General features: G+C 41.5%; 5 protein-coding genes across 9 annotated transcripts; 2 read left to right on the top strand and 3 right to left on the bottom strand.

The window, feature by feature from the left end:
* Positions 1 to 19,508: 19,508 nt before the first annotated feature.
* On the bottom strand, positions 19,509 to 21,664 carry LOC105027616 (ADP-ribosylation factor-like protein 4D). Its single transcript, XM_010899780.4, has 2 exons — positions 21,488 to 21,664; positions 19,509 to 20,838 (listed from the first exon to the last, which is right to left on the bottom strand). The coding sequence occupies exon 2, from the start codon at positions 20,688 to 20,690 to the stop codon at positions 20,085 to 20,087; it is 606 nt and encodes a 201-aa protein (XP_010898082.1). The 5' UTR covers positions 20,691 to 20,838; positions 21,488 to 21,664; the 3' UTR covers positions 19,509 to 20,084.
* A 10,552-nt stretch (positions 21,665 to 32,216) lies between these two features.
* Positions 32,217 to 39,332, bottom strand: LOC105027617 (transmembrane protein 106B). 2 transcript variants are annotated; one of them, XM_020050845.2, is made up of 7 exons: positions 39,129 to 39,332; positions 36,057 to 36,267; positions 35,491 to 35,644; positions 35,227 to 35,367; positions 35,087 to 35,130; positions 34,589 to 34,642; positions 32,217 to 33,672 (listed from the first exon to the last, which is right to left on the bottom strand). In XM_020050845.2, the coding sequence occupies exons 2-7, from the start codon at positions 36,263 to 36,265 to the stop codon at positions 33,555 to 33,557; spliced, it is 720 nt and encodes a 239-aa protein (XP_019906404.1). In that variant the 5' UTR covers positions 36,266 to 36,267; positions 39,129 to 39,332; the 3' UTR covers positions 32,217 to 33,554. The 2 variants fall into 2 exon arrangements, with proteins under 2 accessions (XP_019906404.1, XP_010898083.1); XM_010899781.5 differs by having other exon boundaries at positions 36,057 to 36,270; positions 39,129 to 39,331.
* A 1,313-nt stretch (positions 39,333 to 40,645) lies between these two features.
* Positions 40,646 to 53,482, bottom strand: nbr1b (NBR1 autophagy cargo receptor b). 4 transcript variants are annotated; one of them, XM_010899783.3, is made up of 19 exons: positions 53,248 to 53,482; positions 50,586 to 50,648; positions 50,469 to 50,487; positions 50,345 to 50,367; positions 49,986 to 50,171; positions 49,112 to 49,189; positions 48,827 to 49,023; positions 48,402 to 48,527; positions 47,767 to 47,967; positions 47,383 to 47,542; positions 46,997 to 47,266; positions 46,685 to 46,892; positions 46,281 to 46,568; positions 45,864 to 46,031; positions 45,318 to 45,747; positions 45,134 to 45,216; positions 44,651 to 44,726; positions 44,399 to 44,495; positions 40,646 to 44,203 (listed from the first exon to the last, which is right to left on the bottom strand). In XM_010899783.3, exons 1-19 carry the CDS (start codon positions 53,347 to 53,349, stop codon positions 44,030 to 44,032), a joined length of 2,949 nt encoding a protein of 982 aa, XP_010898085.2. In that variant the 5' UTR covers positions 53,350 to 53,482; the 3' UTR covers positions 40,646 to 44,029. The 4 variants fall into 4 exon arrangements, with proteins under 4 accessions (XP_010898085.2, XP_010898086.2, XP_010898087.2 ...); XM_010899784.3 differs by having other exon boundaries at positions 45,864 to 46,028; XM_010899785.3 differs by having other exon boundaries at positions 46,290 to 46,568.
* A 191-nt stretch (positions 53,483 to 53,673) lies between these two features.
* Positions 53,674 to 61,337, top strand: LOC105027620 (proteasome activator complex subunit 3-like). Its single transcript, XM_010899788.4, has 11 exons — positions 53,674 to 53,833; positions 57,774 to 57,806; positions 58,608 to 58,670; positions 58,800 to 58,904; positions 59,305 to 59,359; positions 59,610 to 59,725; positions 59,846 to 59,914; positions 60,067 to 60,134; positions 60,286 to 60,340; positions 60,423 to 60,509; positions 60,626 to 61,337. Exons 1-11 carry the CDS (start codon positions 53,795 to 53,797, stop codon positions 60,704 to 60,706), a joined length of 771 nt encoding a protein of 256 aa, XP_010898090.1. The 5' UTR covers positions 53,674 to 53,794; the 3' UTR covers positions 60,707 to 61,337.
* A 3,460-nt stretch (positions 61,338 to 64,797) lies between these two features.
* On the top strand, positions 64,798 to 70,681 carry aoc2 (amine oxidase copper containing 2). Its single transcript, XM_010899789.4, has 4 exons — positions 64,798 to 66,418; positions 67,706 to 67,991; positions 68,853 to 68,985; positions 69,974 to 70,681. The coding sequence occupies exons 1-4, from the start codon at positions 64,861 to 64,863 to the stop codon at positions 70,256 to 70,258; spliced, it is 2,262 nt and encodes a 753-aa protein (XP_010898091.1). The 5' UTR covers positions 64,798 to 64,860; the 3' UTR covers positions 70,259 to 70,681.
* Positions 70,682 to 71,173: the final 492 nt, after the last annotated feature.

Genomic DNA, 71,173 nt, shown 5'->3' with positions numbered 1-71,173 from the left:
AATTGCATATACTGCCACCTACTGTTCTGGAGTGTGATGTCAATCATGACATCCCACACTCATATCTCCGGCTTAATCCAGTCTCCCTAATAAGATATAATAGCTCCCGACAAACCTGACTGGTTCCATCTCCTCCCAGAATACCATCCATACTCTGTCTCTGTCCCTCCCTCCTTAGACACTCGAACAATCTCTCTCCACATTATACAACTCACAACACAACAATATGCGCTCCACTGTCTCCTAAACCAAAACTCATCCAGAAGTGGACTGGTCAGCCCTCTGAGCCTGGTTCTAGGTTTCTTCCTTTTTCGTCCCCTCTCAGGGAGTTTTTCCTAGCCACTGTGCTTCAACACTGATGTTGCTTGCCCCTTGGGGTTTCAGGCTGGGTGTTTTGTAAAAGCACTTTGTGACAACGGTTGATGCAAAAAGGGCTTTATAAATACATTTGATTGACTGAATTAAGTCCTGTATGACCAAATCTCAATCTCCCCAGTACTACTTCCTCTCTTCTACTCCCAGCGCAGCTGTAAAGCACCACCTCTGCAAAATTCTTCCTAGTACTATGCTTCCCACTTCCTTTGTCATACATCTAAACCCTTTTTCTGAATCTGGCCAAGCTTCTCCAAAAACTCTAATATAATAAAAGTGACCTCCCCCTTTCTGAAACATAACCGCCAATCTCAAACCCATGAAAACGAGGTTCAGGTGTGCAGCAGAATGATTGGGGGAAGGGATGAAATGCTCTCTCTTCAAAGGCAAGAATCGGGTGTAACCCTTATTTTACCTTGGAAAGCAATTACTGGTTTGCAAGGTGGAACTTCACAGCTAGAAAAAGATTTCGAAAAGGTTAATCATGTGCCCAGAGTACACCTTTAAAGCTGTCCGATGTCTGCAGCACCAACCCGCTTAAAGCTTCTAATGGTGAAATACTGGATGTACGATTAATGTCTCCATAGTTTATCACATAAAAAATGTAAGCTATTCAGTTAACAGTCTGGGGTTTTTAAGTGGGCTACATATTGTTATTAATCTCTGTGCCACAGCACAGGGAAAACAAGAAAACAGGCAAGCCTAGTTCTGCCAGCCAGCGATTAGAAGGAATTAATGTTGTTGCCCTGGCTAAATTCGATACAAATACTACACTATTTAAACAGCGAGTGTTGTTGCACATTATACACGTGTGTAGAGATATGGTGTCTGTCTACTTCCTGCATTGTCAAACCAATTAGTTGAAACTCCACAGTTCTCGAAACCATCCAAGCCAACAACAGGTATAATAGGATTGCAACATAATTACTTCGAAATGGTCCTTGTCGGTGCAGTTCGTCCATAGCAATATAACCGTGAACAGTTATACTTTTGGCTTACTATAATGTAGCCACTGAAGCAAAGTTTTAGCCTATCCTGAACAAATCCTAATGCCTACTTTGGTCCTGGGGAGGCTCAAACCTCGGTCAACTGCGTGGCAGCCCACGTATCTAACCACTCCGCAAGCTGGTAGCCAGAACGGTTCTCGAAACCAGTTCCCTACATTATCTATTAACATCCAAATCAACAATAGCAACACTACATTCAACTCGTTACATTAGAGATTACTGTAGATGGCTAGCTAATAGCTATACAGTGACTATAATGAAAAACAATGACTCCAACCACTCCATGGCTGGTTCGTTTCTTTAGAAAACAGTTGAATAGCCAACCACTATGCTATGTGAACTACACTGTAAATCGAAACGGTCCTTGTGGGCGCAGTTCGTCCATCTCAATACAACCGTAAACAGTTTTACTTTAGGCTAACTTTAACGCAACTACTGAAGCTTGTAGCCAGTGTAGGTTTAGCCTATCCTGAACAAATCTTAATGCCTACTTTGTTTGGTCCGTGGTGAGCATCAATTCCCAGTTGTGTGCATGGCAGTTCCCATCTCTGACCACTACGCTATTTATCAACGGGTAGTCAGCCACTCACTCAGTAAGAGAAATTTGTTCTTTTTGGCTCTTCAGGGGATAATGTTCCGGACTGTGTGTATTCCATATTTTTGGTATATATAGCATGGTAAACCTATTTAGTTAATTAAGCCTTAAGGCATTTTGCCTATGTATTTGTTTTTCAAGGATGAGTAGGAAAACATGGAACTTAACCATGTTTAATCTTACGTGTAGCACACCATAATCTACAGGAAGTCACATCATCAACATACAATTATGTTGGTTGGGTGTTCAGGCAGACAAAGGACTGTGGTTTGTGGTGGTAACAAGGAAGAACACAATTTATGACCGAGACAGAGATGCTGGAAACATGTAAATCAGATTCAAACAGACCATTACGTGCATGTTTTCCTCTCCACTTTGAAATTTCCAACAAATAAGCCTTGGTTGTTGATGTAATTTTAGAAAAATCCTCCTTAGTCACTTCCTAATGTCAACTTTTCAGTTTAGTTGTTCTTAAAATCTAAATACGAAAACTAGCTTTCAGTTATTGTTACAGCAAACTGAAAGTCAACCACTGGCATGTATACATTTTGTAAAAATAAAGTTATATCCAAGTTGTGCCTTTAGTCGGACCGTCTGCACATGCAGCCATCACAATCAAGCCTTATTATGGGTTTCTGTGCTCGATGATGTTGCCATGACATCTACAAATGGGATCTGGGATATAAAGTATATTAGAGAAGCAGTATCTTCATACTAAACAACCTTGGTTCAACTCTCCCAGGCACTTTACACCAACTTACATAAAGATATTCATTTCCACCTCATCCTCCCACAGTATTTCATTCTGTTGGTGGTTGCTCCCTAATTGCAGTATAAGCTATCCCCCAAGTAATTAATCATGTCTCCCTCCCGCTCTCTCTGTCTGTCTCTAACACTTTATCTTTTCATTGGCTAATTAAAGAGTTGGGATCTGCATATGTGGCTTGATTGTGAAGGGATCTTTGGAGCTGTGTCATGGCTGAGACAGAAATCAAAACCTTTATGACAGAAGCTTGGGACCAGACTGAACAGTGAAGGAGGTGAAGATCTGTTGATGGAATGTAACCATTTAACCATGGATTAAAGAATGGGAGTGATTACTACAACTACCAACTAATATTAACATTACTAGAATTACTACAACTACTACTGTTACAACCAGTAATATTACTACTACTACTACTTCTGTTACTACTACTCATATCACTACAACTACTACTACCCCTAAGACTACTATTACTAATTAAAATGTATTTTTTTTTGGTGGGGGGGGGGGGGGGGCATGAAGTGCTGGAATTGCCCAATTCTTTAAATATAAAAATATTCATTACGCATTATTGTGGCAGGAAGCCTAGTAATTAGAGGTAGACCTAAATACTTCCCGGATTGGAAAGTGTTGTTAGTAAACATACCTAGTAAAATAAAGGTGAAGGTGTTTGATATAAAGTATATAAGCTCTTAATGGACTACTACAATGTCCCTGGGAAATGTATTCCCTAAAGGTTCATTTATACTTCGACTTGAAAGTGGGTGCATTTTCGTCATTGCTTCATGGATTGCATAAATCTGGTTTGTTTTGGGGAGTTTGTGCTTTGACAGCGGGGATTTCTGCAGTTAGCGCAAATAATGTATTTTCTAGCTTTCTTTTCATTTTGCTTATATTTTCATACAGTTTCATGCCATTTGCATACCGTGATTGGTTTGAAGTTTGCGCCTCTCCTCTGTCCCCCTCTTTTCTTCTGAAGTGAAAGATTTGAAAAACCGAAGGACACAACATTCAAGAAATCGCATGTTGCACAAGAGAAATTGTTCAATGTACATCCTGGCCTTAAGCCCTTCCAGTACTTGGTCCTTCAGGCTCTGTCCTGTGCTCCCATCAGGTGCCAGGCTTAAGGTGGTCACCTAAGTAACCTGTGGAATGTGCTGGGTTTAGACCTGTGACGTAAGTAATGAAGGCCAAGTGGAACGCCAAAAAAAACTGCTCTAAATAAAGGTCAGGTCATTCTGCCAACACGTAGCTTTGGTGCTCAAAATGTGTCTTTAAAGGACTCTTGCTGTTTAACCAAAACATTTTGTAGTGTGAGAGTCAGCATAGGATTAAGCAAACCCTCATCATAGAATAACATGCTAGCATGAGCACAATAATATTCTATTTGTGGGAGAATATACAGCTCCAGAAAAAATGAAGAGACCACTGCACTACCTTTTTATTTCCTGTCAGTTATTGCCATTGTTCTGGCTCTCCTTAAACACATGCGCTCACACACACACCTACACGAGTGTCTGTCCATACACATCCGTGCGCTCACACACACACCTACACGAGTGTCTGTCCATACGCATCCGTGCGCTCACACACACACCTACACGAGTGTCTGTCCATATGCATCCATGCGCTCACACACAAATCAGAAGAACTGCATTTTACCTGGCCCCCTTCCAAAGCACTGTTTCAAACCACCAAACACAAAGGACGCAGGACCGAGCACAATACACTAACAACGTAATTACAGGGACTTTAATTTGGGTCGCTCCGGTGCCTGTTGAAAAGTGTTGATGATTGGGTCTCACTACAGCTCAGGACGCAGCAGTGGAAGAGGCAGAGACAATGGGGCCAGTGTGTGTGGGCAAGGCTGGATGGAGAGGAGGAGACAGACAGGCAACGGGATGACAGACCTCTAGATTCCCTCCCATACATGTCCCTCTCTTTCTGCTCAGCTCCAGGTGTGACACACAAAGAGGCTGTTGTGGAGGAGGACGAGTACACAAGCTCTGCAGTGGACTGAAATGACCTGGACTATGGGGAGGTAGAGAGAGGGAGAGACAGAAAGGAGTAAGAGGAGGTTATTTTATCTTGCTTTATTGTCCACTTGCTTTGGCAATATAAACAAATGTTTCCCATGCCAATAAAGCATTTAAAGTGAAATTGAATTAAAGGGGGGTAGAAACAAGAAAGAGATTGGGGTAGAAAATAAGAGGGATAAGGAAGTAGAAGCATTCATCAGTTATTAGGAGAAATGGAAAGAGAGACAGAGGAAAAGAGAAGAAGGTGAGAGGTGAAAGTAAGCATCCATGGCAGCAGGGTAACAGATATCAGCAAAACACACTGGACCAGGCAAACACAATGATGCATGTAACACGTCTTCACTGTTAATATCCTACAGTTCCTACAATAAATGATACAATAACAATTCCTGGTACCAGAACATACACTTCCGTGTTTTATTTTCTGTTTATTTTTTGACAAAGCACGTCCCAGTTTGACTTATGGGGAGGGAGAACGATAGGAAGAGACAGAAAGAACAGTGCAAAACAAAATAAGTAACGGAGAGAAAAACGTTTGTTGACTCAGCCTGTGGTTGAGTTTCCACGCAGTACATGAACAAGTCTGCACTAGTACGAACACTGAAACACAAAAACATCAGCTGTTTCTGGGTATAGGCAAGTCTATTCTTTCATAATTTTCCTTCTCAGATGAGTCAATCTTATCGTAGAATACCGTGTTAACTCGCAGCAGATATTTGTCTGGGATGTGTGTTTAAAACTACAGGGTAATTACTACTTAGCTATCTTATTCACCATGGTTTGCTGACAAATGAAGTGCTACTGAATGCATCACCCATACTCATGTATTGTGTGTATATATATATATATATATATATATATATATATATATATATATATATATATGTGTGTGTATATATATATATATATATATATGTATAAGAGAGACATACAGATATACAGTATATGTGATTAACATTTTTCTTCTCCATATAGTATATACAAATGCAGAGTACTGTATTCACCATAGAAGAGGTTTGAACAATTTTGTGCAAAAGTGTCAATGTTTTAGGATCTCTACAACACTGCGGAGCAGTTTTACTCCTGAATGGAAACCGTTTAACCTCTTCCTACACCCTGTACAGATGGGATGTCACCCGCCAGGTCCAAATGAAATCATGCAAGAAGAGTTGAGACGGTGTTGAATTATGAGGACAGCAGGTCTGAAGTGGATCACCCATTAATAGTTAACACATGCACCGCGACGCGCGTTCCCTCCCCACCCACAACCACCCACAACCACACATGAACCCACATTGCACAGAGCCACAAAATGTGTACGCACGTGCACACACAAACTGCGTGTCCCCTCCATAAATGGGTTCTGAGGGGGCAGCACGTGGGAGGTCAGCCACCAGTACTTTAAGGGAGCTCCTCCACCTCCTCCACCCCTCCTCCACCCCTCCTCCCCCTCCTCCACCCCTCCTCCACCTCCTCCACCCCTCCTCCACCCCTCCTCCCCCTCCTCCACCCCTCCTCCCCCTCCTCCACCCCTCCTCCACCCCTCCTCCACCCCTCCTCCACCTCCTCCACCCCTCCTCCACCTCCTCCACCTCCTCCACCCCTCCTCCACCTCCTCCACCCCTCCTCCACCCCTCCTCCACCTCCTCCACCCCTCCTCCACCCCTCCTCCCCCTCCTCCACCCCTCCTCCACCCCTCCTCCCCCTCCTCCACCCCTCCTCCACCCCTCCTCCACCCCAGACTCAAAGAAACCTTGAAATGCCCACAACACACTGTCACAACACATTTCTTTTAGTTACTTGTCCTGTCAGCAACTAAATACTCCTACTCTTGTCAATGTTACACCAACGTAAACGGTACAATTAGCATTGTGTTTCAAACATACTCCAAGTGACACCCTTTGAAATACAATTATGTGAACGTTTCTTTTAATGCAGAAATAATATTTCAACAGGACCTCACATGGGACTTGATTGGAGGAGATTTGAATTAACTTGTATTCATACACTTTACACTTAAAAATTGTTCCAAGGAAAACTATTAGATTCATCATAGTGATTCAGAAGTAAAGAAGCCCCAATCATGAAATACATAAACTCTGTTGCGTGCCATTCATACAAAATAACCTGAAGCACTTTTTGGATGCGTCTGAGGTTTGTTTTGGTTTTGTTTCACACTATGGTAAAATATGCCTTGTTTGCACATTTAGCAGATTATCATATAGCAGGGGAGGGCAATATTTTTCACTGGGGGGGCCACACTGAAAATGCCAGAGAGCATCGTGGGCCAGATAACTGTTATCATGGCAGGCAAAGGCCTATAGGAGGCAAATACAATCTATAATTGATGTGGAAAGGGTTAACATCAGTGGATGTTGTCAGGACATACTGCTGGCTTTAGACTGGAGAGCAGGAGAAATAGAGTATGGAAAGTTATGGAAATAAATGTTTGAATGAAATGTGTGGAATTCTTATTTCATTATTCTATCTACTTTTGCCTGTCTGAGTGGAAAAGCGTCTGGATGATCCATTAAATGGGAAAAACAGATCCACACTTGATAGCTTTGGAAAGGAAAGGAACCAGACATTCGACAGAATTTGTCTGTGCGGGACAAAATGCTATTTGCAGATTGTATAAAGAAGAGTAGGGAAAGTACTTTAACATAAAAACCTAGGCAACCTATGAGATCTCTGATTTGAGCTGTTTTCCACTGAAATCTGATGTGTGCATCTCGCCATTTCTCTGACGAGGGCCAGATGGAGTATTGGGTAATCTTAGGCCAGAGATAACAAATCTCTCTTGGGGGGAACTAATTATATTAATTAATCTTATCTACTTTACAGTATATCAGTAGCAGCACAATCCCCCTTAAATAAGATAATGAGAGAATGTCTCTGCTGTTTGCTAAGAAATAGACAGGTCTGTCACCTGTATTATAAACGGTGGTAGCAGTGGGATGTTGTGGTGTGAGTGCCTTGTGTGTTTTGAAACTGAATCCACAACTTCCTGAGGTTATACTTAAGTGTAGTTCTATTTTTGTCCCATATTTAAAGTTGACCTATTCTAGCAAAACTGTATCACTCGTGGTACAGTCGTTTTGACTTTCTCCTGTGTTTCTCCTGGTTTAAATTGATTTGACTAATGTTACAAAAATCTCCATTATTTACAATAAGACAGACGTGCAGTGGAAATGTGTGAAGTGTTATTCTGTGACTATTCAACTCTTTGCCTTAATCTCCTCTGTTCTCCCATGTTGTGTTACATTGTCAAGGCCATGTCTGGTATTAAGCCTGGTTTCCCAAGGAGGGGTGAGCTCTGTCGATTGCAAATAAGAGAAGCAAACAGCAGCCCAAGCACTCATTGAATGGTAACCAAAGTAACACAAATATCCGTTTCTTTTTGCAAGGTAAGCAGATCTGAGGGTAGCCTTCCTCTCTGCAGGAGGCAAGCTGATCCATCTACACCTCCTGTCGTCCCGCACATAGTTCTGTCTCTCCTGCTGGAACGGGAGTTCATAGCTGTGGCCATTGTCAGGAAAGACATGCCTGTATGCTGACTGTGGTGTGGAATTAACATAAAAAAATTGGGTACTGTATTTAAAAAAATAAAATAAAAAAAGAGCCGTAAAGCTGTAAAGAAATAAATTTTGTGTCTGAAAAATGTCCCTTTGTGCAAACACCCTTGATACTTAGAGGACCCAGGGCTACCTCCATTTGATACCCACTTCAGTGTCCTCAGCCGGTTCAGAGAGAGAGCCCAGGGGAAGCATTTGTCACCAAAACCCATGAAAGTCTTTGAAAGGTTTTACATGCGACCGGGACAAAGGCAGGACATAAAATGGAGAATAGGGGGTTACCGCCGCTTGATTGGCCGTAAAACTCTGTGACCTCCCTGTGCAGCGGGGACCCTCACTTTACGACATGGATAGAGGAGCTCGGTGGCAGGCTGACTGACAATGAAGAGAAGGTTGAGCTGCGGGTGTTGGGGGTGTCACCCAATGTCTCTTTTGCGGGGGGGGGGGGTCAATGAACTCATTTTCCGTACATGAAAACACACCAACACATCTGTGGATTTGTAGCCTGCATCACCATTCTCTAATGCGTCCACTTCCAACAGATTGATTTAAAGCATAGGTTTGCCACTGTAATTTGAAGGCAGCCCACAGCAACATATCTTCAAACAGTTCTGTTTATATAATCTTCCGACCAAGCGCTTCCAGACACAAACAAACGGACAGTGAAAACGTCCAGACTCCCAGACATCACAACTACGGCAGACATATCTTACACAATCTCCAGAAGATTCCTGCATCAACCCTAACACGGTCCCTGTCTTTACACACACGCTATGAAACCAATGAATTGTGTGCAGTTTAAAAGCACGGTAGACAGAACCTCCTGTGAATCAATGTGATAAAATATTCATCATTGTGGTTCTTCGATCTGAGTTACATTACATCTGAAAAATTTGTCATTTTATATTGAGCATGCTTCAGAGTAAGAGTGAAACATCCACCTTTTGGAATTAATACATTTACTGAAGAGCAAAGTGCAGATATAGCATAGTTCCCTGAGATCTCCATAAAACCAATCATTCTGAATTTAACAGAAGAGCAACAAATCAAATAAGACTGTCATCCAAAAGAAGACAGACATTATAAGTAGCTAATCACCAAAGTCCAAGCATAGAAATGAATCCTATTTCTCTGATCCTAATCTTATATAGCAGTATAATTGCGTGAACCAAAAGTGGAAGAAGGTTTGTATTATGTAAAAAAGAAAAAAAAACTACCAAGCTACTGAGCACACAGGTCTGTAGACTTTGTATCCACTGTGCAGTCATATTGGTTGGTCAAACAGTGCACAGCGTGAGTACAATGCTGAACATGTCAAAACCCTGCCAATGAATCCAGTCCCCACACTAAAGGTTATTGGCACCTTGCTGATATGTAGCCCTTCCCCACAAAAGCAGTAAATATCTGATGCTTCCAGAGGGTCAATCTCAGTAACTAGCCAGTGGTTTCCGTGGCTACCGAAATGGTGGTGGTCAGCATTTGGACGTGAAGAGAGAAACTCCAATGTGTGCATCTTCTCTTACTGCATCTGCCTTTGTCAGCTCAGTGTGTGAGCTATCTTTGTCCATCACATTTACCCATAGCACCGCAACGCGCCCTTGAAGAGCAGTTGAGGCGTGTTGCTGGAATTTATTTTAATGTTCACTTACATTTCACGTTCCTAAAAAGGTCCTAATGATTAAATACCAAAACGAGAGAGAGCAGCAGAGTGCAGCTGCAGTTACTCACGGTGCTAATTTAACAACCGTGCTGAACAACAGCCATCAGTGTCAGTCACTCCGCCATTAGCCGTCCAGGGGAACGCTTCCTTTGAAATCAATGAAAGCTGCTGCACTGCTCATCTTAAGCCTCCAAAGAATCAACGAGGTCTGATACTCGATGGCTGACGGGTATGTGTATTCTGTGAATGTAACATGTGAGGAAACTGGATTTTGGTTGGTTTCTGGAGTGGCAGGTAGAACGCAACATTGACACCATGCCAATGGCAGGCCAAAAATGATGCAAGCAGTGGAGCTGAAGTGTAAGAAGCTTATTGGCTTCAAAACTGAAAAGTACTGAAGACAATTTGATGTAGGATTAGGACAGATACATTGCCAATAGCACAGTTTTGAATGTCTTCTTATTGTAGAACAGTGTTCAACAATATCCTCTTATAAATCAGTGTTTTTAGAGGTCAATAAAAACATTGTTTTTTATAAAATATTACAAAACCAAACACTTTGAAGGAACTGTTAAAGGGACATTTTATTTAGGCTTTATGAATTCATATGTAGATAGAAAATAATGGTTTACTAGATGGCTGAATGCTAAAATCCCAAGTGGGGCATATTGCTGTAGTGCCATTGAACAGGGCACTTAACTTTTATTGCTTCAATGTGTGCACAGTGCCTTTAAATGTAAAAATGCATCTTCATATGAGTTCATCCAAAGCAGAATACAAATGAGTTAGAATGGAAAGAGAAGAGCATTTTTGAGATTTAGGGAATGGGAGAATAGTTTTTTTTACACTTCCTCATATACTATAAACCAGCATTATTTTCTCCCATGTTCGATTGATTTAAATGCTCGTTCAATGACTAGCCTGCAGATGCACAATCCAGGTCATTATAAACCCATTTTAGTTATTGCTTCTTTAGATTTCTCTTCTTCCAACACATTAAAATCTCTTTCAACTGAAAATGTATGCAGGTGCAGGGCTTATAATGTAAACAAATATGGTAAATATGTTAATATTGAAAGAGAAAAATGGGAAAAAGGTAGAAAACCCTCTCCTAAATGTATTTCACGAAGCAGTTTTTAGATCAGTCTTTAAATCAGTACAAATAATAATATAGATACCCTTCCTCAAACTCCATGAGCCAGCAATAACAAGGGACAGCTCAGAGTTGTCTGGGCTGGTGTTTCTGCATGTTTCTAGTGCTCAGGTTCTCCTAAGAGCCAACAGGACACCAGAGAAATTAGAGTGAATACCCCAACAACTGGATACATTACCTCAGACACGACCAAATGTCCATAGCTCGCAGCACATAGATTATTGCTGCATTGATACTGGGGAGATGGAAGGGTGAGATGGAGGGGTCAGGAGACACTCTGGCCCCGTCAGAAAATACCCAGCACCAACCAGGCAGGAAAATCCCCACCCACTTTGTCAACTATAGCCCCAGACAACCAAAGGGATCCCGGGGAGACTACCAACCACCCTGAGACAAGGCAGTGTATGGCAGCGTATTGCCCACAGATTTCTCCATCATTTTTTGTTTTGGCAGTGAGGATACATCAACTGCAGTCAAATGTTTTGTAACTTATCCACATATTTGTTGTTTTGAACAAGATAATTATGGACATCAGAGAGCCAAATGAACATATCTCAGCACTTATCGATATTTTCCTTTTGAAGCCTGACTGACATTCATAATTTTATTACAGAGGAACGTGTTAGCACGAATGATTGTCTTTAACAGTAGTGTAGTGGTGAAACAAGGCACACCTCATGCATTTTCCCACATAAACAATGTCTACTGTACCACATCGCTAGTCATAAAGTACCGATGGTCAGTGGCAGCACAGAGTACACACACATCATGGATCAGATACGTGCTTACCATGGGGTATGGAAACATAATACCAATATTACCGTGATTCCACACGGTCAACCTCCACCCTGTGAGGTCACGCAGGGACAGAGCAGGGACAGTGGGGGGAGGGCGTGATGATGCATTGCTGATACATTCTTTGAATGCCTGGCATAGTCCTGGAGTGGTGGAGGGGCACCTTTCTGAAGCCTGAAGTGAAACACACTAAAGCCAAATACTGACAGAATTTGGGATTACTTTAACATGACAGTCGTGTCAGCCGGATGACGTGTGTTTATATCGGCTCAAATCAAGAGATAGAGCATCGTGTGGTAAATCCTACATCTACACCAAACTAGCAGACCTATTTACAACGCGGTTGTTTCCCGATTGAAGTCATCAACGGGACTGTTTAACAGCTGCTGTGGCCCGGCTGAGATCCAGACATGAACTGTTTGCCCTGCAGTGCTGATTCCCTGTGTGGTGACTTTTTCCAGAATGCAGCAAAGCCAAAAGCCAAGGAGAGCCACGCAGCTCCAATTAAGGCGTTGCAGGACTGCTCAGGCAGACGTCCAAGCCCCAGAGGAGCGTAACACAACCAGTTTTTTGCCCTCACTCACCCCTATCCCGGCACCCATCTCGGCTGTTAGATAACCCTGACTCCTCTGGGGCAGTACTTTACAGCGACAACAAGCTGTGAGCTGCTGACTGCCTGGGCTGTGAAGAACAAAGGAGAGAAGAGTGGAGACGCTGCGACCAATGACTGTAAACAAGTACAATCACAGTAACAGTGTGTTCTCTGTTTACTCACGTAGCCAATTGTCTGTCACAAGGTACATGCTGCTTTTTCTGTCATTTCAAACTGGCATAGTTTACAACATAACCATGCTAGACGTGACGTAACACTTTGCATTTTTCTGAGGACATTTCACAAAAATCATTACCCTACCCGGTTAAATCTCCCCAAATAGCCACAAAAAAAGTACTTCTTGTCTGTGTAGCACCACCACTAAAAGCCCAAATGACAGCAATTAATTCAATTAGCCACTACTGTGGCAACCTTCCAGAATGGTCTGGACAGGTTTCCCAAAGTGTTTAATGGGAACATTCCTGAGTGTAATAATGGATTAAGTATCCTGGGATCTCACAGCTTGGGCTTAAGCTAGAGAGACATTTCATAGCCAAAGAGAGGACAGTGAGGGTGAAGATGAAAATTAGAGGAACACAGCTAAAATGAATACTATTTCAAAATATTAATTCTTATCTCAAGGTCTTTGTGGTAAACATCAAGGTAGTCTCTTACTGTTCTCCACACACATAACCACCACCCACTTCTCCTCCACTGATTTCCAGGAAGTGAATAAAAAGCATTTTGCGCAATGGCTGATAAGAATACAGCGACATTTCCCTGGAACTGGCACCATGGAGTGTATTCATATTGACAGAAAAACGATGAATCACACAACATCACTGAGAAAGAGACACACTGGAAAATGTATTTCATATAACCTCTGTGGTTTTCTTGCAACAGACAAATATAATATGCACCTGAGAAGTTTACTACCCAAGCCATTTCAATTAACCCTAGGTTTGTGGTATAAAACAAGACTCATAATTATTCACAGTAAGCCCTGAGGCCAGGCACTAAAGGACTTCACGTGTAGCAGGCAACACACAAAGACGTGGATCTAGATCAGTCTCCACGCGTCCTCACTAATGCCTAAAACCAGGTTTAAAGGTCCCAGATAAGTGTCTACTGTAAAACCACTGGCAAATGTATTTGAAAGACGACTTTTCAACCAAAAATAAATGTTCATGTCCTTTCAAAGTCTTATGCCCAGGGGGAAAGCTGCCTTCAGGAGACTGCAGTGCAGTGCCAAATAAACAGCATCTGAGTGAGCACTGTGTGAAGTAGAGAGCCTTCTGTCTAACTGCCTCCTTAACGCCTGAGAGAGCCATGTCTCACACACCACTGTTCTTGTTTCCAGGGTGACCAGGTCTGTTGACTAGTCCTGGTTGGGTTTGTTGAGTTCACATTTAATCTAGAGTGACTGGTCACACATGTAGAGGTGCAATAAACGCTGATACTCCCCCCCCCCGTCATTCTCCGTAATCTAGCCAGTTAAACAATTCCTTCTAATGATAATACAATGTTGGCATCTTATTGTATCAACTGCTCTTTCCAGACAGACCAATGTGACCAAGGCCAAACCATGTATGAATATCCCTGCTCACCGTTCACATTCGTGGGAGGCTCATCTCCTCCAGGAGCTGATAGCACAGTACCCTATTTCAGGTCACATCGTTATAGTCATTTATTGGCATCAGCAACACATCTGGTGGTGATGGTGGTGATGGTGGTGGTGGTGGTGGTGGGGGGGCTATTGAAAGTATTATCTGAGTTCTGCCCAGCCAGGTTGGGGTCGAAGATAGTAATGAAGCCGTGTTGACTTCTGTGGATGTCCCTGAACAGAAGACGTTATTTACAGTATAGTCAAATACATTATTACGATGTCCAATGCATGCAGACCCCTGGATCATTAACCCCAATAACCCACTGAGGTTGAAGGAAGATACGGTTTAACTGTATGTTTGCAGAGAGATGTTGGGTTCAGTTTCATTCACTTATAAATGTACGATTTTTGGTGTCAACACAGGGAGAAAAGAGAATTTCCAACATGAAACAGATTGTTTAAGATTACATGTAAAACTGAGCAGTACCATGGCTGTTTTAGCTAACGTCCCCTATTATCGTCCGTTTCTAGCGGTTGGAGAACTAAATCCTCTCAAGTTCAACATTTTAATGCACTGGAAAACAAAGGTACATCTTGCTTTTAAATATACCCATTCAGCTAGCATAGTCTTTCTATGTCTTTCTATGGAGATGTAAGGAGAATATAAAGTTTTTTTAAATTTAAAAAATCTAATGTCATCCTGTAATTCAGTGCTGTTCATACTGTTTATATACTGTATTTATCATATCCACCTACCTCATGTACATTACACCTGCACAAAAATTAAATATATATTCATTCCAGCATCGTTTGCACTCTGCTCCATTACACTAGTTATACACTGAACAAAATTATAAACGCAACACTTTTGTTTTTGCCCCCATTTATCATGAGCAGAACTCAAAGATCTAAGACTTTATGTACACAAAAGGCCTATTTCTCTCAAATCTTGTTCACAAATCTGTCTAAATCTGTGTTAGTGAGCACTTCTCCTTTGCCGAGATAATCCATCCACCTCACAGGTGTGGCATATCAAGATGCTGATTAGACACCATGATTATTGCACAGGTGTGCCTTAGGCTGGCCACAATAAAAGGCCACTCTAAAATGTGCAGTTTCACTGTATTGGGGTGGTCCGGGGGGGTCCGAAAACCAGTCAGTATCTGGTGTGACCACCATTTGCCTCACACTGTGCAACACATCTCCTTCGCATAGAGTTGATTAGGTTGTTGTATGTGGCTTATGGAATGTTGGTCCACTCCTCTTCAATGGCTGTGCAAAGTTGCTGGATATTGGCAGGACCTGGAACACGCTGTCATATACGCCGATCCAGAGCATCCCAAACATGCTCAATGGGTGACATGTCTAGTGAGTATGCTGGCCATGCAAGAACTGGGATGTTTTCAGCTTCCAGGAATTGTGTACAGATCCTTGCAACATGGGGTTGTGCATTATCATGCTGCAACTTGAGTTTATGGTCGTGGATGAATGGCACAATAATGGGCCTCAGGATCTCGTCACAATATCTCTGTGCATTCAAAATGCCATCAATAAAATGCACCTGTGTTCATTGTCCATAAAACACACCTGCCCATACCATAACCCCACCGCCACCATGGGCCACTTGATCCACAACATTGACATCAGCAAACTGCTCCCCCACACGACGCCATACACGCTGTCTGCCATCTGCCCTGAACAGTGAAAACCGGGATTCATCCGTGAAGAACACCTCTCCAAAGTGCCAGACGCCATAAAATGTGAGCATTTGCCCACTCAAGTCGGTTACTATGACAAACTGCAGTCATGTTGAGACCACGATGAGGATGACGAGCATGCAGATGACCTTCCCTGAGACGGTTTCTGACAGTTTGTGCAGAAATTCTTTGGTTATGCAAACCGATTGTTGCAGCAGCTGTCCGGGTGGCTGGTCTCAGACGATCTTGGAGGTGAAGATGCTGGATGTGGAGGTCCTGGGCTGGTGTGGTTACACGTGGTCTGTGGTTGTAAGGCCAGTTGGATGTACTGCCAAATTCTCTGAAACGCCTTTGGAGATGGTAGAGAAATTAACATTCAATACACGGGCAACAGCTCTGGTGGACATTCCTGCAGTCAGCATGCCAATTGCACGCTCCCTCAAAACTTGTGACATCTGTGGCATTGTGCTGTGAGATGGAACTGCACATTTTAGAGTGGCCTTTTATTGTGGCCAGCCTAAGGCACACCTGTGCAATAATCATGCTGTCTAATCAGCATCTTGATTTGCCACACCTGTGAGGTGGATGGATTATCTCAGCAAAGGAGAAGTGCTCACTAACGCAGATTTAGACAGACTTGTGAGCAATATTTTAGAGAAATAGGCCTTTTGTGTACATAGAGAAAGTCTTAGATATTTGAGTTCAGCTCATGCTAAAAGGGGGCAAAAACAAAAGTGTTGCGTTTACAATTTTGTTCAGTGTATATAGATTACATCCACCGTCATTATGTAAATAATAATGCATGTACAAAAATATGTATTTCCAGCAGCCATTATACCCTGCTCATTGCACTAATCAGTCTTACTATGTTACTGTTTTTGTTTATTATGTATTAAAGTTTTTTGTATGTGTAAGCACATCATGAGCCTGTATAATCCATAGTCAAATTCCTTGTGTGTTCACATACCTGGCGAATAAAGCCGATTCTGATTCTGATCCACATCCTTGCAGACTAGACATCATGTCATATCAAAATGATCAGATGTAAGGATTATTTTTTACACCAGAAGGCATGAAAGTTAGTTAAAACGGTCTAATAAACACTTGAGTGAAGACTGATCAGTCATTTGTAACACAAATGAAAAGGAATTAAAATGTTGTCATTATGTAACTATTTCAGTTTTTTCAAATTTTTACGGAAAATGCCACGACCAACATTATTCACACCCCTTGAAATTGTTACAATTTAGAAAATGCAAGTTTCTATACCATTTAAAATGGTCTAGTAATTCCCACCATGAGAGAGCATTCTAATCACCTATAAATTGAGAACAGCTGAACAGCAGTCAAGTCATGGCTAAAAACAAAAATAGTTACGTTACTCACTTGTGTCTCCAGCACAATGTCTTACCATGTTTTGTCACTTGTTTATGTCATTTTCAGCCTTAAGAAACCTATTGGTCAAATAAAAATGAATACCTTTGGGCTTAACTGTATATTCACGCAAAAGCAAGCACTGTTGACATAAACAAGCTGTAACGGTTGGATTTAAATATCGACCATAAGTTAGATAAGTTGTTTATCTTCTATTTGACAGAGGTCCATCAACAAAATACCTGTTTATTGGATTGCCTGATCTTGGTTGCACACGTCCATGGATGGCATGCTGGTTATCTTCTGTAGTGCCTGGGGCCCAGTACAGTGCCAGGCCTGCCTCACAGGGCTGGTTTGACATAAAAGAGCTTTACGTACGCTCAATCACCACACCTTCAGCTCTGACGCAATAGCTGCAAGCAATACTATGGAAGCAAACACGCCAAGAGAACCTGGCAAAAGCTTCCACTAAGCAAGAAGTGTACCTACGCATATGAAGCATGCTCTGTGAAGTAATCACAAGCTACTTGAACAACAATTAAATGCCTCAAGCACATAGCTAAGTTTAATTGCATTTTCCCAAGGGTAAAAAAGATTTGCTGAGCCCATAGACTAATGTCTTGGCCTTATTATCTGGTCATTGGTCACAACTGCTTGGGGAGTGACAGGGAAAGGTTATGTTCCATTCTTTAAGCACTATCGGTAAGTTAGCAGAAATTATCCGTAAAGCAGGAGCCTCCCATAGACTGTGGAGATACACATCAGAAACACCCTAAATTGCAGCACTGGCCAGGGGGTGAAATGTTCCATGCAGGGAAACGAGAAGCCAATCTGGATGACAGTTACTGCCAAAGCCTAATGGCATGGTTAAAGATTTTGATGGCCTGATTTAGCTAAATATTTATTTAGCCTCAGTTAATGTAGAGCCTTTAAATGATTTAGGCATTGTGCCTGGGGTGAAAAGAGCACTTTGACGAAGAAATAGCAAAAACGTGCTAATCTTATACAACATATGAAATAAATGAAGATTTTCTGCTGTGCTTTCTGTGCCGGCTTGAGGAAATACTGCTGACTGATCCAGCTGCAGCTCAGGCCACCAAGACCCACTGGGAGTTTCTAATCAAGATAATTGGATTTGGTATCAGTAGAAGTGGATGGTTGGTGGTGACTGTGGCGGAGGATGGGTGGGTATTGGTGGGTCCTTCCTGAATGACTTGCCTGCCCAGATCAGCCTGTGAAACTACCTTCAAAATAGCGATGCTATTGAAAAGCAGCAATAAGGACACTAAACCTAAACTGTTTTAACAACACATACCCCAAAGTTGTGAGGTGGGGGGACAGTATTGCAACAAATGAAAGACTGACAGTGGCATTACATTTACCTGGTTATGGCTCCATCACCTGATAAATATAGTGCCCTGTTATTGATTAGACACAATGTTTTAGTGTGCTGGTACAGTCTTCTAGCCTTAAGTTCCACAGAACCTTTGAAGTCAGACCTGGCAACAATTTTCTTTCATATGGCTTTCAAATATTCATACAGGCCCAACTCTGTAGCTCTAGGACCAGTTTCTTAGTATTCTGTGCACAAGAAATGAAATCCAAAAACATCTACTCAATCCAGTTTCTCTATAGAAGTAGTTTTAGTCACAAATAGGTGGGGATATTTAGCAGTGCTGATTTTCGCTGATAAAATAAAACATCTGCAAAACAGTGAATGTGTTTGCCCCTGGCAAGGACTAAGTTATTTTCAGTATGATGTTCCGACATGTGTCCCAATTTCCAAGCGGTGCACTGTCTGAAGGAGTACATGTAACTTATATAACAGTCAGATTCACTAACTGCCTCTGGTTCTTGACCTAGTGTTTGAAACAATACCCTTTGTCACATTAAAAGATGAGATATACTTCAGGAAAGCTAATTATACTGGTACAGAAAGTTACTATATCATCAAAATGACTGTGTGACATACAGATAATTATTAACCTGTAAAAGACCCTGAAGTATGTGATCAAATAGTACAGGTAGCCTAAGCAGTTCTAGGTATTCACCTGCACAACGTTCTCACCCAAAACCACATCAAAACCCAAAATGGGAAACTGGACATAGAACTGGAAACTTAAGTTATGAGTACCATTTGTGTTGTTTAAGACATTTTAACTTATAAATAGTATGATATTAGGGAGTGAACTACAATGATTGATCAGCATGGTGAGTCTTCACATAGTCTACATCAATGTTCAAACAAACAGGAAAAAAGATGATGTCCAGATTGTGTCCAAGTCATCAATAATTTATTCAGTTGTAAGTATTACAAAAAAATATGTACAATGTAAAAACAGTTGGTCGTAATAATGTCAGAATTCATACAATGAAGTCTACCATGACAAGCAAAACTTCAGTGAAAAAGTTGCATGGCTTGCAGCTGCAGGTCATTTGCCAGCCTGTGACGGGCAGTCATTTCAGCCCTAAAGCTATCCGAACAGTGGGTTGAATTATAGTCCCTCTTTTGATCTACAAAAGCTTTGTCTTCCCAAGGGGTGAACCAGTTCCATGCAAAGTGAACTACAAGGTAAACTAAATGAGTACAACCACACGTCAAAGGACGTTCGGACTAGAACGTGTTGGCACTACAGCTTAATAAAGGAGACGGAAATGTTTCTCCACATAAAGAGCTGTAAAGGGCTGAACGTAGTCAATGCGGTGTCCATCAGCACAGATCAATTTCTATGTCCTCTGGCCTGACCCCATTGGGAACAGCTACTTTGGGGCACAAGATTCCCAATAATTCCCAAGGAGCAGCAAAGGTCCATTCTGAAGGGGAAGCGCCTTTCGGGAGCTTAGAAACACAGCTCATCTCTTCTTCTTACTGTGTCTGAGCATCTTCTTCCTCTTCAGGATCATCTCATACAGTTTCTCAAGGCCAGGTTGCAGTCCCTGTCCATCCAGGGCGCTGCAGCCCTGGGTGTGGTGCAATGTGGCGTTACTAAGCTCGTGGAGGGCCAGGGCCTTCTCCACTTCCACAGCAGAGACCGCTGAGTCCAGGTCCTGCTTGTTTGCCAGCACCAGAACAGGCACTCCCTGGTTCTCCGCCGAGCGACTTATGCGGTGGAGCTCCACCTTGGCCTCCTCCATGCGTTCAGGTTCCGCGGCGTCCACAACAAACACCAGGCCGTCGGTGCGACGGGTGTATGACTTCCACAGGGGTCGCAGCTTCTCCTGACCACCCACATCCCACACCTGGAACGTGGTGGTGGCCCGTGTGCTTCCCATCGCCACTTTAATCCGCTCTGTGTTGAAGCCCTTGGTGGGGATGGTCTCCACAAACTCCCGGAGCTTAAGTCTGTACAATAGGGAGGTCTTTCCGGCAGAGTCCAAGCCAATGACAACCACGTGCAGAGACTGGAAGCCGGGGAGGAAAGGAGTGCTGGGGGCTATCTCTGTTAACTGGTTGCCCATTTTAGTTGGCTGTCTGGCACAGATTGTGTAGAGGTGGCAGACTCTTGGTGGGAGGGAGGTGGGTGTCTTCAGAGAGACGAAGCATTCACACCTACTTCAAAGGCAACGACTGCAGAACAGGAGGCAGGCTACTGGATTCAATGAGGACCTTATAAAAACAATAAAAAGGAGAGGGACAACATTAATGATCTAGTTCACCTTACATAAAGGGGGTCATTTTTAACCAACGTTTTGTACACACTACACTAACAAACACACTACTGAACTATGTAATGCAAGTAGTTCGTCATGTTTCTGTACATACAAAAAATAAATTTGGCCAAAGTACATAAAAACGCTTCGAATTTTTGTATCAGAGCTTCAGGATACTGGGTCCGTTAGTTCAATTGTCGTTCAATGTCAGCATAGCGAGTCTAACTCTTATAGTTAGTTAGCATGTTAGTAAGCTAAAAGGAAAGTTAACGTAAACATCAAACAAAAAGTAGAGAAATGCAATGTAGAAAAAAATACTGCCAGTGTCGGGGAGTAGTTAAGCAAATAACAATTCTTAGTTGTAATCAAGTCATTTGCAGTGGGATTAACAAGCATGGGCTCCTTTGACTGCCCGATGGATTTGCAATGTTGTCCTAGGTACGTGCGAGAAAAATACTGTCCGAGAAAAATGCTGTCCTGCACTGTAGTTAACGTTACATCCTTCTCTGCTGGCTTGAAAGACACTGCATTCAAAACTGTTAGACTAACCGACCAAAACAAATGCTCGTTAGCCCAATTACTGTAACTATGAAATGTAATCTTACCGTTGTTAGCGTATCTGTATCAAATCAGAAAACATGGCGAGTGTCTATAATTCCAACTCCGGTAATCACATTGAAGAATTCCAAAAGGTGCAGCTACAAGCATTAGCAAACCCCTGAATCTCTAGGCGAGGAATGAAGTCCGGCGAAGAGTTCAGAGACACAGACGAACACAACACGCCCAACGAGTGACGTAACGAGACCATGCCGAACACACGCCCCTAGCTCTGTGCCAATGAGCTTTGTTAAAGTCAAAGTACCGTGAGACCTATTTTCAGTGGTCAACTTCTGAGCAATTCATTTGTGATACACTATTCGCAGTCTTATGTTTAATGCAATAGAATTGTCTGGAAATAAACGATGCAGGGTATTGATTAAGGCGGCACTGTTGGCCGTTATTAAATCAGTACTGTAACATAATATCCCATGTCCCCTGATCATGCCAAGATATTCAGACCTATTGGCATAACGGTTAAGGTGCTGGCCAATGAGAAAGTGATACCAGAAAATAACTTTTAATGTGTGTACAAGAAGTTGTGTTAGAAACTGTGAGGTCATCCTCATTCTGTATGTCAAAAAGGCCAATCTGTTCCATTAATCTGTCTGCTTTGAAAGATGTCGTTGGAAACAAAAGGACATTGTATCCACTGTGGAAATTCAAATATTAATATCTTTGTAGTCTTTTCCTTGAACGGCACTATGATAACACTTCAGCAGATGGCCTGTGTGAGTCAGAGTGGCCTTAATTCATTCATAGGGCATGAGTTATAAAACCAGCCTGATCATATCAGCATATCTGGGAGACATCCAGTTATTATTCTGTGCAAAACACTTGGTGGTTGTGCTTGTCATGGGGGTAGAATGCAAAACCGCATGCAGTTTTGAAAATGCGGACAGATTATTACATGTATCCACAGGATGTGGTGACGCAAATAGAGGGCAGATACCACACAGGGGAGTTAAATGAAAACTACCTGGGATACTGAGATTGGGATTGGCTTTTGCTGCGACAGCATGTGTAGCAATAATTATCTTCCTTGCAGAACAGGATTCCACGCCTAAAGGGTATGCTTCAGAGCATATCTCAGCAATTACACACGGTCAGTATTCAAATCACTGGCAATTTTTTTGTGTGGGGATAGAAGAGCAACAAAAAATAGAAAGAAAAAACATTATACTTCGCTTCTATTATTTTATATCTCTGACTCCAAACACACACACACATACACACACACACACACACATCTACCACATCCATTTGACCTGTTATTATCACAACAGAATGGATTTAGTGGGCAAGTACAGTTCCTATTTCCATCTTAACAAAGATTGACAATAATAAAATGGGTACCACTGAACACGGATTGAATAATGCATAAGATGTTTTTTTATGTATATCCAGTTATGGCATTATAAATAAGAAACATTTTGCAAGGAAAACATGATAAAAACAAATATTGGCACAAATTACACTGAATGATAGTATCCAGAATTTACTTGATTTAAATAGACGATTAAGTAGATTAAGTAGGTCTTCTTTGAAAAATGTCATGATTGTTTTTTTTTAACCAAGGGCATTACTGCCCCCTACTGAGATTATTTTGCAATTTACCTTAATTTAAGTTTTAGAGTTAAGTTTACTCTTCCACATAATACCCAACATAATACAAAATATTGATGGTCAAGAAACATTCAAGCACATGCAATTCTAATTAAACATCAGAATAACAGAAAATAAAGAATGGTACTGACAAAACATACACATTATGCAGGTAAGCACTGGCTAAATCCTAGAGGAATATCAATATCTCCAGTTAGGAAGCATAATCGATTGTGAATCAATGTCACCTTTTTGGTGCAAATGAAAGGGACTACAGGTGAACTGGAGAGGGAACCGCAAGACAAGGTGCAAAAAGGGAACGGTTTTGCAGGTGGTGGCTACAGACAATTGCTCTCTCCTTATCCTTCCTGGCTGATTCTTCTCTAGTTTTCCGTTTTGCTAGTGTCCTCGTCACAACTGGTAGCATGAGGCGGTAAATGCAGCCCATTCAGGTTGCACAGGCAGTCCAGCTCCTCTGGGACGGCACATCCATATGTGCCGTCACCAGAAGGTTTGCTGTGTCTCCCAGTACAGTCTCACGAGCATGGAGGAGATACTAGGAGACAGGCCATTACATGAGGAGAACTGTACAGGGCCGTAGAAGGGCATCAACCCAGCAGCAGGACCAGTTTCTGCTGCTGGGTTGAGGAGCACTGCCAGAGCCCTACAAAATGACCTCCAGTGGGCTACTGGTGTGCATGTTTCTGACCAAATTGTCAAACAGACTCCATGAGGGTGGCATGAGGGCCCGTCGTCCTCTAATGGGGCCTGTGCTCGCAGCCCTGCACCGTGCAGCCTGATTGACATTCGCCACAGAACACCAGAATTGGCAGGTCCGCCATTAGTGCCCCGTTCCCTTCACAGATGAGAGCAGGTTCACACTGAGTACGTTACAGACGTGAAAGATTCTGGAGATGCTGTGGTGAACGTTGTGCTGCCTGCAACATCAACCAGCATTGACCGGTTTGGCGGTGGATCAGTGATGGTCTGGGGATATATACTTGGAGGGTCCCACAGACCTCCACGTACTAGCCAACAATACCCTGACTGCTGTTAGGTACCAGGATGAAATCCTCAGACCCATCGTCAGACCTTACGATGGTGCAGTGGGCCCTGGGTTCCTCATGGTGCAGGACAATGTCCGGCCTCATGTGGCCAGTGTGTGTAGGCACATCCTGGATGACGAAGGCATTGATGCCATTGACTGGCCCTCATGTTACCCAGACCTGAACCCAATTGAGAACCTCTGTCAGTTGGTTCAATCCAGTCCTCAGTCAGTTGGTGATTTTGGTTTCCATTGACTGTTGTTACGTCATTTTGTTCTCAAGTAATTACATAATGTACAGTATGTTATTCATTGAGACCTGATGTGTGATTTAAGAGTTCCCTTAATTTTTTGGGGCAGTGTATATTATGGCTGTTGTTCATATAATAGTACTGAATAAAAAGCTGCCAAAATTAACACTGCTTTCAGCAAGACAATAACCAACAACACAAGGCCAAACCTACACTGGAATTACAGTATCTCACAAAAGTGAGTACACCCCTCACATTCGTGTAAATATTTGAGTATATCTTTTCATGTGAAAGCACGCAAGAAATAACACTTTGCTACAATGTAAAGTAGTGAGTGTACAGCTTGTATAACACTGTAAATATGCAGCACGTTTATTCTACATTGATTAGTAACTGCAGCATGATAGACGGAAAGATTAAAAAAAGGTGCATGCATGGCTTACGAAAGCTATATAATAGCAAAAACACAGCTGTCAATCAAATTCGAAAGATTTTTCTACAGTTGTTGCAGAATCTTTGTAGGATAGTGCTCACATCACTTAATGAAGCAGATCTTTGATCGCATTTGCAGATCAAGGCAAGAGAAATACATTCTCGACGGTATTTAGTATTGGGCACCATCGAAAATGTGTCTCTATAAATTCAGAACAGCCTTTTACAGCCTATATGGCTTCCATGCCAAACTGTGTTTGCACCAATGACAATCTGTGACGTTTAGGCTACTAGTTATTTTTGAAAACAGCCCTATAACCCCCTATTAACCGCATAGCCAACAGCAATGTCTTTTAAAAATACATCTTCTAGTATCAAGTAATAATTAGATCAAGTCATCAATGTTTTGCGATTATTAACGACATAAAATGATACGTGTCGTTAATGACCATTTCTGAAATGTCTGTGCAAATGTTAACACTTTCAGCCAGATGGTTCGGAAGTAGCTAAAAAATACAACCGCTTCCCAATTATCGTCTCCCTTACTAATTTGTTCAATTATATGTAGTTTTTATTGGTGTTACAAATGACAGATCATAGACTTCTCTGAAGTGTCTAATAGAAAGTTTTAGCAAAATTTCTTGCCTTGCTAGAAAAAAGACTGATCAACTTCATTGCATGATTCCTGGTCTGTCGCGGAAAATGATTTCACGATTTGTAACTTAACTTGACTTGTACTACTCCAATTCAAATCTGCAGATGCAGGGCGTTTAAGTATTTTCATAGGTCTAAAACCCTGTCAGTCAAAACTGAAAAGTGGTTTGTATATATATATTCAAAAAAATAATTATGAAGTCATTCCAACTTACCAACTTCATCAAAATGTATTATCATACGTACATCCTTGTTAAAAATCAATTATGCCAATTTTCATTCAACCATGTTTATTTTGGGGGACAAATAAGTTCTGTAGGGCGGGCACTGTCCACCTACGCTTGGGTGTACAAGCGTCATGCTCTCACAAAATGAGCTACATGACAAAATAATGCCATCACAGTTTTTTGTTTGACATACATTGAATAAAAAAAAAAAAAATAATAATATTCTTGGGGTGAGCAATGACCTCCCTGATATCAAGAACTCATGACAGCCTACAGTTGCTAGGTAACTTGCAAGACAAGTAGGAAGTAGGCTACTCAACATCATCATTAGCTACCGGCTTCCGGCTGCAGAAGGAAACTTTTGTCTGAGTGCTCTTATTGGAGTGTTGTAAGTAACAGATTAAATAATTTTTTTGTCATTTTTGCATGCTAAATATAACAGTCTTGACGTATTTACTTATTTTATATTTTAGTTATTATTCTCAAACCTTTTCTGATATAGTTTATATTACTTCAACCAGCTAATCCAAATGTCTAATCATTGATTTTCATGTCATTGGCTGCTGTGCTTTCTCTAGGCTAGTTTTATAATATGTAGGGCCAGCCATTACTGTATTTCTTTTAACACCTATTCAATTAAACTAGCTGTCTAGAATCTAGTCAATTCCTCTAATGAAGTCAAGGGGTATTAAATAGTGGCTTTGGTTCTTATTAAGAAACAGAGAGGATATTTTTCTGGGCTGCCATGGGTAATCAGAGTGGAAACAAAACAGTGATGAGGGTTTCTATGTCTGTTAGTCTAGTGGAGTGGCACCGTGGTTTAATTCATGGTGGTTCCACTCAATAACAGATACTGGTGTAGGATGTCTGCCATGCATTGGGAAGCCCGGCGCCGGCAGGCCATGGTTGACCGCAGAATGTCCAGAGCCAAGCAGCAGGTAGACTACTGTCAGTTGGCTTGTTTCATAATTGATTAACACCGATGGTGGAAACCAAAGTTGGACATGCGACACTTGTCTGAGGGGTCAACCTCATTTCCTATAGTTAGCTTTTTAGGTCATGTCCATCTGGCCATACCTGATACCTCGGCTGAATGTATCAGTTGTGCTAGCACTGACTGAGAGCCAGTGAATTGCTTTGAAACTCAGGACACATTGGAATCCCTCACCCCCGACAAAATTGCAATTAAGTGTGGACTAACTGGCACATACAAAACACCCGAGCAGAACATGTTCTGCATTGACTAATATTCATGAACGTGAAGGCCATTAACGCTTTGAGGTTTAAATGGGGGTGGTAAATCTGACCCATCTGGGCTGAACCCCTCCCAATATGAGGCATGCAAGTAAACAATAAAACAGGAAAGACAACACTTTCTGGCCATGAGCAAAATATCCATAGTATAAACATCGTTTAAACATTACCAATCTGTGTTCTTTATGATAGATGGCAAAGGACCCTCCGGAGCAAAGCTCAAAGCCAGAGGCAGAGGCTAAGGCACCGACTCAACAGCCAGGTACCATCGAAATGTGCATTGTATTAGGTATGGCCAAAAAGGGTCAATATTACACAAAACAAGATTTATAACAAGGCAGACATGCTCATGTAAATATGCTTCATAAATTAGTCTTCCTCCTGATTTTTATTTAGGCAAAGGGAATCAGTTTCTGTTTAAGAAGTATCATCTGTGGGCTCATGTTCAAACTTGTGTTGTCCATCACAGAGCCTAGAAAACCGGAGCCATTAATCCCAACGGTCAACACTTGGAGAACAATGGCATTACAGTTCACTCTCCAAACCCTTCTAGTGTCCAATGAATATCTATGTAAATCTTTTAGCCTCATCTTTGCAGACACATCAGTGATTCCCATTATTAACTCAATGGGGACACGGACAACAGTCCTGGGTAACACAAAGGACCCTACATGTGAATTATTCAAGTCCTAGCAAGCCCTGGGACTAGATTAGATGGTTTGAATATGTTTTTCAACATGTTTTGATCCTGATACGGCTCCAGACTGGCGAAAGGATAAGGGACAGAAACATTTACACAGTAGCTGTTCATCCAGTGGTCACTACTTGAAAAACTGGTCTTGGGTATGTACACATAGCTATGGAGGGTTTGAATGAATCCCAAAGTCTCTAGCAGTGCTTGTTACGCTCCGCTGTCCTCTCATTAGAATAGAGCCTGTTAAATATTACATGAGACCCCACGGTGCCTCTGCTTCTACTGTGCTCAAATATCCCAGATGAGGGCTTACAGGGATTGGAATCCTGAGGTTTGTAACAGGGAGCCATGACTTGGGTTGTGTTCAATAAAAAGAAAACAGGATAAAGCACTTTTTATGACAATGAACGCCCTTTTTGGATTAGTTAACAATAGTGGCAATAATAAGCAAGGTGTTTAGTTAGTTTAGTTTTCCCATATCTGTAAAAATTGCAACAATCACTTTAAGCTTAGGACCACTACAATAGTACTGCCCTATCAGAAAATGAGACACCATTATTTGTCACTGCAATCTTGGAAGTATTGTATTGAATTCCTTAATCGAACAGTGTTTACAAACCTACCATCCTCTTGTCCTTCTTGTCTTCCAGCTGGGAACGAATGTCCAAATTGCAGCAAAAACAACTTAATGAACTTGACAACATACAACGCTAAGATTGAAAATAGATACTCAGTGAGTGACTAATGCACATTGATAAAGCTATTTATGTTGTTGATATACAGTTAAAACAAGATTTTAGGAGTGCTTATTTATTTTTGGACAGTCCATACAGTACTCTCAGCAATGGTGAAGACTCCTTATCCAGTCTAATGAAGAAGACCCATATGCAAAAGAGGCTGAACTAATAACTAATGAACTAATAAAATATAATTGTTAATATAATTGTGTAGCTTTTCCCCACTACTTCTAGCAGTATTATTTATATTTGAGTAGTATATTATATTTCAGGACATTTTCCACGCACAGATTGAGTGAAAAAGAGTCAGGGATGGTAAGTTCAACTCTTTTTCACATATATCTTTTCGAGCCTTCTGTTGAGACATTTCGTTCATTAGTGTCAGTAAAGGCTTGGACATGCTGTGTAGTTATGAGGGAATGCTTACCAATTGCAACGCTTTGTGAATGGATTACAACACCCTTTTATGGCGAATTGTGTTCTCTCAGTCTTTTCAAGTATGCGTGTTCCAGAAATAAAAAATAGTCTAATTGTTCAGGAAACTTCACCATCTGGCAACACTGCTTCCAGCAATTCTACAGGATTGGGTTGGGCAAATCACATCTCAACTAATCGCACCATACTGCCCCCTAGTAATATTACTGAGTTTGAGTAATCAAAAAGTTACGTTACGGATTACAAATGTGGACAGGTAACGGATTACATTTAAAAGTATAAACTTGAATTTGGGCATGTGTAGAAATACCCTTTAAATTACCAACACTAGTACATTTACGTATTAACATTTATTCACAAGTTAGTATATCTTCCATGTCCATAGTGTTTAGCTGAATGCAGATGCACGGACACTAAATGCACTTTGCGTAGCACGCAATAATGTTTTGGAAACATATGGAAAGTATATCCCATTCGATCATTGCAGTTGAAAATCTAAATCTAATGATGCTTAAGCTTGTTGATATGTGTTTTATTCATGTTTTTAATTGCTTCAAAACATTGTTGAAAAGTAAATGGCAATTACTCGAAAAGGGTATTGACATTGTTGTATATAAAATTAAGATATCCGTAGCTTTTCACGCATAAACTAAATCTGCAGTAGTCGGATGATTTGCTCCACAACCAACATTGTCAAAATGTTGCAGTAACCCCCTGCACACGAATGCACATTTGCAACCCTGAACACCTGCATAGAAATAAGATTTACCAGCGCAAAAGTAACCTGCGATTATTATGGCTACCAGTGATGGATTTTCAAAACGCAAATGAAAGAAATAAACGGTGATTATAAACCTGCACTCTTAGCTTAAAGTAAATGACGTCAGCAGCCAATGATAACCAATGAACACAATTTTCAGAGATGCAAAGCAAGCAGTATCACATGGCCTACCTGCATGGACGGATGTGGCAGCGAGGTAAAGTTAGTTTTATAATGGACATTCAGTGGAAATTCATATTCACCCGTCAAAAACCAACTAATTTAGGACAATGAAAAGTATGGGTTCATCAGATGAAGGAGAACTTTTTTATTTTCTCCAAAATATACTTTTTTATAATGATATTAAAATTCAATAGCATCTACAAAAAGTGTGCCATGACAACAAAAGTGCTATATTCTGACTCGGGGGAGGATGAGCTACAATCTATCAAAGTCTTGTTGTCATGGCACACTTTTTGTAGACGCTATTGAATCTCTAAGGATAAACTAAAAGATTTGCTAAAAAATTTAGAAGAAATAAAAGCTGTAGATTGTAGCCCATCCTCCCGCGAATCTGAATATAGCACGTTTGTTGTCATGGCACACTTTTTGTAGACGCTATAGAATTTCTATGGATAAACTCAAAACATTTCTAAAAACTAAAAGCCGTAGATTTAAACCCATCCTGCCCAGAGTCCAAATATCACCCTTTTGTCATTGCACTTTTTGTAGACGCTATTGAACTTTAATATCATTGTAAAAAATTTAACAAAATATACAAAATTTTGATTGATACATTGAAAAGTGGGGATTTAGTTCACCCTCACCTGATCAAGGACCAATACTTTTCGTTGTCCTAAATTAGTTGGTTTTGATGGGCAAATATGAATGTCCACTGAATGTCCATTACAAAACTAACTTTACCTCGCTTGATGTGGCCGCGTCAAATGCAAATGATCATCCTTTGGCAGAGTGCTTCCCCACACACCTTTTCTCCTCAAATGTCGTGGTAAATTCCATATAATGTTTCATATTGAAGGCAGCGCCATGTTACATGTTACTGGCGCTTCCTCGGTCGCTAAACTGGTTAAGCGCGTCCACCTTTGCGCGCATGATGATCACACACACAACTGAGGTGCGCAATTCATATTTTGGTTCAAATAACGATGTTTTATAACATTAAATAATAAACTCAAACACGCTGCGTGTCATAATTATTTCGCAAAAATAATATTTTTCAATTGAAGTAATCCAAAAGTATCTGTAATCCGATTACAATCTTTTTGTTGGTAACTGATTACAGATGCGGTTTTTTTGTTACATGTAACGGATTACTTGTAATCAGTTACTCCCCAACTCTGCCCATACTGAATTGACCCAAATTAGCCCCTCATACAACGAAACCTTTTCAATGTAACTTTAGTGCCACCCAGTGGCTTTGTCAAAGTACACCATTCTTTAATCATGTGACCAAACAAGAACTATTGGATCATAAAAGCTGCTGAAATTTCAAGTATTAAATACTGAAGTATGCATATGCCACTCTTAAACCTGTACGTCAGGGACCATCATTCACCCTAGTCTGGTAACCTGTGCAGGTAACATTTTTGTGGGTAAAAGTTTAATCTGGCCTATAATAATAGCAGGATATTTCTAATCTAGACACTATTGTCCTGGCAAAAATCCTGGCCTTGGGGAGGTTGTTAACTGTCCTACTGCTGAAGCCTTTGGCTGTAGGTCTACTTACATTACTATTTATTAAAGAATATACAGACACTGAGAAAGCAACATGGTTCGACAAAACTCAGACCTGAGCTTGCTTCACCCAGGTTTACCTCATGTATTTCAGTGCAACCTTACGGCCAATTAAACTCAGTTTGACAGTCGTGTGTAATAGTAGTAGCCTGGGCTTGAATGTGATCCCATTCACATTTTCACACAAACGTACAAAAATTAACATGCAAATTACACTGGCCAGAGGGACAGCCTCATTGCATGCCAGACCAGGGGTTCTCAAACCTCTCACCAGGGACTGCTAGCCGTGCCACGTATCTGAACGATTCCAGAAGTACCACACCAGATTCAATGTATCAAATAACCATCAAGCCCTTGATTAGGTGAATCAGGTGTGCTAGTTCTGAGCTAAAACAAAATTGTGAAAGGACGGCTGTTCCCTGTGGAGAGAGTTGGGAACATCTGTGCTAGACATCTTGTTTCCATCTTCAATGCTTAGGAGTAGATGTTTCCATTTATGTAAGAGATTATGCTTCTGTCTGTGATTTATTACCAGCCTTGGTAAATAAACAGGCTACTGGAGGGAAGTGGATAGCATGCCTTGAGCTTAGATGGTTTTGTCCAGCTTGCACAACATGACTTCAGTTAATCTGATTGCATGCACAGTTGGCAAACAGCCTGCAGAGGAACTCTGATTCCAAATACAGAGAAATTGTATAACAGTTGACAAATAGTGGGGGGGGAAAATTGTAAAACCGATGTGTCTTTATGTTATTGTGCTGCCACACTGGTTTGAAAAGCTGTGTGGAAAATGCTCCTCACCACATGCTTTCCAGCAGCCCTTTGAATGTCACAATTTCCCCCTCACTAATAATCATACTTTATAGATAGAATGAGAATACACCTATCTTAGAGTAGAAAACTTAACTCAAATTCAAACTCAAACATCAAATGCACCATCCAAAGTCAGTAGGAACACAAAAAATACCATGTGACATCTTTACATAAAAAAGTTCTAAATAGCCGCACAGTTATGCAATCAACACACAATCATGACTTTGTTTTTTACATTCTAGTCATTTAGCAGACACTCTTATTCAAGGCAACTTACAGTGGTGAGTGCAAACATTTTCATACTCCAACCGTATGGCCCCCATGGCAATCAAAACCACATCCCAAGAGTTGCGGTATTGGTAAATCATGTTTTACCAATTAAGATACACAGGACAATTTTCTGATGTGTAATCACTGTTACATAAATGCGTGCCCAACGTGCAACTTTAAAAAACTATTTTATGGAAATAATTTTGTTGAGAAGACATTCAGAATAGATTAAATACATTTACTCAATGTGCAAGAAAAATAAAACACAGATTTTTGTACTTGTTTGTAAAGGTGCACAGACAATTTGTATTGTGTGAAAATATGCTTTTACAGATTTTAAATCTACTCAAGATTTTTCGGTTTCTCTGGAAACTAAACAGTTTGGATATTCCAGCTGCTTTCCATAGATATAGTGGTAATGAATGCAGATTTTTCACCAAATGGGATCCATTTAAGGGTCTTGTTGGAGTATTTCAAATTATCTGAAGTAGGAAAATCTGTAGCATTTCGGCCTTACCAAGGTCAACTGACATGATTCATCAGGTTTCATATTTAAGTGAAACTGAACCACAAACCCAACTTCGCTGCTTCAAAACTGCATATGTGGCATCAATGAGTCAAACACATGCATTCTGTTGGTGGTCAAATTTGACTATATAGTATGAAGAGGATAATTTGAACCCAGTTGTCGCTAAAAACTGAGTCTGAGACCAGTGTGGGTCTCAATGTAAATAAAGTTGTGGTTTTGATTACAATTATGTGAACTCTTTATTTTCCCTTTGCCAAAATCTACGTTTCCATTGACAACACACCGAGGTCTGACCCCCCCCCTGCCATGTGGACTGGTTGTCAATACTGGATGAAGCAATGCATAATGTTTTAGCAAACAGAGCAGGTGGACATGATATATTGATTACATTTATGTCCAAACTCAAGAAATTTCCACAGCCATGATGACATTACAAATCAAAAAAAGTGCTACAGAGCATCTAGAGAAAAACAGAACATTTAGGAATTGGCATTGTAATTCTAAGCTCCACATCTTCATTGGTTGTACTTTCTTCCACATAACTGGAGACATGTGGCTTACTCCTCAGCCGGTCCCTCACCCCTGTTGTCCCGCCCCTTGTGGAGCCTGTCCTCTCAGGGTGGATGGTTGATGAGGTGAGGTGTAGTGGTGTTGGCCCCGCAGTCTATGTATTCAAATGTGTCCAAGGAAAGCTGCTCAAAGTGGGCCATGTAGTAGACAGTCATGGACATCCTACATGGTTGATACACATGGGTTGGTATTAAGGATGGGCACGGATAGTCGAATATTTCGAATACCCAAAATGTATTTAGTATTCGAATACTTGTATGTGTATTCAATTAACCCCCTTTTTTTTTTTACGTATATGTATTTTTTTGGCTAAAAGAAATAGATTTAAATGTTTTTTTTCTAAATACTTTTAAAATTCCAATCTATTATTTTTTTTTTGGTATGACGATGTACCTTTCCATTAAAAAGAAATAGTATAACTGTTAGCAATACTGTTAGCAAGTGGATGAAAGTCAACTAATTCAAGGGAAGATGGAATATATTTGCTGAATTAATGTTACAACAATCTCAATGTTGTGTGTTGATTAATATGGTCTTATAGTTCTGTAGTTTTGCGTGCCAACCACACGGATTCCTCCATACACGCAGGCGCTTTTTTGTCACACGAACGGTAATTGAGCCGACGTTACATGAGAACAACACCATGTCCTTCGCGCGTTATGTAGTAGCGCTCGTGTGTTATAGGTCGTTTTTAAAAACTTGTATTTCGGTTAACCGAATACTATTCGAATAACAACACATTATTCGGACAGTAAAATATGGTCCAATGCACATCCCTTAGTTGGTATGCCGTTGATACCATTTATATTTGTTACATTTGAAATCTTTATGTCTAATTGGGCCAGATTTGTCATGCAGTTATCAAGGTTTCATAACCTTTTGTGAATTATATTTTTCCTTTAGCTATGGGTGTAATAACAAGGTCAAGTTAACAAGCAAATAAGCTCTAGGATATTCAGCTCTACAACACTGATTAAACTTGGAAACCAAAACAGCCTCATTCACTGATTCTAACATGGGAACAAAGATACATGTGGTATATGCTTCAGTCATGTTGACCTGACACATTCATACTCACTGAAGATGTACAAATAACATGTGGATCTTGATGCTTGAATCCTTGCAGTACTTGCTACAAAGAATAAGAGAACATCATTAATACCCAAAGATTTCCTTATAAATCTGATGATCTGATTATTTTTAAAATAATGCTGCACTTATTTTAGCCCTGAGACTGTTTTATTGTATTAATAAGAAGTGATGCTGCATAGCCTCCAACACAGAACATTAAAATGGCTTACCCAAGTCAGCACCAGTTAAGCCTGTTCAGCTTGTTTATTCAAACTTTGTTTGTTAGACAAATAATCAGTCTAGACTTTCTTCTCTTGACAGACATGATAGTCATGCCTCACAGACCTGCTCTAAAAAATATCTAAAAATACTATTTATGTAATATAAGTAATCAAAACCAACTATTTAAGGAAACAGAAGGGATTAACAATACCCAGACCCACAAAGATTACAGAATCAGCACCAGACACAATGCAAACATGGTTAGTTTGTGTCTTCCACTTACATTAGTCCTGTATCATCTAGCTTGACAGGAATCTCAAAAGCAAACTGTAACAGAAAATACAGAGGAGTGTCAGAGACCATGTTTATGTTACAGGTAGCATCTCTTCAATACTGACGTTGGTAATTAGTTGAGGTGCTTACCATTCCGTTAGTGCGTGGTTTGACAGTGGTGACAATACTTATGTTCACCGTGCCCACAACTGTTTTGTAGAAAAGAGCCTGCACTGTCAAGTTGTAGGCCTGAACCGTAAAAAAGTTGTCGTTGATCATATTCAGGACGTTCTGTTGACGGAGAAGGCAATTATTATATTCAAATCCAAAACGCACTCAAGCCATGATGATGAGAAGACAGATGGCCAAGAACGACCCATTTGACTGTGTTATGCATGGCCAGCGAGATCTCACCGTGACGTTCATTTGGACAGTGTTCGGGGTGAAGTATACATAGACAGAACTGACAGCCACAGGCGAGAGGATGACACTGCGGGGAAACAGGAAGAAGAGGACCAACGAGCTGACCAGCAGGCAAACTGTTACCGACAGGGTGACGTACAACTTCCTGCAGGGGGACATGACACAGCACATTGTGTATTGATTATTCTAAACCGGGTTGTTTAAACCAAACACCAAGGATCTGAAAATTAGTTCTGGTTTTGCTGTTCAAATACATACAACTTGGTGGTTTGTGGAAACAGCCAATATAACATGACTAGGGGCTGCATTGAGTCACACATAAGAACAGCCCTGTGTTGGCTACCTACCACAAATACACAGACCGTACTGCTTAAACATACCGCTAGCTTTTGAATGAAGAACAAAAACACAGCTAGATCCAGTAACAAGTGAACGTAACAAGTCTACACACAACATTCGCATACACATCAGTATAGAATACAGACTTATGAAGGAGCTTCTAAAATATGTGGACAGGAGAAAACCGAATTGTTGCTTTGATCTTTGAACGCTCTTACGTGCGCCGTGGTTTCAGCCTCTGATCTGTGCAGGGGATCACAGCCACCAGTTGGTTTTCCTGACCTCGGGGGATTCGGCCAGTTCCCTGGCAGGTAGGGCAGTCCAGTGTTTCCTCTGAGTGTCTCCTGGTAGACGTCTTTCTCCTGTCCCCCTGAGGTATGATGGCCTGCCTATCATCCTCTCTGACTTGAGAGGAACCAGCTCCCATGTCTGCTAAAGAGTTAGTTGCTGCACATCAATACATTGCTAATTTATACTACATTTAAGGAATAAGGCATGAGAGGGAGTGCTGAATCATAAATACAGTCACAGGTAAATGGCCTTGTTTGGCCCAACATGATAGCATGTGACTTGCTGTCTAGATGGATTTCACAAAGATGATCATATAAATGCACAGTATTTGACAATGTTTCAGAGATGGAGAGAAACCAGAAGTAATGAACCAAAACAGATCAAAGATAAGATCAAAGATAAGATCAAAGGCAGCTTTGTGTCTAGCGAAGGCATCTTCTGTGAATGAGGCTAGTGTAGCTTACAGAAATGTATATATCATTTTTTAATAGTATGTATTTTTTTTTTAGAAGTATTGTTTTTTTTTTTTTTAAAACATTACATTGGAGAAATGCATTTTTGATCAAAAACAACCCAGGGGGCACCAACTTTTAAAGTTCATGAGAACATTTCTCACTCCCTCTATTCAATCTTTCAGATCGTTTGGTCTTGTTCTTATGGACTGCCTTCCTTAACACAAACCATGATTTTTCAAATGTGATTTAACGAGATCCATTACCAAGTGTTGATTATGTGGTCAACAATTTATGCATGATGTTTAGGGTCTTGCTGAAAGATGCAAAACGTTTCAGCCACCTGACAACCAGTTTCTGACTAAAATGTCCAGTTTAGCACTGGTTGTCGAGAGGCAGTTTTTTCCCATTGGGCAGTGAGAAAAGAAATCGCTTTAAACCCAATTTCCTGCTAATGTGTAAAATAGAAGGGTGTGCATGAAGAACACAACATGGAATCCATGTATACTTTTGGTTCAGAGCAGGGTGATCTAACAGCTGTCATGGGCATTGGTCTGTGAAGCAGAATAGGACCTTTCAATCAGAACCATCTATGAACTACGGAGGCTCAGATGTTGGAAGTGTTGCCAAGCAGACACAGGCACGGATCAGGGAACAACACACAATGAATAGAAACTGTGTCCATAGAGTGGTGAGAGTAGGAGTGCTGATCTTAGAGCTGTCCATGAACTAATTCATTATGATCTAGATTCTAGAAGGTACTCACAAGTTTGATCACAATACTAACTTATTTACATATGCATCTACGTAGCCTTAAGTTACAGGCAGTGCAACGGCTAACCCAATTTTGCCACCCAAGGCAGTCGTTTACAAACCAGCCCCACTGTAGTGGGGTATTAGATTCTCTTAAGATAACTGAAACATTGGTTCCCTCATTTTCATCCATTGAGGAAGAAACCCAGACTTCTGCTTACTGTACAACTGTGTGAAAGACTGTCAACCTTGTGACAAACTATACTTTGTGCGCAGGAAGCTAGTGGGGACGTATCTACAGTTAAGACACAGTCTTAAATGTGCACCATTATCTGGTCATGTTTATGAATAACGTCAGTGTTCAATGTTTCAGATTGAAAATTGCTTTAAAAACTATTAATTATTTACAAAATAGCTGTCCCTGAAGTTATATCAGTTGGTTATTTCAATATAAGATGAATTGGATCAGAGCTACTGAACATAGTTTTTGAAAAATTGCTTTAAAAACTATTAACAATTTAAAGAATTTAAAAACGTCCAGAATAAAGGAAGTTGATGAAACAGCTGTCCCCGAAGCAATATCAGTTGATTATTTCATTGTAAGTTTTATTGGGTCCTAGTGCTATAGAGCATTTCTTTAGGGAAAATCTCTTTAAAAACAATGTTAACATATTCCAAAATTGGAAATCTGCTAAAATAAAGGATGTTGATGGTAGAGCAGCTGTCACTGAGGCTAAATCAGTTGGTTATTTTGAAAAAAGATCTATGTGCTTTGACCTATTGACCATTTGTGATTGAAAAATGCTTTAAAAACACTGTTGCCAGTGGCGTCAGTAGGCCTGGGCGTCCGAGGCTATAGCCCCAGAACTCAAATTGACCAAAAAAGAATTGCATCTATAATTCCGATCGCGCATTATGACAATGTAGACGTGAAGGCCGCCAGCATGTACATCAGGGTTTGAGAGTGGGTTGGGGAGGGGCTAAGCCCCGAAAGGATTGTGATCCTATAGGTTATTTCCAGAGGTGTTATTGGGTATGAGTTATTGACATTTCTCTGAATTAAAATGTTTTAAATAATATTAATTTCATAAGTTATCATACTGACTGATGTTCATGGTAGGGCAGTTGTCCCTGACGCTGCAGCAGTTACAAAAGTTACATTGGGTCTGAAACATTGACATTTATTTAATAACAGGTGATAGAAGTATTTTACCTTGACTTTTTTAATTATAAAAAAACACTAATCATGTCAATAGTAAGGCTCCGAATTCTGAACTCTTCATAGTTGCTCTTTATAGTCTGTTTTTGGTTGCAATGCAATTGGCAATTTGTCAGTAAAAACTACATTCATTATGCACTTTGAACACGCTCCCTTAACTGGAAACACACGGAGAATCCGCCATAGACATGACTAATGTCGTCTTTTGAACATTTAACGCTACAGAGAAAACAGGGACTATTGCTTGTTCTCTATCGCCAGCAGATTCAGAATATGTAATTGCTGTCCTTCTGGCAGGTCTCGTTGACGAGGTATTGACGATCAACGTCCGATTCTTGAACATAAAGCTAACTTCACCACAGTCTGAAACATGCAGCCCGTGGTTTACTCAGGGTCAGGTTTGGGAAAGAAGTTGGGTTAATGGGCTGACTATCATTTTGGGGAAACAAACTGGGCTAATAGGCTGACCTAAAAATATTTTCACTTTGAGTGTGACACGAGCAATGTAGCATAGACCACGAGTCATCGCATGCATTAAAGAAAACGACGTTCGTTGGGCAGTTTAGCAAACTTACCTTTGCAAAATAGTGAGCTATGCTTTATAAAGCCGACGTCGTCATTGTTAAGATTATCAGCAATCTCCCTCCGGACCAATTGCTTCTAATAGCATATCAGCAGGCGTGAATAGTGGTCTAATGTTGTTCCGTATGTCAAATTCACCCGTCAAATGTCGTACAAACCTAAAATGCGGAGCAGACAATTTCCTATGACGGGGCAAACCATTAACACATGCACGTAGTCTTGTGACGTTTTTGCCCCCAAAAAATAAAGAAAGTTACGTATCACAATTATAAGGCTGCTTAAAACATATACACTGTTCAAAAAAATGGGAACACTTAAATCATACATCGGGTCTCAATGAAGGAAATATATTGTCTGGATATATATTTTTTTATATACACCGATCAGCCATAACATTATGACTACCTGCCAAAGACTATTTAGGTCCCCCATTTGCTGCCATAACAGCCCTGACCCATCAAGGCATGGAATCCACTAGACCTCTGAAGGTGTGCACTAAGGTATCTGGCACTAAGAGGTTAGCAAATCCTTTAAGTCCTATAAGTTGCGAGGTGGGGCCTCCATGGATTGGACTTGCTTGTCCAGCACATCCCACAGATGCACAGATGCCAAATCAACACCTTGAATTTGTTGTGTTCCTCAAACCATTCTGAACTAATTTGAGCTACAGTAGCATGTCTGTTGGATCAGACCACATGGGCCAGCCTCCACTCCCCACAATGACTCTCCACACTCTCCCATGACCCTGTCGCTGGTTCACCGCTTTTCCTTCCTTGGACCACTTTTGATAAGTACTGACCACTGCAGACCGGGAACACCCCACAAGGGCTGCAGTTTTGGAGATGCTCTGACCCAGTCGTCTAGCCATTACAGTTTGGCCCATGTCAAAGTCACTCAGATCCTTACGCTTGTCCATTTTTCCTGCTTCTAACACATCTGTTTTTTAGTACAGAATGTTCACATACTTCCTAATATATCCCCCCACTGACAGGTGCCATTGTAATGAGATTATTGGTGTTATTCACTTCACCTGTCAGTGGTCCTAATGTTATGACTGATCGGTGTATTCTTCTTCACTCTCACACCATAGTGAGAGTGAAGGAGAATATTAACTCAGAATATTAACTCACGCTTCTTAACCCAAGAAGAATATTAACTCACGCTTCTTAACACAGGAAGAATATTAACTCACACTACATAGTGCAATGTCACAATAATTTAATTGTGCGGGATGATGACGCTGTGTTGTTCGATGCATTTGACAAACAAACCTTGAAACAATGCATTTCCCATGTAGGATTGGACATTTTGCAGCCTGCCCGCCACCTTCACGAAATTAAATAGGTTGCTTGAAGTAAGTTTTCCACTCAGAACATTTGATGACTTAAAGAAATGAGTTGATTCCTGGATAAATACATAATCACTTTGAACAAGTTAGTTATTGAACACTTTGAACATGTTGGTTATTAATGTAGCCTCTATATATAAAAGAGAAAGGAAACCAGTCATGTCTAAGTCTAGTGTTTTTATTAGAGACACATATTTGTACATCACATGTATGTCTTAGTGCAATACAGACAGTTTACACAATCTGCACCATCTCCTTATCGCTAAATATTTTAGGTTTTCCTATTCATCAACCTCTATTAAAACACCCTGCCCCTATTATAGATGATTCATGTATATCAATGTGAAATTGTATGTAACTAATTGTTTGTGACATCCATCAGGATCCATCCTTTCCAACATCCATTTTACATTGTGTGAAAAACCTATTTTCATTTGTATGAATTAACGAAGATCAGTCTTCGTTCTTAACCATTTAGACTTAAAACCTATATGCAACAGCTGTGATAGGATGGCATTACAAAGGCCTCGCATTTACACCTGATACTATGAATTGTGCATTCCACACTGAAAACTATGTTCCCTCTTATTAATGCAAATCAATTTGTAGACAAAATGTATGTACTAAACTAAATACTACTTCATGTTTCTTTACAGGTCTATTGTTTTCACATTTACTTATCTTGCAAAAAACTTGTTTTAACCATTGAATATTCTGAACCAAATGAATGGATAAGTGTGTCCAAACTATTGACTGGTACTGTAAGTGGAACACAAAGGTGGAGGCTGAATAACACAGGAATATTTTTGGCAGAGCACTGACATTTACTCTGAGCTGAGATTGGAGGCCAACTGCAGGGGACTGCAGAATGAGTGATTTACAAATAACCTTGAATTAATTAATTATTTAAAGCCCAGTCAGTCCCATGGTCAATTCAAGCGTGTCCACTTCCAGAGGTGTTCAGGCACATCTGCCAAGTACATGTATATGCAACGAGCACATTTGGACCTAGCAGTAACATGTTTTTCAAATGTGAATACTGTTTGCAATTCTAATACACGGTGTAAATGGGGCCTTGTACCTTGACCTAGCATGACTGTACCTCAGGCAACACAGTGTAATAAATGAGTTGGTGTTTTAACAGATTTTTTTTTTATGGGTTATGATTGATTATGACTGATCACTGTGTTATACATAATCTCCCCAATGCCCACAACCTTGCCAAGTTACCCTTAGTGTGCAAGACTTAAGCAACCCAATCCTGTAGCTTTTCCTTTCCACAAATATAAACAGTGCAAATTCAAGCACAATGACATAAGCTAAAACCGGAAGAAGTGCAAAATCTTCCTTCACATCCAGACAGCCCTCAAGCAATCAACACTAAAACAAAAATAGTTTAACAATTAAGATTACCTCCTCCATCACCTGGAACACGCCAGTATTTCCGTATTTGAAAATAACATTTAAACCTCTTTACACACCGTTTGATTTCAATTTACAAGTTCGGAAAGAACTATGAATGATACAAAGTTGAAAGTCAATGCTTTTGATTAATCACAAACCCTGTGTGGTTAGAAAATAACCCTCCGACTCTAAGAACAATAAGCAGCAGACTGAATAATCTTTCTAAAAGGATATTTTCATATTTCTTAGTTATTAAAATGTCTTCTTCAGTAGTCTCAAATAATTATTACATCCTCCAGCTAGTCTTTTGGTTTTGCATTTGTAATCCTTTCATGTGCAACAAAGAAAACCCTGTCCATAATATGTTTAAAGTATTTATCTTTTTTTAACCCTAAAATAATCTCGTTAAGAATGGGGATTAACATGGCCTCTCCCAAAATTAATTAAAATGTAGTGCATCAAAGCAATGGTCCTTATTTAAAAAAAATACTGCCTCATGTTTACATATCTCGCACAAAATACCCAGAGCATGATGTTGGGAATGATTATTTCACAATAAAGCAATCAACAAGACACGTCTACAGTATGCTGATACTTTCAACAGGTAAGGTTTAAATATGTCAGTGTGTTTGCCATTGATGTGATTTCAAAGAAGCGTAGCGTTCTCCAGCACTGACCATCATGCACACTTTTGGAACAGGGAACTGTCCCGCCATGTCCTCGGTTCAATTGCTCTCGAGTGGATGATTAACATCATTACATACAGAAGCAGCAAGTCCTCTGTGATGAATACATTAAACCCCTTTCTCCGCCCTTCAGCTGAACATATACATACCAGCACTATGGTAGCTGAATAAAGGCCTAGTTGATCTAATCATGTTTTCCAGGCCAACAGCACTAGGGTGAGTTTGCTTTGACAGCAGTGGCTTTAGTGCAGGGTTTTCCAGTCCTGGTCCTGCCCTTTTTTTTGTTTTTGCCCTAAGCACTCACACTCCTGATTCAAATGTCGCAACACTTACACACTGCGTTGACATAAGCCACCACTGTCTTAAAGTCTTTCATTTGAATCAGGTGTGTTTGAGTGTTTTGGGCAAAAACAAAAACGTGCAGCTCTTGGGGGGGTCCCCAGGACCGGGCTTGGGAAACACAGGCTTAGTGATAGCAACTTGAGATGTGTTTCTATTTGCAGGGCTGGACTACCGATGCTGGACCCCTGGGGTGTCAACCTTCACAGGGGATAACGGCTAACTTCCGGCATTTCAACACACTTTTCTGTAGTGCAAAGATCTATAGTGCTAACCTGCACATTTTGTCACAAAGCAAAGAACAATCGCTGCAGTTTAAAAACCCATTTCCTGCAATTGTACAGTTTCTACCCTGTTGCAGAGAGAATAATATGCTGTATTGTAGTATATCTAATGCTGTTTAGATTTCAACAGGATGTTGTAAGAGAATGTTGTAGATTCAAAAGGTAGTTTTTTTGCATGTATACTATACACATTTTGTCAGTTTTAAAGCATTCACATTCTTCTATTATATGCTATTTGGGGCATCCCCAACCTAATGTATAATAATAACAACAATAAATAAATAACCTATTGGTAATCCAGCCCTGAACATTAGTTACCACATTAAGGTGTTCCAGTAACCTCATCTGCTTACAATCATGTCACCCTTCCTATGCAAAAGCAAACCGCCAAAAACAGCCATGTTGGAACAGCTAAGTGGAACAAATCTACAAAGCTGCATTTAGACAGGCACAATTCTGATATGATTTTCACTAACATGTCTTTAGACCAGTCAGATCACCTCTGAAAATGATCTGATCTGAAAGTGATCTAATGTATATATATATATATAAAAAAAGATCTGATGGGATAAGGTCTGATGAATTTGGTCAAAAGACATTTCTGTGAAAAATACCTGAATATGGCTACCTGTGTGAACTCAGCTATACACACTGAAGCTATTTGATCAATTTGATAGTTTTAGTTACCCCAAAGTCCGTGGGAATGTCTCTTAGGTCATAGTTAGGAGACCTCTCGACTTGGTCCAAATCTAAAACAGAGGCGGAAGGAGGAAGAGAAGAGAGAGGACGAGAGGTTACATCTGCCACACCCTCCTGCTCTTCCTCCTGTCTCCTCAGTAGCGAGTGGAGTACCAGTCATTGTCGGTCATCTGGACCAGCTCGTTGACCACATCCAGCAGGTTGTAGTTGTGTTTCTTGAGCAGCCGCTGGTTCAGAGGCCGGTCACCGAAGCCCATCTCCACCAGCACCGCCATCATGGTGTCCTGGGTGGCTCCGTCCACTGGGGGCTGCAGGAAAGACAAGGTTCTTCTCAAAACAGGCCTCACAGGCACCTGCTGCACCCCGACAGTCGCTAAACGACACCTTAAAGTAACCTCAGATCAGTGGCCCAGCAAGTCAAGATTATATAGCGACCTTCAGAGACTGCAGACTAGGTGACCCCCACCATTACAGGTGCAGCGGTAACTGAATGATGGACTGACCTGCACTGAGCCAGGCTGCCCAGTGAACAGAGCCTTGTAGGCGGACGCTGCGACCGAGAGGGCACCTTTCACCAAGCCTCCAGTGATGCCCGGGTGACTACGGAGAACAGAGGAGCATGGAGTGAGACTGACGGAGGCCGGTTTGATCCTGCTCACGCAGCACAGGTATATCAGTGTATTTACATACTGCTACAGACTCTTCTAGAGAGATGTTTGCCTCTGAACTGACTGGTTGGCACATTAGTGTCCCACCTGGGGTCTTGGGAGTTGTCCTCTGAGTCACCAGAAGCAGACGGGCTGCCTGGTTGGCTGTCTGGCTGCATGGAACCTTTCAGACAATCAGAGAACAGTGGTTATGTTCTGAGAAAAGAATCTGCCAGTGTGCTCATGCCCAGCTGAACCTTTTTTAGCTGGTGCTGGGAGTGTATTTCGGTGCTCTTTGACGAGAATGACTCTCCAAGCAGACCCCATAGCTGTTTAAGGCCCGGTGCTAAGTGCTGGTGTTTGTGAGAACCAAGCCGACATGGTACTCCGAGTACTGCAGCTGGCTGATCAGAGGAGTACTGTTACAGCATTGTCCTCCATTAGGCACATACGCCGCTAAGTGACCGACAAATGTGCTTTGTTTCCTTTCCAGGGTTGAACTACGAATGTTGCTGTATATTTTGCATACTGTGTGTGTGTGTGTGTGTGTGTGTGTGTGTGTGTGTGTGTGTGTGTGTCTGTGATCCTCACCGTCCTCTAACTCTTCCTGCCGGTAGAGCTCAGTCCGGTCGAGCGCCTCCACAGCCGGTTCTGTCCGGTTGCTGCTCTCGGGGCTGAGGAAAACGCAGACAACACGCGTTACATTCCAGTCCGCTATCAGCAGCGGAGCCCAGTGGTTGCAGTGGCAATGTGGACGGTACCCTCGGGGTCTCACCTGGGCGCGAGGGCGGAGCTGAGGCCAGGGGGTGCCACCACGACAGGGGTGAGGGGCACCGCGTCCAACGTCTGGGACGTACACAGCATGTCGTTGGCGCTGCTGGAGCAGGAAACCGCCCCGGACGTGGTCTCGTCCGCCTCGCCGCGCTCCCCCTCCGGAGTGGTGCGGCCGGGGGCGTCGGCGTCTGTGGGCGTGTCGGGTTCGTCGCCAGGCTGGGAGAGGGCAGAGCTGTACATGGACTCTCCCAGTGGGCGGCTGGTGTCGAAACAGTCCGGGAGGATGATGATGTAATCCTCGGACGAGGCAGATGAGGACCGGCTGCGGGCGCCCCTCATCCCCTCCGACAGCTCTCCCTTCTCTTCGCTCTTGTCGCTTTCACCGCTGGCGTCCACGCAGATGCTCTCGATGTCCGACTCTGGTCCCTCATCTAAAACCGTCAAACAAGTCATTATTGGCGTTTCTTCCAACCTGACGACAGGGCCCAGCCCCTCTGAGATGAAGTGGTATTTACCAACCAGCTGAAAACTAATCTGGACAGATCACCTGACATCCTGAGCTCTGGTATAGCCAGCCGGGGCGAGGCAGGGGCTGGGTCCACAGGGCTGTTAGGGGATGTGTCCAGGGTTTTCTCTGCCCTCACCTCCAAATGCTTCTCAACAGCTTGCCCTTTAAAAGAGGAGGCGGAGCCACCTTGGGCTGCTGGGCGTACTACTGTGAAGATCAGGGGAAGGAATATCGGTCACACCAATGCTGTGGCATCACATGGACATAATGACACAGTTCCCCGGTGCCCAAGGCGTTATTTACTGGGGGAAAGTTCATTCCATTTAGGTTGAAATCCAAATTGGTCACTTTGGAGTGTACATAAGTTTACTCTGTGCCAGATGAATACAGGAACAGATAGATAAAAGCCCCTCAGTAAGGAACAGATAAATACAAGACCCTCAGTATGGAACTAACGTAATAAACCTGTGCCAGGGCGGTTCCCACGCAGGGGGGCGTGGTCTGGCGCCTCCTCCAAGGTGAGCGAGCGTATCACCGTCTCACACACAAACTGGGTCCCATTGAGATCTTCCCCTCCCTCCTCCTGGGAGGGGACCCCTCCGCCCTCTGCCCCTGGGCCCAACCCCTGAGACGGCTGGATGCTAGGGACTCCCTGGGCCTCGACCTCCTCCTGGATCAAGCCCAGGGTGGGCTTCTCCTGCAGGGGGCCTTCGTGGGGCAGCGGGGACATGCATGGAGTCATATCTGTGTGGAGAGAGGACATGAGACACCTTTAGTGAGGTGCATTGATGAGGAACAGCCTGGAGACCTAGCACGGTAACAGCACGGTAACAGCATGGTAACAGCTTTGGAAGAGCTACCGGCTGGAGTGTTGTTCGGCACACTCTCCAGTTCCTGAACGATGTTGATGTCCAGCAGCTCAAAGGAGAGCAAGTCCTGGGCCGTGAGCAGGTCCACAGAGGGAATGTAGTATTCATGTTCATCTTGGTCCACCGACATGAGTGCCTGGTCCCTGGAGGCTAAAGGGCACGACCTCCCGTTCTTGTCTGTGGAGAGGGGGTTCTTCCCCTGTAGGGGAACAGCAGATCAATAACCCTGAAAGAACACACCCAACGGATGGAAAACCCAGCTCTGCCACAACACTACATTTACAGAGTCAGGGGTGGACTTGCCTGGGGGGTGACGCAGGGGGACACCAGCAGGCCGTCTGCCATCACGGCCGCAGGGGCCAGGGGGTCCACCACGATGCTGCACCAGACGCGGGGGCCAAACTGCTCCCCGCCGTGGGCCAGGCGCCAGTGAGACGTGTAGGAGCCCTCCAGGGCCGGAGCGCACAGAGCCACGCTCACCACGCCAACCTGCCCGGGCTGCAGGAACGGCACGGCAACCTCGCGCCAGCGGTCGCCTGACGCCACCGCCAGGTTCCCCCACATGAACTTCAGCTGAGGAGGAGACGGGTGAGAGGCTGTCAGTGCCATCCAGAGCCTCCCATTGGTTCCTCTCCCTCAGTGTACAGTGCTGTAGAACTTCATAGTCCAGATGCATCCTGCAATGATACCTTGGTCTCAGCGCTCCAGCTCACACTCCCAGTGTTCCTCATCTTCCAGTACTTGATGAACTTGGTGCCTGGGCGAAGACGAGTTCCATCGGGCAGATTCTCATCCAGGAACAGGGCCGTCATGGCTGGCACCACCAGAGGGCATGGCCGCTTGGGACGCCTGGTGGATGAAGTCAAACATACACGGTTAAATCTCTCGCCATCCGACGCTTGGAAACATTGTTTTTGCAAAACTACCTGTAACAGTGTTCTATACTGGATACAAATGCATACGAAGACATTTTCACCTGGCTAAATCCCAAACCATCGATTTAAAGCCAAAGCCTAAGTCCCTTTGTCACGACAGCACGCCTTACTACAGTGACGGAGATTCTCGACACATACTCTGGGCTGCTGGCCTGGGTGGCCCTGGGTTGGAGCAGGATGGGGGAGGAGCTCCCGTCGCCAGCACTCCACTGCAAGCCCCGCCTCTCCATCCTCAGCTGCTTCCTGATCTCTTTCACTTCAGCCTTCAGCTGCCTCTTCTCGGCCTTCAGACGCTGCTTCTCTGCCTTCCGGAAGCTCCGGTCCCCCCGACGGTAGAACCTAGACACCGAGGGGAGAATGCCGAGGGGAGAATGCCGGGGTCACTGATTGGACATCAGAGGACAGACTTTGTTCGGATACAGTTCTAAAATCGCTGTGGGACTGACAAATACATAACCAATTAAAAACTAGGTCCTTTTTTTCACAAGATGCCTAGAAGCATCTGTCCATGTGTGGATAATGTGGGGAACGTACAATTATTCTCTATATGGTCGTTAGGGAGTAGATGCTAGATGCAACTTGTCACTTTTAACTTTTCTCGCTCCCACACATAAAAAATAAACACAAAACATTTTCTCATGTGAACACATGACACCCCATAAACAACAGGAAATAAACATTGGTATCTCGTGAGCATTGAAAATAGCAACAACTTGAAGTTCTTCAGTGGCGGTCCCCAAAAGTGCTCTACACAAATTCAACCCTGGTCTTACCTGCTGTGGTCTGGGGCTGGTGAGCCGTGCTCAGGGATGGACAGGGGTGTTCTGGCTCTCACCAGGTTGTGACTGGGGTCATGGGAGAAGCTGCAAGGCTCACACAGCGTGCAGGATGTACACACACTGGGGAACAGACAGCAAGCCAGACAGTCAGGGAGTGGTGCTCAAATCGCACAGCTTCCTCACCTTAGGCTTGGCATACTGAAGAAACCGAAACACAAACTAATCGAGGGGAATTATGTTCATGGACTTTGTGAACGGGAAAAGTGAAAGTATGCAGGAGTGCTTACCAGGATAAAAACATGCTAAAAAAAAAACAGCAACCGAATTTGTTCATCAACATTACTGAAACCCGTTTCTCTCTCCGGACTTTAAAAACCCCCGTTCCCTGGATCTCCAGAGTTTTCCGGATCCCCTCTCACCTGCACTGGTACCCTCCTCCAGCGGTCTGGCCCCGGCAACTGCTGCAGGCAGGGGTGGAGCTAGGACCCCCCGGCAGGGTGGAGGAGGTCACCTCGGGGATCTGAGCCTCCACGCCGATGGGCCTGTGGATGCAACACTGGCCCGAGAACTCCCGGCAGATCTTCTCCACCGCTTCCCTCACCACCTGGTCCTTGAACTGGGGGGGGGGGGGTTCAGCCGTTAGTGACTCCACCCCCCGCACGTGTGCAGTAGTGTCGTGGCGGAGCGTCGCCGGGTTTTCCTACCTTCTCCATGTAAGACGTGAACCACGCTGGAGGCGTCTTATCTTCCTCTTTGGTGCCCTTCAGCTCCTTCATGATCACCTTAGTTACCGATGGGGAAACACACAGATGAGAAATCAGATACCACTTGGTTTCAGTGAGCACATCAGTGACAACAGACCCTAATGGGTTTGAACATGATATACCTTAGATGTGACAACTGTAGTGGTGTGCACTGTATCTATAAAATACAGATCTGATCAACTGCCGGGTAATACTGTAAGGTACATAGGTCAGGGGTAGGCAGCCCAATTCCTGGAGTGCTGCAGGATGTTGGTCAAAATAAACAGCATACACAAAGGGCCTGTGACACTCTGGGATCATATGAATAGTGTCTGTTTCTAATTTAAAAGTAATCGACGAAGGGGGAATTGGTTGACAAATACACTCTTTGGGAAATACATTAGGAACATCTAGTACCGACTTGGATTCCTTCACCTTCTGAAACATCATTTCCATGTAGTCATTCCCAGTTTTCAATAAGCTCATTCTTCCCCGCTTTTCCCTCATAACTAAAACAAATTGGACGCAATCAATAATGTACGCAAGTCACTCTGGGTGAGTCGGCAAAACATGACAGACATTCAATCAAACACTAACTGAGAGCCTTGATGCCGGTCAGCCTGCTTTATATAACAGCCCTTTATGTTACAGCCAAGTGACTCACTGTCTAGAGTAGATCCATTTACTCTAACAGGACTGAGTCCCCAAAAAAAACCTGCCACTGAGTACTGCTGATGCACTGGTGAAACACAGCAACAACAAAAAAAAGGCAAAAACGGGTGCATTTTCACATGGGAATGGCTTGAGTCTGGCTAACTGAAAGTTCTGTTCTTACCATGCCCTGTTCGGGAACAGCAGCCTGGACCTTCCTGCTTACAACCTGAGCCAGGGATGGACAGTGTTGTGGGGGTCGGAACCCTCTCTTGGGCTCCCCTGTATTGGCCTTGGCTGGAACACGTGTGGACTGACCCCTGGTCTCATACACATTCATGTGCAGCCGGTTCCCCTGCCTGGATGCACTCTGATGAAATCAACATAGAGCAATTCATATCCTCCAGAGTTCTACCGCTTTGCTACATAAAGGAGTCTCATGGATGCTGCCAAAGGTACCATAACCGTTCCACTTTACTAGAATATTTTTGTATGTGAAGACATGATTAGGGATAGCAGTCAGCCTTAAATAACCTACTGTACCTTTAATGCCTCTTCATACTCCACTGGAAAAGAGGAAAATGTTTCATTACACATTTTACATAAAACAATTAATTTAAAGTATGTTTCAGGAAAAAATAATAAAACTATTTGCTTTACTACTCACTTTGGCTGTTTATGGATACCTGAAAGACAACACAAATGTATTGCAACAACAGAGTAAAAATATTGTAATAACATTCCCTAAAATGTATGACATTGCCATTACTCTCTGCTCTCTCACCTCCTCATTCTCTTCGTCAAAATAAGTCACTTGTAGATTACAAAGGCCAAAGGACCTTTTCACCTGTAGACAAAAAGAAAATATCATTATTTACAAACCCACATTACATTAGGAGCCAAGCTTGCTGTAAGCCAGGAAAAGCACAGGCACCTTATAAGTAACCCTTCCAAAGGCAACGGAATAAATCAGTTATAAATACTGAATTGTTTCAGGATAGCCTGATATAGCGGAGACAGGCTATCCTGATACAATTCAGTATGTCCAACTACGATGCACCAGAATACCATGGCAACGCACACAGACACGACAGTGATTTCAATGAGGCTGAACTCAGTGACTCAACTGAATAATGATGATGGAGTCTGAGATTGCGGCTGCCAGGAGCGCCAGAGGAACAACAAGTCATGACTGGCACCTGGCACTCAGTGGCACTCACTGAAATTAACATTACCCATGAAAGGCCACAGCCCTCTGCACTGAAGCAAGATACAGTATTTCATGGCGTTACGCATATAATAACAAATCTTGTCATAAGGGGACATTTGCCAGCTGAAGTGGCTGGGCTCGAATGTTTTATTTGGCATCATAGGGCGGTTCAAGGCCCAAACAAGACGTTTTAATATCAATATCTAATAATTGTCAACCATGAATTAAGAACCTTATTGGAATAGATTTTCATTAAAGATTTTCATCATTTTGGTAAAAAACATAAATAAATTCTCAAGCAATAATGATTTGACTTGCAAGGACAATCTGTGAGTGGTCCCAATTTTAACCCGTCAAGCCAACTGTCCCAATACTTCTGGCGTACGGATATACAGGGACTATGCAAAGAGACCAGAGATGGTAGGAAAAAAGCTTGGACCAGAGATGGTAGGAAAAAAGCTTGGACCAGAGATGGTAGGAAAAAAGCTTGGACCAGAGATGGTAGGAAAAAAGCTTGGACCAGAGATGGTAGGAAAAAAGCTTGGACCAGAGATGGTAGGAAAAAAGCTTGGACCAGAGATGGTAGGAAAAAAGCTTGGACCAGAGATGGTAGGAAAAAAGCTTGGACCAGAGATGGTAGGAAAAAAGCTTGGACCAGAGATGGTAGGAAAAAAGCTTGGACCAGAGATGGTAGGAAAAAAGCTTGGACCAGAGATGGTAGGAAAAAAGCTTGGACCAGAGATGAAGAAGTAGGGAAGGCAGGGAGAGTCAGTTCCTCTTGCTGCTCCATGGGCAAGTGGCAAGACAGTGGGAGCAAGCTTCAACTGGAAGACGGGGGAGTGTGCATAGGAGCAGGAGATGTTGTGGTCAGAAGATTCGGAGGAGGTTGTGGATACCATTTTTATGTCGATGCATTCAGTTGAAAGGACAGTGTCATTTACAGTAATGCAACTGCTAATTAGCTGTTCGTGTACACGTTCCATCACAAAGCTTGTTAGCATCGGCTTGCAAAACGACCTTTATCTTCCTTCATACTGGATGCAGAGATATGAATGGTCTCCAGCGTGTAACCCTCCTCATCAACAGCCTGAAGTCAATAAATGAAGTGTTCACTGAGGTAAATATGGATTAATCTCAAAATGTTGAGCCTGAATAACTTCTTTGACAATCATTGACATTGGGGTTACATTAGCTCAGAGATGTTCAGTTTGTCTCTATTTTAACATGCACGGCTCCTAATTAAAAATATCACTGGGCACTCATTGAAATGTCTTCATTAATGCATCAGTGCATAACTCAAAGTGTGTCAACTTTCCAACAACACGTTGGCTTGTGTAGAAACCACAGCCACATGCTATACTCTTTATAAACAGCTAGATAACATGTTGCTTATAGCCTACAGCTCCATACATCTTGGTCATGTATGATCAACCTCAAGAGTTCTAATTGAAGATTAAATCTAAAAAATAAGTTGCTCTGGAAAAGCACCTGCTAAATCACTCAATGTTCAATTTGAAACATTTAGGTTGAAAAATATTTTGACAACAGAAGTAAAAAAATCTGAAAATGAAAGTGAAAGAGACCTAAATCTGTTTCGTTCTGCTTCTTTCTGTTGCCAAAACATTTTGGAACTTAAAACTTTAAGTTGAATGGAACCAGAATTAAAAAACACCTTGAAATTGCAGTATAGATGGAAAATCAAAATTTGTTCTAAATTTGAATATCCACACGCGTTTGGCAGCCCTAACTCCAGACAGTCGGACAACCACATAACCCAGTAATAGGTACCTCGTTATTAAGGTGAACTTACTATTAGCAAAGTCTGCAAAATGAATACATCAGTAGGTTCATCCCTGTTTCTTCAAAAACAACCAAACAGGGAAGGACCTACAACTAAAGGTTTTGTTTGACGGAATAAATACACCCCAGGACTACATCAAATAAATTGTACGGCAGGTGGTCCCCACGAGAAGTTTGAGAAGCACTGCATTAAGGATGCTACCGGCGTTAGCGTCTATGAATGTGCTTACTCTCGAAAACCCTTCTCCCTACTACTAGAGCAGTGTCCGCAACAAACAACGTTTTTCATCAGGAAAACCGTTTGTACGAGGTATACAAAGAGTAGCAAATGCGGATCAGGTGAACATTCGTTAATAGCTGCCACTAGCAAAGTACGGTATGCCAAGGTGAGAGCTATTATGAAAACACCACCGTGACCGTCGTTATCCTTGCTCACCATGGCCTCCATTGACTCCCAACTCTTCGTCTCCGAGCCTGAGAGGAGAAAATTCTTCGCATTCCCCCTAAAATTTACTTTTAAATTGATATAGAATTCCATTGCTTCTTGTTTCTATGGTTTAAAACATATCACGGACAACGAATGAATCGTTGTGTTGGTGAAATTTTACAGGTAATCTATCTTTATGGTCTAATTTATCCGGATGAGGCGTCGTTTCTGTTTACATCAGCTATGTACACACCCACATGATCATGTGACAGGAAAGAACCGTCTTTGGTATATATAATTCATTCTCCACGCCAGGCAAAAATAATATACGACTCAGCAGAGTATGTTATGTAATGCACCGACATTATAGTAAATAATATTGTATTAAAAATAAATTAAACATTCAGTTTTTGGTCCACGTGGTGTTTTTGTGTCGCATGTTTACTGCGTCATTGCTGGATTTTTGAAGCGGTGGGCAAAAGCAACATAACCATCTACATCCTTTGTTGCTGTTTATATTAGTGAGCTGCATAGTGAATTACATTTTTCTTAAATTATGTCATCGTTTAAGGTAGATAGAGACCTCAAAACAAAGGTAAGATTTTAACAAATTATATTTGGAAGCAGGAGTGATAATTGACAGCATGCACGGCCTAAACTAGCAACGTAACTTAGCTAGGTCGCTGATGAACTAGTTTTCTCATTGCTACAGTACTATAACGTTATCATTAATTATAACCACATCCCCTGTACGTTTTCTATTAATGTCTGATTTGTTCAAACAAGGGGATTTAGTCTGATGAAATAGGACAAGCGCTGCTTATTTGTTTGTCAGACTTGAATCCACGAGGATTGTCTTCTAGATAGAAACAAAAGCCTAATATTAACACCGAATATATCCTCTACAGCCTTTACTAGCATGCTGTAAGGATAGAAACGAATACCTATGTAATCAATAGCACATGAGTTCATCTTTTCTTTAAAATACATCTGGTAACTAGGTACAGTACAGATTGAAATACAACAGGATAACAAAAAATTATGGTGTTGTTGGGGCAGCTGCTTGCTTTGAGTCAGATGGCACGTGGTGTAGTTGAATAGATTTTTTGGGCACGTTGAAAAACGTTTTCTAACTCCAATCTTCAAACTGCAGTGAAGTTGGTTTTAGATTGGACATTCAACAGACATTCGGCTCTTCAAATCACAATAGCTGTTTAAGTATTCAACCAATCCAGTATTGATCTCATTGTGATTACCAATGTGTATACGATGTTGCTCAGTCCTTACTTGCCCATATTTTAACTTAACTTAAAATTTATGAGACACAGAGAACTAACCACTTTCCACGTTTCCATTGGTGCATTTTTTTTTTCTGTTTCCACTGACACGGCCCAGCGCCAGTCGGCCACTAGGCCATGGTCAAGTGGCCCTACTCTCACCGAAACCGAGATCTCAGGGCTGGTGCGGGTTGTGGGCTCGTTCAGATTGTATACAAATGCACCCATCATCTTCTAATGCCGCGTTCCATTTACCTCGGAAGTCGGAACTGGGAATGACGTCACACCCGAGGTTAACCCAAGTTGATCATGTTCCAGAAGTCCAAGTCGGAAAACAAGATGGACGCCCCCATTAAACCCTTTGTTGTTATTGACCTTTCGGAATATATACAATATTGACCACTTTTCAATCAGCCATTCCATAACCGGTTACCTAACCTGTAACCTGGACAGGCGAGTGCACTTCAGAATATTGTAATGTAACTATAAACGTCATTTTCCTATATAATTTATAACGCTAGTCTGCTAAATGGCATAGGGTGGTGCCATCTTCGATACCGAACTCTGGGCTAGTGGGGTTGCTCCGACTTTCCGAGTTGGAATTCCGACTTGAGGGGGAGTTCCAGTTGAAACATCCGATGGATGGGGCCATGTATCACGAGATCTTGGCCAACAACTTCCTTCCCTCAGTAAGAGCATTGAAGATGGGTCGTGGCTGGGTCTTCCAGCATGAAAACGACCCGAAACACACAGCCAGGGCAACTAAGGAGTGGCTCCGTAAGAAGCATCTCAAGGTCCTGGAGTGGCTTAGCCAGTCTCCAGACCTGAACCCAATAGAAAATCTTTGGAGGGAGCTGAAAGTCTGTATTGCCCAGCGACAACCCTGAGACTTGAAGGATCTGGAGAAGGTCTGTATGGAGGAGTGGGCCAAAATCCCTGCTGCAGTGTGTGCAAACTTGGTCAAGAGCTACAGGAAACGTATGATCTCTGTAATTGCAAAAAAAGGTTTCTGTACCAAATATTAAGTTCTGCTTTTCTGATGTATCAAATACTTATGTCCCGTAATAAAATGCTAATGAAGTACTTAAAAATCATACAATGTGATTTTCTGGATTTTTGTTTTAGATTCCGTCACTCACAGTTGAAGAGTACCTATGACTTCTACATACTTTATAAGTGGGAAAACCTGCAAAATAGCAGGTTATCAACTACTTGTTCTCCCCACTGTATTTCACAGTGGTAAACACCATTGACCAACATTAGCTAGCGTGTAAGCAGAATTAGCGTACTAACAATCCAAATTGCTCGAATTTAGACAGTTTAGACAATAACTTAATGAATGAATGGGATATACAGTAATATTATGTCTGTGATATGACATTTACTTTACAAAATAGTTGGCGAATATGTACGGATTATCCATATTTCTATATGTTGTAAAGAGGTTATTGTCACTTCCTGCCACCAGTTCGGCTACGCCCACAAAATACGTCATTGCTGTTTACTAACACAAAAAGGGTTTATAGCGCCTACATTAAATATACAATGACAATTAAGTGTATATATTCTTGATCGGGAGAGGGTGGAGAATAATGCGCACTGTTTATTTTTTCAAAATATTATGTAATTTAGTAATTACAAAACCTCCTTCAATGGATATGCCATGACTGTACAAATGTTATATTCTTGATCGGGATAAGGTGGGGGAAAATGAAAGCCATTTAATAAAAAAAAATAATAAAAATGTTACTTTTGATTTCAATATCTCCTACAACAGGTATACAATGATTACAAAAAGTATGTATTCTTGTTCAGGGGAGGGTGGGGAACAATGAACACATTTTCAAATTTTCTTTTAAATGTGATGTTTGCTGACAATGTGATTACAGATTGGGTTAGTGATGTTTCTTACAGTTTTTTTTGTTTAGTGTACATAAATGACAATCTCTCAGCAGTAGTTAGATTGTGTTACTGTCAGCCTTATGGTCTTTATGTTATTCATTTTGCAGATTGCATGTACTGATTGCCAACGATGGTACCATGCTACGTGCATCAACATGACAATCCAAAAATTCAACAGAGCTAAGAAGTAATTTTGCAAGTGTTGTCTCTGCTGTTTTTTTAATACTTTTTGTCATACATTCAATGTTAATTTTGCAATAAGTCTGAACTGCAGTTTGCAACTCTACCAGCCCCTGTTTTTCATTTCACATATAGAAATTCAATTTTGTCAAAATGTAAACTTAAATGTTTCTAATAAAATGTCCATTGTAGGAGCTATTGTAATGACAAAGTTACTTCAAATTATGAAATGTCAAATATTGATAAAATTAAGTGTGTACATTTTCCCCCACCCTCTCCTGATCAAAAATATATAATTTTCATAGTCATTCTACACTGTTTTTGTAAGAGGTATTAAAACTTGAATTTAGAAGATGGCTGCATTTGTATACATTTTGAACGTGCCCACAAGCAGCATCGGCCTTGAGATGGCTTCCATTTCAGTTTCAGCTCCGATACACAGCGGTTAGTTCTCCGTGGCTCGTTCATTTTATGCTCTGTTAAAATCTGGCTAAATGAGGACTGTGCAACATCGTATACACTTTTGTAATCACAATGAGACCAATACTGGATTAATTGAATACTTCGTTGAAGAGCTATTGAGATTTGAAGAGCCGAATGTTCAATCTAAAACTAACTTCACCAACAGTAATCTTCAACTCATGTACCTGAAATTGCAGAACTAAGCATTGTTGACCCGAATTATCTCCACAAAACTCGCCGTCACGCATAAAAATGTGTAAGAGGTTATTTAACTAACGAGTAGTTTCTGTCTCTTATTTTGATAGCAACAAACAAATCCAACTTTGGAAGATAACCTACTAATCTGTAACCTTTAAACAATTGTAATGGTGATTCTAATAATTTATTCATAACAGCTTATAATTATCGGGCTAGCCCCAGACAAGCACACCAGATTCAACTTGTCATCTGGTATGTTCATCTTGGACTACAACTAAAATATTGTATATGCTGTTGTGGGTACTCAAAGACAGGAGTTGTAAAACACCAATGTATAATTTCTTTAGATATAATTATTATTTTTTGTACCAGCTAAGATAGATAGATAGATTGTTATTTATAGCAACAACCTGGGAGCAATAAGGATAACTGTCTCATGCAGGAACAGCACAATAAACAGGATTTTTTTTCACCTATGCCACAAACCAATCTGTTTCCACCCTTATTTCCTTATAGGTTGATACGTTTAGAGAGCAGATCACAGGTGAGGTAAGTATCAACATTTTAAATTTGTTTTAGACAATTGCAGTGGTTCTTTGATTTGACAAATTCAATCAACATTCCACACAAGGGATTTTCTAGATGGTACAGACAGGTGACAAATTAAAGGAAAAGCCAACATACAGTGTCTTAGTTAGGTGTCAGAACAGGTTCAGTGTGCCTTGTTCGATTCTGCTTGTGGGATGGAACACCATTCTTCCAAAAGATATTCCTTCATTTGGTGTTGTGATTATGGTTTTGGAGAGCCCTGTCTAACATGTTGGTTCCTCCAAAAAGAGTTTAGCTGGATTGAGATTGGTTGACTGCTTATGTGTGGGCGCATTGTCAACCTGGCCGAGACCCAATAATGAACCCTGTTTCAAAGTCACTTAGATCTTTTCTTCTTGCCATCTTGATCCAGAATCGAGGTCAACTGAGCATGCTCAGTATTTTTATATATTCCTCAGAGTGTAACATTGTGTCAATTGCTTTGTTGTATCGTGCACTACACCTGCATGGAAGCGTGTGCATTCATGTTCCACCATTCAGGATTTTCCTTTTAAGTTGTCATCCGTCTGTATCTGCCTAGTTTACATGCTAGTCTGAACTAAGATACACTGACATTTAAGACTTACTGGTTGTTAACTGCACATGTGTAACTACCTACAAACAATTAATTTGATGAACATGTGTAACTACAACCAGTAAGCCAGAAATGTTAGTTTCCTAGTTGCGACTAGCATGTGAATGCAGCGCTCAAGAAGGTGATCCCGAATGATTTAAAAAAAAAAAATTACAAATGTTTTTTAGGCTGAAAACCTGGTTGCTGACTTTTTCCCCAAAAAGTTGCTGGAACTAGACAGTTTTCTGAAGGCAAGTCATGGTTTTAATTACTGAGATTTTGTGGTTTTAGTATTTCCTTGTCAAAATAGGCTATCTTTCTGAGTCCCTGTGTAATCTGTCATCACATTTTTCACGATCGCTTTTTCATCCTTTTTCAAGGAGAGCATTCTGAATGTCGCAGACCTGAAAGAGATCCATTCAGAGATAAACATCAAAGTACCAGACCCGATCATCCTTAACAATATTCATGATGGACCGGATGTGGTAAGTGATGGGATATCATTAGCTTCAACTCCATATTCATTCTCTACAAGAGGGACAATTTTGTTACATTATTGGACAACAAGCTTGCGGCTCAGCTAGCTAGTGTTTGCTAATATTGGCGCAGCTAAACTGCTTAGTTAGTCTGATCACATGGATATGTTCCATTTCTGAAAAGAAACAACCCTGAACAGAATGAAGGACTCCCAGCCTGCAGCCTTCCACTCCTTTTAATGCTGAAGGAATGTTAATGAGACTACAGAATGCCTCAGTGACTCTCAACAGGTTACCATGATCAAAGGACTTGACCACTATTGTTAGAATGAGAAAAATGCAAAATCCCTTTAAACAAGGGCGACATGGATCTTAATAATGACTGTTAACCTGAGGTTAATGTCTATAGCAAAATGCCAGAAAACGGAAAATGGAAGATGGACTATGTGATGAGAACTGTCAAGGTAAACCCTAATGCCTTTTGTCCTGCCATTTTAGTAGAATAAAAAGTTACCATTGCTATACTGTTATGTGCTTGGAATTCACCTCACCCTTATTATCAGAACTAGAACACATGCCAGAACAAATTATCTTCATAATTAAATTTGACCAAAAAAATCAATATAAGGTAGAACAGCAAAATAGAGTGCAGTTGATTGAGTTGCTTGGTTCCTTGTAAGCTAGAAGTTTCATCTTCGATTCCCACCTCTCTAGATGATCCCAAGGTGTTCGTCATGTCGGGGGGGATGATGAAGAGCAATGGCCAGCTGGTGGACTTGATCGAACGAGTCAAGCCAGAGATAAGGACCCTAATAGAGAAATGCAACACAGTATGTAAACACGCGGCCAGTCTTTGTCTTAATTGTAGGATTGTTTTCCTTCTTGTATTCCCCCTTGCTGAGGGGATATCTAATGTTATGAAATAACAGTTTTGTCTCTCTCTCACTCAGGTCAAAATGTGGGTCCAGCTCTTAATCCCCAGAATTGAGGATGGTAATAACTTTGGTGTGTCCATTCAGGTATTGTACTTAATACGTTCGATATGAATGCAGAAAGTTGCACGGACACATTTCTTGAATGGATTTCTCACTTTCCCCAAACATGAACGTCCACTAGAGGGAAGCACTCACACTTCATTCTTGCAGCATTAAACCAATGTTTTTGCCTGTAGGAGGAAACCGTTGCGGAGCTCAGGACTGTGGAAGGAGAGGCCGCCTCATACCTGGACCAAATATCCAGGTGTGTTACACACTATACCTAATCCCTGTACTGCTATCCCTATAATCCCTAATGGATTATATTTAAATGGATATCTCAGAACCACTGCTCTTCAAATATGCTGTGTATCTGTGTTCCTTTCACTGTCTAAAACAACGTCGTTTTTTTTTAGGTATTACATCACTCGAGCAAAGCTAGTCTCAAAAATTACAAAGTACCCTCATGTGGTAAGTGTTTCCTGTGCCCATTCAGTCCATGTCCAGTCGGCTGCGCGTAGTCTGTCCGGTTGACTGTCTTGTCTTTCTGCAGGAGGACTACCAGCGCACAGTGACCGAAATAGATGAGAAGGAATACATCAGCCTCAAGATCATTGTGTCCGAGTTGAGGAATCAATACGTGAGCATACATTTCTGGCTCTGCTTAGCCAAGTTGTAATCAAGTTAGGTTGTTAGCCTGTCAACGTTCTGCTGCAAATATGTCTACTATAATAAACTAACTCTGCCTGCTTTCAGGTGACATTACATGACATGATCCTGAAGAACATAGAGAAGATCAAGAGGCCACGGAGCAGCAACAACGAAGCCCTGTATTGAACACCACCTGCTCTCAAACTCCTTGTAACAACCATTGGCTGGAACACGGGTATTTGTTTTGGACTATTGTCATCCATTGTGTCGAGGTAGACTTTGAAATGACCTGCTCAAGACGTGTTTCCAGTTTGTACCTTGAGGCTGGATGTTTCTCAGTGTTGACCAATCAAGCTGGCTTGAACTAAACTTAAACACTGCTGGCCCCCACCTAGGTTGATTCAAGGTGAGATGGATCGGTTAGGGTCCTTGGTCCGCGGCTTTGGGCTGGTATTGTGTGAAAAAGCTTCATGGACGTTTCACTAGTATGCTTTGTCTATTTTGTCTTTAGTTTGTTTTTAAGGAAATATTTTTAGGACTCGAAAGCCCTTGGTGGCGTGCGTGCTCACAGTCTGCATTTTAGCTATAGTGTAGCTTGCAGTCTCATCACAGGACATTAAAAAAAGATTAACTGGAACTATTTACAAGTACATTGTGAAAGACAATGGTCTATTTCCAGCACAGTCTGTAATTGCCATCAACTCTTACTCTGATCTTAGAGTTTACATCTCTTAAGTCCGGTGTAATGTTTTCATATCCCAGGTGGTACGTGATGAGATGTGTAATTACTGCTTATTAATTGTAATTTTGATTTAAAAATAATTATTTTTACTTAATAAAAATATTATTTTGAGAAAACACCTTTTCTCACTTGTTTATTTACTGAAATTGTGAAAGGGTATTGCTCCAGTGAATAACACACTAAATCATTAATACTGCTGGTTCAAGACTTTCTGAAAAGGCTTAATGTGATCATCATGGGCAATATAAATGCTTTAGTCTTGGCAGGAGTTAAATTGGGGTTTAGGAAGTGGGGTAGCCCTATTGTGTGGTAGCGGGGCAATATGTTTGATTTGAATAAGATCTTTCATGGTTTGAAATCCTACTGTATTAGAAAGTCAGGTGCACCATAAGCCTTGAAAGACCTCTGAGACCTGTGGCTGTCCACTTCTGTCAACATTTAAAAGAAAAGTTATCCCTACAGTGATCCAATACAGTGACTCAAAAGTAACTAACCCCCTTTAGACTTTTTAACATTTTGTGTTCTAACATGAAATCAAAATGTATTTAATTAAAGAGTTTTTGAGACTGATCAACACCAAAAAAAACATACTCGATGCCATTATCAGAAATGGAATTTGCTAATTGTTCTAAATAACGGACATATAACAAAATAGTGAATTGCATTCACCCCCTTCTGTAAGTAATCGCCCCCTTTGCCATGACAACTGAAAGAGCTGTGATGCAACCAATTGTCTGCTGTCTTAAGTCACGTTGAATGGAGATGGCAACTCTACAGCGGGTGAGTCTTCCACTCCTGAGATTAGAGACACTTTGCATACTCCAACAGCAGCCTGGGTGCTTCAGAAAAGTGGCCTTCGTGGAGATTGGCAAAAGAAAACCACTATCATGTCTTGGCTAGTGTTTGATATGTAGAAGACTATGAGACCAAATGGAAGAAGATTCTGTGGTCTGATACAGCTTTTCAGCCTCAATCCTAAGTGCTAGGTTTTGTGAAAGCCTACCAGCACACATCATCCAGAGAGCACCATCATGTGGAAGATTTTGTTTAACACTCATGGTTGTGTACTATTTTTACATATCAAATGTAATCTCAGACTTCCGCTTCATATTTTACTAGTGCAACTGATTAATTATGTGTCTTAGAATATATTAATGTAGCTATGAACAAACCAACTACACAACTGGTCTGTTTCAGTTAACCACATTTTGTGAGAGGATGCATGATTATTTACCAGACGAAGATGATAAAAGTCTGGGAAAACAGAAGGGCAAACTAGTAAGTTGTTTGTTCACTACTATAAGAGGCTGCTGCTTACAATACAGATATAGCTGAAATTATTGGTACCCTTGCATTTTAATAAAATAATGCACAATTTGCCTGTGAAAAGTGTTAATTAAAATATATTTTGTCATCCATACATGCATATCTATGGTTTGCAGTGAGAGGAAAAAAAGCTAAAAAAAATACCTACATTCTTATGTATTCTATAAACATCTTAAATGTCCTGGACAAAATGATTGATTCCCTATAGAAGTTATATGAAGTAATTATTTTGTAGCAGGCTGTTCTCTTTTAATTAGTAACACAGGAGTCTTCCGTCTAAAATCACTCATTCAGACAGTTTAAATGGAGAAAAGTACTCACTCTGCTGTTTTGTGTCACTGTTTCACACTAAATATGGAAAAGAGAAGCAAAACCATAGAGTTGTCTGAGGTGTTAGAACGTAATAGCCAAGCATGGTCAACATAAAGGCTACAAGACCATCTCTAAAGAGCTTGATGTTCCTTGACAATATTGTTTGGAAGTTAAAGAGGAAAAGTGACCCAAGAATGAAGAGAAGGATTGTTTGAACAGTGGAGAAAGAAGCAAGGAAAACGTCCAAACCGCTCCAAGCCAATGTTCAAGCTCCAGGTGCAATACTTAGAAGTTGCACCATCTGTTGTTGTCTGAATGAAAATTGACTCGGGTAGAAGACCCAACAAGACCCCATTTCTAAGAAACACAAAAAGGCTCAGCTGGAGTTTGCCGAAATGCATGTGGACAAGCTGCAGTAATTCTGGGAGAATTCCTTTGGAAACAAAAGTCGAGCTTAATGGAAACATACAGCCCAGTGTCAGAATACTGATAGTCAGTTGCAGTTCATGGGTTCTCCAGCAGAACAGTTGTGCTATTCAAAGTAATATGTAACATCACAAAGCAATGTTTCTTTGTGAGTAACAACAGTTGCATTTACCTGCAAGCTTGTACTAAAATATCTTAAGTAGATTATATTAGTTTGCTGAATTACTGTACAATAAGTATGAACAATATTTATTTGTGTATATCGTAATGATACAATCACCTACGCACAGAGAAGTTGCAGTTGACAGAATTCTGACCATTTTCAACACAAGCTAATGTTAATAAATGCCTTTAAAACTCTTCTAAACTGACACTATGGCCATCCTATTCCCTCAGCTGGAGTCTGTCTTTCTGTTTGTTTCTCTCTCCCTTGTCTATCTCTCTATCCCAAACTCCTCTCCCTCTCTCTGATTCCATTTCTCTCCCTCTCTCTCAAACGCCATCTGTCTGTCTCTGTGTCTGTGCATATGGCCTTAGACAGCGGACTGCTGGGTCAGAGAGATCCATAGCTGCAATGGCTTCTCTGTCAATGGCCTTAGACAGCAGACTTCAGGGTCAAAGGTCTATACGAACACAACCATTGTTAGTCTACACTACCAGACCATGTCTATGCGGAAATGCAAAGAAGGCAATGGGGAATGGATGGGGGCAATGGGGAATGGATGGAGGTAAATGGGGAATGAATGGAGGCCAATGGGGAATGAATGGAGGCCAGTGGGGAATGAATGGAGGCCAATGGGGAATGAATGGAGGCCAATGGGGAATGAATGGGGGCCAATGGGGAATGAATGGGGGCAATGGGGAATGGATGGAGGTAAATGGTGATTCCTACATGAGAGTATATGGGGAGTCAGGGGGAAAGAATGGGAGTTAATGGGGAATGAATGACAATGAATTAAGAATAAATGGTTGCCATGGTGGTCCCGGAAGAAAAGGACCCAGCCATTTCCCGATTGCAGATATATTTGTAATTAATTTAGAACAATTTGTACATATTTTTTCCACTTTGACATTATGGATTTATCAGTGGCCAAAATTCCAAATTAACACAAGTTATTGTATCCATTTCACAATGATATATGGAAGAAAAAAATGTCCTTGGGCGTGAAACTTTTTAGAGACACTGTTCACAGCAACTACGAGTGTCGTCAATACTACGAACTCTACAGTTATTGGTTTTATAGTAGTTTCATTTGTAACATCTTTACATAATTAACTGGTATTTATTGGCCTGGAGAGAGCCCGTCTGCGCGTAAAATCCACTTGAGGAATGTTGGCCTTTATCCAAAAATGATTGTAAATATCCGGCATTGCATAACTGTATTCCAATTGCGACTTTCGTGAAGGGGCTGCACCGGGGCGGAACGAAGGATGGACGGGTGTGGCTCGCCACAAATGAATTGGCGCGCCTTAACCTATACTGCTCCTCACAATAATATCCTCTTTATCCAGAACACCCCGCGTCGCCTAGACAATGACTTCATTAGTTAAATGGATATTGATACTGCTTGGCCTGTTCTCAGTAATTTTGAATATCGTCTTAGTGTGCATTAACTCCGGTAGAGTGCCCAAATGCTCATCTAAGCCGAAGTATGCGTTCAGGGGCAAACACAATGAACGCAGTGTATTGTTTGCAGACCTGTCCGCTGATGAATATCTCCAAGTTCGCGACTATATGATTAACCAGAAAAACTTGAATATTTCAACCAATGCAATAACGAAGCCTTCGGGGAATTTTCTCTTTTTAATTGACCTTTCCCTTCCAAAGAAAGCGGATGCTCTTGGCTACCTGGATGAAGATAAACCTAAGCCGGTGAGAGAGGCTACAGCAGTGGTTTTCTATGGCACGCGTGGGTACATCAAAGAATATGTGGTTGGACCTCTCCCCAACCCAGAATATCATCGCGATGTAACGCTTGAGAGGTATAAAGAAGAGCTGCCTATCAATGCGCGGACGGTCACTATTGGTGAATATGTACTTCTGTTTAAGTTTCTGAAGGAAGAGGTATTTACGAAACTTGAGAAAATTGTAAGAGAGAGTTTTAATGTCACCAAAGAGAACGTCCTGAACGCATTCGAAGGCATGCCCCGTGGTGTACAATCAGGAGATAGACATACATGGATTTCTTTCTTTCGTGATATGTCTGGGATGTACATCCACCCAGTTGGATTTGAAGTTTTAATAGACCACAAAAGCACTAACGCGTCTCTTTGGCATGTGACGAAATTACTTTATAACGGGCAGTACTTTAGCAGTGTGGATGATCTTATTAAAAAATATGAGGCTGGGAATGTGAAGAAAATTGTATATAAACCTATTCAGAACTATGCATCACTAAAACCTAGAAGTAAACCCACCGGTTTGAGTCCACAGCAGTTTTACGCGCAAGGTAAACGTTACAGTGTGAAGAATAATCATGTCATGTACCTTGACTGGAGTTTTGCATTTGGTCTAAGTTCTCTTACAGGTATGAGAGTTTTTGATGTTCGTTTCAAAGGGGAAAGAATACTTTATGAGCTTAGTGTTCAAGAGGCAATGTCCGTTTACGGTTCCATCACACCGGGCATGATGCTGACTAAGTTTTTGGACACTAGTATTGGAATAGGTCGCTTTGCGCACGAGCTAGTTCGAGGCGTGGACTGTCCGTACGCGGCGACCTACATAGACACATACCGATATATTGACATCAGTGCACCGCAAAGATTCAGGAATTCAATTTGCGTTTTTGAGCACAATACAGGCCGTCCTCTTAGGAGGCACTTCTCTGACTTTTTTCACAATAGTTATGGGGGCATGGTTAACAGTGCCTTAGTTTTTAGAACCATTACGGCCATAGGCAACTATGACTACTTGTGGGACTTCATTTTTTACCAAAGCGGCTCTGTTGAGGCCAAAGTGCATGCCACTGGATACATATCATCATCTTTCAAGGTTGAAGGCAATCTCAGATACGGACACCAGGTGGCAGAAAACACTATTGGCAACATCCACACCCATTTCATCAACTTCAAAGTTGACCTGGATGTGCGTGGTAAGTATGAGTGAAAAGTATTAGGCCTAATATGAACTATAGGGTGTGTCCGCTTATATGCTGTAACGTCTAAACCACTGTGGGAACCCTAACGTTAAGAATAATCCCAAAATGTATATCTTTGCAAATGAATAATAGTTAATAATAAGATAGTAGTAATATATATTTTTAAAACTAGCCTACCACTAAGAGTTACCAATCATCACAAGAAAACTAATTAAATAAAGCTGTAGCCTAAGTAGGGAGCCCCAGAGGTGACATGAGGAAGAAAAAACTATTGTGAGGGAACAGTACTATTTTGAGGCCTCAGACTGCAAGTCAGATATAAGGAATGCAGCTTACGCCAAACGGATGTCACACTCACTCTGGTCTTTTCAATTGTCATGGTAAGAAGAGATACAGTTCATGTCAAAATGGCATTGCTCTTGGGTGAGATTGAAGCATATACATGGCCCTCCACTAATATTGTCACCCTTGGTAAATACAGTCAAGTATTTGGACAATGAAAAAGTTATTTTAGCTGTCTACCACAGTATATTGGAGTTGAAATTAAACAATTAAAATGAGGCCCAAGTGCAGACTTTCAGTTTTTATTTGAGGCACTTAACATCCATATCATGTTTACCCTGCTAAGATTTTGCCAAATGCTTCAAACGTCATTGGACGGCTTGTCACAGTGCAGATGGACAATGACCCAAAGCATACGGTGAAAGCAGTATGCTTTGGCAAAAATGTGGATTGTTCTGGAATGGCCAAGTCAATGACCTGACCTGAATCTAGCTGAGATTGCATTTAACTAGCTGAAGGCTTAACGTAAGGCAAAGCCCCTGAAGAACAAGTAGGAACTGAAGCCTGCTGCAGTGAAGGCCTGGCAGAGCATCAACGGGAAGAAATCCAGCGTCTGGTGATTCCTGTGGGTTCCAGACTTCAGGCAGTCATTGACTGCAAAGGATTTGCAACCAAGTATTACGACTCACATTTTAAATGATGATTATTAGTTTGCCCAATTACTTTTGAGCTCCTAAAATTAAAAATATAAAAAGGGTTTTGATTTCTACACGGTTCACAAAACCCTTAGATTAATGATGTCTACACTTAAAGCACGTCTTGACTGCTTGCTTTCAAAACTATATTGGTGGCGGGCAGAGCCAAAATGAGGACAATTGTGTCACTGTCCAAATTGTGTCCCTGACACATCAATGCTAAACCTTTTTCTGTGTCATTTGTCATATACATTCTATGATTACATCACAAGCCAATTCTTTTAAAACCACCTCTGTACCGCAGGGATTAACAATGTATTCCAGACCAAGGATATGAAATATGTGAATGTATCTTTACCCTGGATGCCGGAACGCTATGCCATGATTCCTCAGCTGGTAGAAGCCCAGCTAAAGACAGAAAAGGAGGCTGCTCTCCGCTACAACACCAGGATCCCACGCTACCTTCACATTGCCAGCAACCAGACCAACCGTTGGGGCCACCAGCGTTCCTACCGCCTTCAAGTGGTTAGCTTCACCGGAGATCACCTTCCAGAAAGTGAACCCGAGGAGAGATCCATGTCCTGGGCTAGGTGAGACTCCTACAGAAGGCCCTATCTGGCCTTAAAGGGATACTACATTTCGCTAGACCTAATTGACCTCTTTAGTTTAGTGCTTTAGTTTTTTTGTTGTGAAAGTTAAATGTCCAGGCTTCTTTAGCTGGCTTAGTTGCTTGCATGAGCCATAATTGTGATAGCTGAATGACTCACTATAAACCCCACATTAACATGCTTCAAAAATAGGTTTACTAATGACTAACTGATATATATTTTTAAATAAATCTGATGAATAATATTTATAACCGTTATTTTACCTGGCAAATATTACTAAGAGCACATTCTTGTTTACAGCAATGACCCCGCATTTAGAGCAATTAGGGCTGACTCTCTTCCACTGGGACTGAATGACAGGGTTTATCACCTTGGGTAGAACCAGGGTTTATCGGCTTAAGGGTAGAACCAGGGTTTATCACCTTGGGTAGAACCAGGGTTTATCGCCTTGGGTAGAACCAGGGTTTATTGCCTTGGGTAGAACCAGGGTTTATCGCCTTGGGTAGAACCAGGGTTTATCACCTTGGGTAGAACCAGGGTTTATCGCCTTGGGTAGAACCAGGGTTTATCGCCTTGGGTAGAACCAGGGTTTATCGCCTTGGGTAGAACCAGGGTTTATCGCCTTGGGTAGAACCGGGGTTTATCGCCTTGGGTAGAACCAGGGTTTATCACCTTGGGTAGAACCAGGGTTTATCACCTTGGGTAGAACCAGTCATTTACTGGCCCAGTGCTCGTGATCACCAGGCTACCCTTTTTATCTATAGGTTACAGTTAAGGGCACATTAAAGCAGACTAGGCTTTTATCTCTGATGGTAAATGCATTTTGTTGTTTCAATTTGACAGGTATAAAGTGGCCATCACCAAGCACAAAGACTTAGAGCAGACCAGCAGTAGTCTGTACAGTCAGAACAACATGTGGAAACCAGCCGTGGACTTCAGCAAGTACATTGAGGATAATGAGAACATTGAGAACGAGGTGTGTTTTTGCATTTTGTCCCTTTGTACTTAATAAATACAAGCCAGTTTCCTAAAAAGTTGGCATGCTGCTTAAAATGCAAATAAAAACCGAATGCAATGATGTGCAAATCATTTATCCCTATATTTAATTGAAGAAAGTACAAAGAAAACATATCAAATGTTGAATCAGAGAAATGTTATCGTAATTGTAAAAATTCAAGCTCATTTTAAATTTGATGCCAGCAACACATTTCAAAACAACTTAGGACAGGGGCATGTTTACCACTGGGTTGAATCACCTGATCTTTTAACAATACTGTGTAAGCGTTTGGGAACTGAGGAGTCCCATTGATGTAGTTAGTTTAAAAGTGCAATGTTTTCCCATTCTTGCTTGATATAGAATTGTAGCTGCTCAATAGTTCGGGGTCTCTTTTGTCGTATTTTACATTTTATAATGCGCCAAATGTTTTCAAGGTCTGGATTGCAGCCAGGCCAGTTTAGCACCCATGCTGTTACATGCAGAATTTGGTTTGGAAATAAGCAAAGCCTTCCCTGAAAAATGAATGGCAGCATATGTTGCTCTAAAACCTGTATATATTGTTCAGCAATATGGTGCCTTCACAGATGTGCCCATGCCATGTGCACAAATGCAACCCCATACCATTATGGAAGCTAGCTTTTGAACTGTGTGCTGATAACAAGCTGTATTGTCCCTCTTCTCTTTAGTCTGGAGGACTAAATACCCCCAAAATAATTTCAAATTTTGGTTCATCAGACCACAGAACAGTTTTCCACTTTGCCTCAGTCCATCTTAAATGAGCCCAGGCCCAGAGAAGCAGTTATGGATCTTGTTTATATATGGTTTCCTCTTTGCATGGTAGAGTTTTAACTTGCATTTGTGGATGCAGCAATGTACTTTGTAGTTCACCCCTCAAGATTCACAAACTTTCAAGTTGTTGGTAAATTATGTTTTCATCGTCACCAATGTTTTTTTTTTCTTTTTCTAGGACCTGGTTGCGTGGATTACTACAGGCTTCCTTCACATTCCTCATGCTGAGGATATCCCCAACACTGTTACTGTGGGAAATGGAGGCGGAGTAATATTGAGACCACATAACTACTTTGACGAGGACCCATCCATTCAGTCTCCAGATGGGGTCTTTATCAGCCCTGGCTTAGAGGGAAGCTGTGACAACAACAAGATGGCCTGCTTGGCTGAAGACACATGCGGTCCAGCCATGGAACCTTTCACCTTTAATGGGTTTGAAGGGACCATGAAGTTCGAAGGTTGAAAAAGTCCAGAATCCCATTTACTGAGTGTCCTCTGCGCCAAACACGGAAAACCCAAAAATAATCCAAAGTGGTTTCTTTATTATTGTAAAAGTTATTTAGGGCAAATCTATCGGGCATATTTTCTTAAATTACATGGACCATTTATATATTAGATACTCAAGAGGTATCTATAGGTTTATCTGTGTGTGTTTATTTGCAAAGTTGTATCTTTATACAGTATGTAAAGAAAGAAGTTTACAGTGTTAACAAAGCTGTTGTTATTTTCCCCCCTCATTCATCACTGCAATGCAGCTTTCAATTCACTGCTGTATCACTTTCGGTGGAAGGTAGAATCGATTAATTGTTTTGCTTTGTTTATATATTTTTTACTATACACATAAGAATCTGTGTAGTTTTCACTCAAAATAAAAAACTAAACATTTGTTGAAATGGTCTGAACTTCAGCTGTACCTAGTTCTGGCAGTCTACTCCCCAAGGTCCCTACAGGAAGTGGAAAATGGTGACCCGGTCAGAGTGGTTGAACTCTTCAACCCCCGTCTCTACTCAACTTTCATGTTGTAAAATCATGAAATAACAAAAATCACTTCTGTTGACACTGCTTTTTCTTAGCAGGAGGTTGCATATTCTTCTGCATTTATTAGTACATAGTAACTCATCATAGGAAATCTCACACTTTTGAAGACATCAGCCGCCCATTCCTAGAACATATGACCTGACAATGCCCTGCTCTTTCCAGTAAATATTTAAAGGAATGCAGCTAAGCACGCCCCTATGGACTATGTTGTACAACATCTGGAAAGATGGATTGCAACTCTTCTGCTAAGTGCCTCGTACACTATGCAGCCCCCAAAGCTGTCTTGGTTTAAACAGAAGAGAGATAAGTAAAACAACCAGGAGTAAGCAACATCTGTAAT

The sequence above is a fragment of the Esox lucius genome, chromosome 11 (genome assembly GCF_011004845.1).
Source record: "Esox lucius isolate fEsoLuc1 chromosome 11, fEsoLuc1.pri, whole genome shotgun sequence".
Taxonomy (NCBI): Eukaryota; Metazoa; Chordata; class Actinopteri; order Esociformes; family Esocidae; genus Esox; species Esox lucius.
Note: the sequence above shows the minus strand (reverse complement) of the source record. Positions and strands in the feature narration are given on the sequence as shown.

Coding starts and splice junctions, on each gene's coding strand:
- LOC105027616 (XM_010899780.4), bottom strand. CDS start 20,690: ATGGGCAACCAGTTAACAGAGATAGCCCCCAGCACTCCTTTCCTCCCC.
- LOC105027617 (XM_020050845.2), bottom strand. CDS start 36,265: ATGGGAGCTGGTTCCTCTCAAGTCAGAGAGGATGATAGGCAGGCCATC. Junction 35,368..35,490: donor CTGTCCAAATGAACGTCACG/GTGAGATCTCGC, acceptor CTCCGTCAACAG/AACGTCCTGAATATGATCAA. Junction 34,643..35,086: donor CTAGATGATACAGGACTAAT/GTAAGTGGAAGA, acceptor TATTCTTTGTAG/CAAGTACTGCAAGGATTCAA.
- nbr1b (XM_010899783.3), bottom strand. CDS start 53,349: ATGGAATTCTATATCAATTTAAAAGTAAATTTTAGGGGGAATGCGAAG. Junction 50,172..50,344: donor AGTATGAAGAGGCATTAAAG/GTACAGTAGGTT, acceptor TGATTTCATCAG/AGTGCATCCAGGCAGGGGAA. Junction 44,204..44,398: donor GGCAGCCTGGCTCAGTGCAG/GTCAGTCCATCA, acceptor TCTTTCCTGCAG/CCCCCAGTGGACGGAGCCAC.
- LOC105027620 (XM_010899788.4), top strand. CDS start 53,795: ATGTCATCGTTTAAGGTAGATAGAGACCTCAAAACAAAG. Junction 53,834..57,773: donor ATAGAGACCTCAAAACAAAG/GTAAGATTTTAA, acceptor ATTTCCTTATAG/GTTGATACGTTTAGAGAGCA. Junction 58,905..59,304: donor TTCATGATGGACCGGATGTG/GTAAGTGATGGG, acceptor TAATGTCTATAG/CAAAATGCCAGAAAACGGAA.
- aoc2 (XM_010899789.4), top strand. CDS start 64,861: ATGACTTCATTAGTTAAATGGATATTGATACTGCTTGGCCTGTTCTCA. Junction 66,419..67,705: donor AGTTGACCTGGATGTGCGTG/GTAAGTATGAGT, acceptor TCTGTACCGCAG/GGATTAACAATGTATTCCAG. Junction 67,992..68,852: donor AGATCCATGTCCTGGGCTAG/GTGAGACTCCTA, acceptor TCAATTTGACAG/GTATAAAGTGGCCATCACCA.